General features: G+C 45.6%; 1 protein-coding gene, 1 long non-coding RNA gene and 3 other non-coding genes across 5 annotated transcripts; 1 reads left to right on the top strand and 4 right to left on the bottom strand.

The window, feature by feature from the left end:
* Window positions 1-40,709: 40,709 nt before the first annotated feature.
* Window positions 40,710-43,585, bottom strand: LOC138091443 (uncharacterized). Its single transcript, XR_011145934.1, has 5 exons — window positions 43,194-43,585; window positions 42,772-42,880; window positions 41,913-41,977; window positions 41,544-41,620; window positions 40,710-40,907 (listed from the first exon to the last, which is right to left on the bottom strand). It is a non-coding gene; the product is annotated as an uncharacterized lncRNA (long non-coding RNA).
* On the bottom strand, window positions 41,742-41,833 carry LOC138091925 (small nucleolar SNORD12/SNORD106). Its single transcript, XR_011145957.1, has one exon. It is a non-coding gene; the product is annotated as a small nucleolar SNORD12/SNORD106 (small nucleolar RNA).
* LOC138091926 (small nucleolar SNORD12/SNORD106) lies at window positions 42,055-42,145 on the bottom strand. Its single transcript, XR_011145958.1, has one exon. It is a non-coding gene; the product is annotated as a small nucleolar SNORD12/SNORD106 (small nucleolar RNA).
* On the bottom strand, window positions 42,954-43,045 carry LOC138091924 (small nucleolar SNORD12/SNORD106). The gene has a single exon (XR_011145956.1). It is a non-coding gene; the product is annotated as a small nucleolar SNORD12/SNORD106 (small nucleolar RNA).
* Window positions 43,586-43,895: 310 nt separating the features above from the next.
* ZNFX1 (zinc finger NFX1-type containing 1) lies at window positions 43,896-70,130 on the top strand. The gene is made up of 14 exons (XM_068986946.1): window positions 43,896-43,967; window positions 45,942-46,097; window positions 49,909-51,720; window positions 55,636-55,767; window positions 57,351-57,499; window positions 58,082-58,231; window positions 59,533-59,647; window positions 60,895-61,145; window positions 62,820-62,959; window positions 63,954-64,108; window positions 64,536-64,681; window positions 65,518-65,628; window positions 65,950-66,045; window positions 66,674-70,130. The coding sequence occupies exons 2-14, from the start codon at window positions 46,037-46,039 to the stop codon at window positions 69,110-69,112; spliced, it is 5,757 nt and encodes a 1,918-aa protein (XP_068843047.1). The 5' UTR covers window positions 43,896-43,967; window positions 45,942-46,036; the 3' UTR covers window positions 69,113-70,130.
* The last annotated feature ends 1,078 nt before the right edge of the window (window positions 70,131-71,208 follow it).

Raw genomic sequence — 71,208 nt, 5'->3', positions numbered from 1 at the left:
TGCTGGGCTCCTCACTGTCCCTCCAGCATCCAACCTGGACCCTGCCTCAGGGCCTTTGCACTGCCTGTTCTCTCTGCAATCTGTCCCCTCAGACACCTACACAGCTTCCTCCCTCGCCTCCTCAGATGCCCTTTGTCACGGAGGCCCTCCTTGACCCCTCTATCTGAAATAGGTTCTCACCACCCTATATCCCCACCACTCTTATTCTGCTTTGGGTTTTCGCAGAGCAGGGATCGCTAGTCGAAATTACATCATATCTTGTATTGTTTCTTTCCCTTTTTGGCTGTACCATGTGGTTTGCAGGATTTAAGCTCCCCAACCAGGGATCAGCCTGTGCCCCTGGCAGTGGAAGCGCGGAGTCCTCACCACTGGCCCTTGGGAAGTCTCTGTATTGTTTCTTGTCTGTTTCCCCCACAGAATGTCAGCTTCTCCAGGGCAGGAGCTTTTTCCGCTTTGCTCCTTTGTCAGTGCTTGGCACTTAGGAGGCCCTTAAAAGTTGTTGAATAAATGCAGAGTCCTCTGTCATACTGAGCATTTACTGTCTTCCCAGAGCTTCACATCCGTCGTCGCAGGAATCCTGTGAGACTGCAGTTGGAATCCAAACTTGAGAGACTCCAGCGTCTTGGCTCAACTCAGATATTCAATCTCCTTCAGCCCTACTTGCCTGTTCTGGGAGATGGATTCGACAATAGTGCGAATACGTGCATATACGTAGGAGTTAGGGTTCTGGCGAGCGACAGATGGCATGCCCAGAAGAGCTGAATGGTACAGAATTTGACAAGGGCTCCGTTTGTGATGGTGGGGGCAGGGGAGCAGGAGGAGAGGGGGATACAGGAGCCCAGCGAGGGCGGGACCCGTGGCTGTGTGTCTCCCCCAAGCAGGAGTGAGGGTGAGCCAGGTGTGGGGGCGATAAGCACCGGGGCGGCTCGGTCCTCCCTGCGGGTGCCCCTCATTGACAGAACTCAATCAGCAGCCAGGGGGCCTGGGAGCCTCTGGGATGCACAGGTTTCCCTGGGGGGCAGAGGGCCCAGAGAAGGATCCTAAGGCTGCTGTGAAGATTACATGAAGTCTGGGCTCTGACTTGCCTGGTCCAGCAGCGATGACATAATTGATGCCGTTATTAGGTGGGTGTTGGAAGCAATAGATGACGGTTAGGCTGCAGTACATGATTTCCTTCCTCCGTGCCCCGTTCCCTCCCTCCTTGCCAAGCGTTTCAGCTCTGCTAAGCGCTGAGATCCATGCAATGAGTATGCGACTTCCTGAGGTGCCAGAAGCAACGCTGATTTTATAACACAGTCACCTCCGTCCCTCAGTTCAGGGGTGCACACTTTTGTTTTTTCTTCACGTTTTCAAGCTGCTGAAGTAGGACATGTGTCCTTGTGGTGAGTGTTGTTCACGAGGACAGACCTGGTCTTTCCTGTTCCCTGTGGTGTCTCCAGCACCCAGGACAGTGCCTGACTCCTGGGAGATGCTGGGGAAATATTTGGGGGAGGAGGGATCTAACTCTGACATTTGCAGTGCCCTGCGTGTGCACGTGTGTGTGCACATGTGTGTGCATGCGCATGAGTGTGCACATGTGTGCGTGCATGAGTGTGCAATGTATGTCGTGTGAGTGACTGTTGAGGCGTCTCAAGAAAGGCTTGACAATTTCTGGTCAAAAAATTTTCTCCCTGAGCAATGTCTGAAGATCTTGTGTTTTGGCCAAACGGCCTCCCCCATCAGGTCTGGCCCAGTCCCGCCCTGGGGCTGTGAACTCCAATGAAGAAGCTGAAGGTCTCGAAGGCCAAATCATCAGATGTGAGTGGTTAGGCTTGTGGGAAAAGGGGGTAGGACCTGGGCACTGCCCAGATGCCACAGGAGTTGCCCTTGTAGACGCCACCTTGTCTCCCAGCAGTCCCGCACATCGAGGCAGAGTGGGGCAGCTGGAGTCTCTGTGTCAAGCCCTGCCTGCCAGCTGTCTTACCGCGTCCGCAAGAGGCAGGTCCTGCAGCAACCAAGGAACGGCGGTGCTCCCTGCCCCTGCTTGGAGGAGCCGGCTGGCTGCATGGAGTGCGGGAACCACAGGGAGTGGAGTGGGACAGCCCCTAGGGCAGCTGTCGGAGGGAACGGCCTGGCTGAACTGCAGGGCCCTCCACAAGTTCGCGTATTGGGGCTGAGTTTAGGGTGGGACTTTGTCTTTCGTGCCCTGATCCCCCTCCTCACCCTGTGAATGAAGTAAGAAGTTCTGACTTTCTCTAAGCATCTCGATTTCTTCTTTCTACTCATCCCCCAGTGTGAATCAGTTATGGTCTTGTTTAAATGAAGATGATAGGAAATCCACCCTAAACTGACCTGAGCAAAAGAATGGGTGACTCAGGTCTGCATTCAAGCATGGCTGGGTCCAGGAGCTCAAACAATGTTGTCGGGACCCACTCTCCGTCTCTCAGTTCTGTTTTCCTCTGAGTTGGCCTCATTTTCAGACAAGCATTCCCCTTGTAAGTCTTTGATAGCTCCAGACTTCCCTGCAACCACTCTAGCAGATGGAAGGAAAAGCCTTTCTCCTTAGTTTCAGCAAACGTCCTAGGATGAAGTCTCATTGGCTTGACCTGGGTCCTGTGTCTGCTGCTGAACCAATCAGTAGGGCCAGAGTGATCCAATACTCCAATTGGCTGCGCTGGGGACACGTGTTCCCTTTGAAGCTGAAGGTTTTAATTATTTTTAAAAAATGCCATTGCCAAGTTCAGAGCAGAGGAGTGACAAGATCACATTTGAGGTTTTAACGGGTGGTCTCTAGCTGCCGGGTGGGGGTCAGGCTACTGCCGTTGTCCAGGCGAGAGACTATAATCTACAGTAGAGAAAGCTACCAGGAAAAAAATTTAAAAAAAAAAGAGTTTCACGTCACTGGAAGTGTTCAAAGAGTGACTGGACGACCTGGCAGGGAGACTGCAGGCCACTCTCAGGCACTGGCTGGGCGACTGGACCAAGGGGATCCCTAGCCTTCCGCAAGGAATGTGAGAGATTTTGCAGCAAGTTAGGCAGACACCACTCTACTCATGTTCTTTCCACGTTGCCGACATCTGTGATGTCAGCAAGCAGCTGACACCCCCAGAGAACTGTCACCACGCCTGGTCTAGACCCAGGGTCACAACCTCAGTACCGTCGTGTGATTTTTCGTACCTTGCCAGCCTCCTCAACTAGAACGTCAGCTCCGTGGAGGCAGGAATTCCCCTGCTCAATTCCAGAACCAAACACAGTGTCTGACATACAGGGACCCAGTAAGTAATACGTCACTGAATTCTGAATGAGCTCCTGGAGCCATAGCCACAACAAAGGAAATATGACCACAAGTTGGTGTTGCAAAAAGGTGCCACCAGATGGCGGTGTTTCTCAAACCCCATCCCATGTTTTTCTGAGTAAGGAGAAATTCTAGCTTATCAGTGCAGCTGAAAAAGGAGGTTTTAAGGTTGCTCTTCCAGCCCTAGGGACCCAGATAACATCATGTCAGCCGAGCCTGCTGGAGCCAGACTGAATTTCCCACAGTCCCTTGGATCCCTCTGCCCCATCTCCAACAGACCCAGGCTCATCAGGAAATGTTTTTTCTGGACAATTCTAACCCCAGCTTCTTCTCGGAACCTCACTGCCCTGTCTTCTGGCCATCCATCCTCCTCATTGTCTACCAAAAAGCTTTTTCTGGAACGCAGTTCTGGCCTGTCACCTGAAATCCTTTAGTGGTTCTCATTTCCTATTACCTCAATAGGTTTCACAAAAGGTCTTTTGTGATAGTAAATCACAGAGACCCCCAAGACTAATGGTTGAAAATCTAAGGGTTCTTGCAATACATCTACAGTCAACTCCATGCTTCCTCCTTCTGTTTGATGTCTCAGCACACTTTACTTTGGGGCTTCCCTGCTGGCTCAGATAGTAAAGAATTTACCCGCAATGCGAGAGACCCGGATTCCATCGCTGGGTTGGGAAGATCCTCTGGAGAAGGGAATGGCAACCCACTTGGGTATCCTTGCCTGAAAAATCCCATGGACAGGGGAGCCTGGTGGGCTACAGTCCATGGGGTCCCAAAAGTGAAAGTGAAGTTGCTCAGTCGTGTCCGACTCTTTGCAACCCCGTGGACTGTAGCCTACCAGGCTCCTCAGTCCATGGAATTTTCCAGGCAAGAGGACTGGAGTGGGTTGTCATTTCCTTCTCCAGGGGATCTTCCCAACCCAGGGATCAAACCCGGGTCTCCCTCATTGCAGGCAGATGCTTTACAGTCTGAGCCACCAGGGAAGCCCCACGGGGTCCCAAAGAGTCAGATACAAGTGAATGACTAACACTTTCACTTTCCCTGAAATGCAGGGGCCCCCACAGCTCAGATGTGCGCAGCTGGCATTGCCCTCCCAGCCTCCCCACCCCCGTCTTCTTGTAACACGACCTTGGCTTCCTTTTGAAGAACCACCCTCCCCACATTCAGTCCACATACTTTGGATAAGGCTGACCTCACGTTCCCATTGTTGGGACTGAGTATGTGACCCACACATGACTAATTGACATCTTCCTTCACCCGAGGCTGTGATTTATTGGATCATGAATCAGCTTGCAACCCCAACTGGGCCTATGAGAAACACCCCTGGGGGAGGGACCTCCCTTTCCACTAGGGACACCAGTTTGGAGTTGCAGAGGACTCTCTTTGTCAACACTTGGGGACAGCGTGCCTGAGATTCAAGCTAACACAGCAGAGCTAGAAGGTGGAGAGTCCTACTGACCTTGCAGTCACCTTGGAGTCCCTGGGTCCAGCCTTGCCTGAAGCCAGAACACACGGACGGGTTTTCAGTGACTTGCACCAATACTTTCCCTTCTTAGCTGAAGTATGTGAGTTGTATCACAACCCTCAGAGTCCTCAGACTAGTACAATGAAAACATAAGTGTATAAATGGGGACTTTGAGCCTTTCAGGATTGAAATGAGAATGAAGGAGCCTAAAGTAAGTGAAATATTCAGTAGGGAACTTGAAAACTGCGAGGTCATGGTCTATCCTTTCAGGCTTTATTAGCCGCTCCGCCCCACCCTCTCTCCCTGCTTCCACCCTGTTCTCACCAGCCATTTCCAAGCCTCATTTTGCTCTGACTTAAATTGTTTATTTCTTCCACAGCTACCCTCTCTCCCCAGAAACAGACTATAAGCTTGAGGGGGGCCAGAGTCCCATCTTTCTGACCCCCACTGCTCCCAGCTGAGCTGGGCACACAGCAGGTGGCCAGCAATGTAACTGAAGTGAAGGTGGGCGACGCCAAGGGTTCCCATTTCACCTGTGGGCTCAATTTCCCTCCTGCAGGAGGTTGAAGCCCCTCCCATCCTCATCCTACCAGATGGTATCATGATCTGGAGTCAGACCGAAAAGGGGAAAAGGAGTTAGCTACTCAGTCATGTTAGCTACTCAGTCGTGTCCGACTCTTTGCAACCCCATGAACTGTAGCCTGCCAGGCTTCTCTGCTCATGTTTCCAGGCAAGAATACTGGAGTGGGTAGCCACTCCCCTCTCCAGGGAATCCTTCTGACCCAAGGATCAAACCTGGGTCTCCTGCATTACAGGCAGATTTTTTATCGTCTGAGCCACCGAAGACTGCTGGGGTTCAAATCCTAGGTCTATTGCTCAATAGCTGAGCAAGTCAGAAGTAGGTCACCACCTCTCCATGTCTGTGTGCCTTATCTATAAAATGGGCACGATAACACTATTCCATCGGGCTGTTATGAGGCTTAAAGGAGATAATTTATTTAAAGCATTTTAAATACATTTTTTAAACCATATTTTTCAAGTACCTAAAACAGTACCTTCTGACATGTGATAAGTACTCAGTAAATGTTAGTGGGTTTTTTTTTTTTTAGGCCATCCTCAATACCTCTCTTTACCACAAACAATTCTTGAAGTCAGTCAACTCTACTGCCTAAATCACTCATGAAAAATACAAAGCTTACCTCCTAACTGGTCCCCACGTCTCCTTTCTGCCCTTCTCCCCTCCCTCCACCCAAAGGTGGAAAACTGACTTTTTCCTCGGTCTATTCAAAAGACCTCAGCTCCACCCAGCCTAGACAAAGGGGCAGATCCTAGCCCTATTGTGTTTTTGATGCCTTCCCAGAGGAGCAAAACAAAGAAGCATGCAAAGCTTTGAGACTGCTGGGTCCACCAGCCTGAGCTGTTTATACAACAGCAGCCGCTGGGGACCTGATAACATGATGTGATTCTGTGAGCTCGGGTCAGACTGTGGGAAAGTGTCACAGATCACCCTGCCTGGTGCCCTTCCTGGGCCCCCACTCCTGCCCTGTGACGGGGGCCCTGTGGGTGCAGCTACACCAAGAACCTCAGCCCCACACTCTGAATGACCCTATGACTACCAGCGCCCTCTGTACTGAAATCAGATGAATACAAAAGCATTCCTAAGACAGTCCTTCTCCAAGTTTAATCTGGGGGAGTCTCATTTGCTCCAAAGTCTCATTGCACAGAAGAATTGATGCCTTCGAACTGTGGTGCTGGAGAAGACTTCTTTTTTTAGAAAAATTTATTTATTTATTTTAATTGTAGGCTAATTACAATATTGTAGTGGTTTTGGCCATACATTGACATGAATCAGCCATGGGTGTACTGTGTTCCCCATCCTGAACCCCCCACCCACCTCCCTCCCCATTCCATCCCTCAGGGTCATCCCAGTGCACCAGCCCTGAGCACCCTGTCTCATGCATCGAACCTGGACTGGCGATCTGTTTCACATATGGTAATATACACGTTTCAATACTATTCTCTCAAATCATCCCACCCTCGCCTTCTCCCAGAGTCCAAAAGACTGTTCTATACATCTGTGTCTCTTTTGCTGTCTCGCATATAGGGTCATCGTTACCATCTTTCTAAATTCCATATATGTGATTAGTATACTGTATTGGTGTTTTTCTTTCTGACTTACTTCACTCTGTATAATAGGCTCCAGTTTCATCCATCTCATTAGAACTGATTCAAATGCATTCTTTTTAATGGCTGAGTAATATTCCATTGTGTATATGTACCACAGCTTTCTCATCCATTCATCTGCTGATGGACATCTAGGTTGCTTCCATGTCCTGGCTATTGTAAACAGTGCTGCGATGAACACTGGGGTACATGTGTCTCTTTCAATTCTGGTTTCCTCGTTGTGTATGCCCAGCAGTGGGATTGCTAGGTCGTATGGCAGTTCTATTTCCAGTTTTTTAAGAGAGTCCCTGGGACAGGAAGGAGATCAAACCAACCCATCTGAAGGGAAATTAACCCTGAATACTCCTTGGAAGGACTGATACTGAAGCTAAAACTCCAGTATTTTGGGCATCTGATGAGAACAGCTGACTCATTGGAAAAGTCCCTGTCGCTGAGAAAGATTGAGGGCAGGAGGAAAAGAGGGTGACAGAGATGAGATGGTTGGATGGCATCACCGATGCAATGAACATGAACTTGGGCAAACTTCGGGAGATGCTGAGGGAGAGAGAGGCCTGGTGTACTGCAGTCTTGGGGTCTCAAAGGGTCGGACACAACTGGGAGACTGAACAACAGCTACTCATTCGCTATGACCTGGGAAGACACCACATCCAAAAATACTTTCTCCTCTCTGCTACCTAAATTTCCACCATTCACCACTGCAAGTTGTGGGGAGCAGCAAGGAGCTAGAAGCAAGCGGATAGCCCAGCTCCAAATCCCACTGGGTCGCCATGGCTGGCCAAAGCCCGCACCTGTCTGAGCCTTGCTCTTCCCAGAGGCTGAGCAGGGACCTTATTATAGGCCAGAGCCCCAGAATGCCATGAGACAGGAACCAGGTTGGATGAGACACCCAGCTTACAGAGTACGCTGGTGGTCAGTAAATGTTGTTGTTTGAGCAGTCAGTCGTGTCCGACTGTTGGTGACCCCATGGATTGTAGCCCGCCAGACTCCTCTGTCCATGGATTTCCCAGGCAAGAATGCTGGAGCAGGTTGCCATTTCCTTCTCCAGGGGATCTTCCTGACCCTGGAGGGGATTCAACTCTCGTCTCCTGCCCTGCAGGAGGATTCTTGACTACCAAGCCAGCAGGGAAAACCTAGTAAATGTTAGGTCCCTTCCACTTTGAATTTTTTAGAGCTGTTCTCTTTGAAATATAAGTTTCTCAAGGAAGCTCCCCTGAGGCTCCAGGTAGAGGAGGCCAATCAATCACCCTTCTCAGGACTTCCGAGCTGGTCCGGAGGTAAATAATCTTCTTTACAATGCAGAAGATATGGGTTCAATCCCTGGTTGGGTAACTAACGATCCCATACGTCCAGCAACGACTAACCACCACACCACAACTAGAGAGCCTGGCTCCACCCCCCAAGGATCTGCCCACACTGATATGTCCCACAAGAGACAGGAAGACTCCACCTCCAGCGCCTGAGAGCTGTATGTGTTTTCAGTCTCTCAGCCATGGCTGACTCTGTGCGACCCCATGGACTGTAGCCCCCCAGGCTCCTCTGTCCATGGATTTCCCAGGCAAGAATACTGGAGTGGGGTTGCCGTTGCCTTCTCCAGGGACTCTTCCTGCCCCAGGGATTGAACCCACGTCCCTTGCATTAGCTGGCAGATTCTTGACCACTGTGCCACCTGAGACCTGTGGCAGCCCAATAAATTTTTTTTAAAAATCACTCTTCTCCATGACAAAGGAGATTTAGATCATATCCACTTGACAAGGTGACAAAATTTAGACTTTTTTGTCTCCAGTGGGAGACAACCCTGAATATTAATAATCAACCTTGAATATTCATTGGAAGGACTGATGCTGAAGCTGAAGTTCCAATACTTTGCCTGCCTGATGTGAAGAGCCAACACATTGGAAAAGACCCTGATGCTGGGAAAGACTGAGGGCAGGAGGAGAAGGGGACGACAGAGGATGAGATGGTCAGATAGCATCATTGACTCAATGGACGTGAATTTCAGCGAACTCCAGGAGATCGTGAAGGACAGTGAAGCCTGTCAGGTTACAGTCCATAAGGTAGTAAAGAGTTGGACACGTAGGGACTGAACAACAATAACAACTCCAGTGGGTGTGAAAAGGTTATTCCTAGAATTTAAAAAGGATGGGGAGGGGGGTGTTCCCTGGTGGTCCAGTGGTTAAGAATCCACCTCCCAAGGCAGGGGGCATGGGTTCCATCCCTGCTCAGGGCACCTAAGCCCTTGCACCCCTGCCGCTGAGCCTCCGCTCTCGCATCCTGAATGGGCTACGACGACTGAAGACCCTGCACCCTGGAGCTTGTGCTCTGCAGCAAGGGAAGCCCCGGCAGTGAGAAGCCTGCTGGCTGCAATGAAGGCCCAGCGAAGCCAAAAATAAACAAGTAAATCTTTTTAAAATAAAAATGGAGTCCTCCCCACTAAGCTAAGCTGCTTCCCTTGTGTCCGGCTCTTTGCGACCCCATGGACTGTCGCTAGGTTCCTCTGTCCACGGAATCCTCTGAGCAAGAATACTGGAGTGGGTTGCCATTCCCTTCTCCAGGGGCTCTTCGCGACCCTCGTATCCAACCTATTTCTCTGATGTCTCCTGCACTGGCAGGCGGGTTCTTGACACCACGCTGGCGGGGGAGGGGCGGTGGGGATGGGGGTGGGGGGTGTCTCGCTATGAAGTATGCCCTAGACCCTGGTACCCACGGCCACACCTCCCACTGAGCCCACAGTGGCACTTGCCTACTGTCAGGAACTCCCACCCTCGCAGTCCCCCCTTCGCCCAAGTTTTAGCCTGTTCCCCCCCCACCCCTCACACCCAGTTCCTCCACCCCTCCGGGACCACCCTGCCGGTTCCCTCTCTCTGCTCCGTGTCCATCCACTCCAAGCCCTCTCCAGGCTTCAGCCCTTCCTTCTGCTTCTCAACACCGCCTTCATCTGCCTGCTGAACCCCTCTTGCCAGCGACGGTCGCCCGCCCTCCCGCTCCCACCTCGAACCCCTCCAAGCCCCACGCCCTTCCCCCAGCTAGAGCTGCCAGATAAAATTACAGGATGCCCAGTTAGATTTTAACTTCAGAAGAAGAATCCGTTTTTGGCCTAGTTTTTAATTTCAGACGAATAATCAAAAATTTTTAATATAAGTATTTCAGTTCCAGTTCAGCCTCTCAGTCGTGTCCGACTTTGGGAGTATGGCCCGCGCAATATCCAGGACACACGTATGCTCCATAAGCACGGGTTATTCATCTGAAATGCAAGTTTAGATGCGTCTTGCGTTTTTATCCACGAAATCTGGCGCCCTACCCCACGCCGCCCGCGCCTCCTCGCGTGGCTCCGCACTGCGAGAGCCCGCCGACGGCCGGCCTCCCGCTCTCACCTGGTGTGGCCGCGTGCGCCCTGCTCCGCTCGTGCGCCCCTCCTCTCGCGCTGTTCCTGCTGGGTCCGCTGCCTCGCGCCCCGGAGTGCCTGGCTCGCGCGCCTCTTCCCCGTGCGCTCCATCCTCAGACCGCCCTCCCAGGCCCCGCGCAAGGTGAGGACTCTTGTGCCTTCTCTTCCCAAACGCTCATCGACTCTTCTCGCATCCGTGTCCATTCGGCTCCCCAGCCCACAGACTTGCGCAGCGGGGTCGGGGGCTCGCGGGCCTCTTTCTCCGCGCGCCCCTCCCCAGCCCCACTCTTGCCCTGGCGTCCCGCGCGACTCCGTCCCCCTTGCTCGTGCGCCCCTCCAAGTCCAGAACCGACCCCCCCGACCCAACCAGGCTGGCTGTCTTTCTTCCTTGCGATGGCACGCTGGTACCCTGCTCCCCTAGGCCCTGAGAGCTCCGCCTCCGCCCCGTGCTCCGGGGGAGCGCACCTCTGCGGACTCGCGTGTAGTTGGGGCCGTAGTCTCCCACCTTGCCGCACTCCTCATCGCAGAAGCAGCGCGGGGGCCCGCGGCCGGCGCAGGGCAGGTCACGAACGAGCAACAGCGGCCCAGTACTGCGCAGCCCTGCCGGCCCGGAGCGCGCTCGACCTACCCTGTGCCCAGGACGCCGCGGCCACCGCGGTCAGAGCGAGCGCCAGGGGCAGGATCGGCGCCCCGCCACGTGGGGCCGGAGCCGGAGTACTGCTGGGAACCGGAGGCGGGCAGGCACCGACCCTAAGCAGTCCTCCTCGCGCGGCGGGGGCTCCTGGCCCGACCCCTCCCCTACCTGTCACGGAGCTATTTTTATTATTCACCCCTATTCGTCCTATCCGGGCTTCCCTGGTGGCTCAGTGGTAAAGAATCCGCCTGCAATACAGGAGACACGGGTTCCATCCCTGGGTCGGGAAACTCCCCTGGAGAAGGCAGTGGCAACTCACTCCAGTATTATTGGAGTGGGAAGAATACTTGGGAAATCCCACGGACAGAGGAGCCTGTAGGGCTGCAGTCCATGGGGTCCTAAAGAGCTGGAAACGACTTTGCTATTAAACAACATTCTATCCAAACTTTGCACAGCTTATCGGCAGTGAAATATTAAGATAATAGTGGTAACAACCACAGGGTTCAACAAGTAACAACAACTATTTCAACAAAGCTGCTCAAATAGTACCAGTTTTGCAGGGTTCCCATTGCCCCCAGGGACAGGGGAGCCTGGTGGGCTGCCCTCTATGGGGTCGCATAGAGTCGGCCACGACTGAAGCGACTTAGCAGCAGCAGCAGCATTGCCCCCAGGTTCCAGGGAGGTACAAGTGATACTGAGGTTCATCAAAACAATGCATTGTCATAAATAACAGTAGTGTATTGTTACAGCAGTAATAACAGTAACAGCCACTATGCCATAAGAACAGTAGCAAGAAGATTAAAAATAGCTGCCCATATTATTTAAATAATAATAATAGGCTTAATAATTGCCAGGTAAAGGGGCTTTGGAGCCAGACTGTGTACCAGGCTCTTTGTGTATCATCCGTAATGCCCAAATCTGAGTCCCTTGAATACAGCTTCATTTTTTGCTATACTACCATTTTGACTATCATTTCCTGAACATTTCTCTTTAAATTGACTCATTTTTTAAAATTTTCAGTGATTTCTTTGTTACAAAGCTGTATCACTCAAGAAGATGAGAAGACAAGCCACAGACTGGGAGAAAATATTTGCAAAAGACGTATCCGATAATGAATTATTATCCAAAACATACAAAGAACTCTTAAAACTCAACAAGAAAACAAACAATTGGATTTAAAAATGAGCCAAAGAAGAACTACAGATGGCAAATACCATATGAAGAGATACTCCACATCATGACATTAAGGAAATGCAAATTAAAACAATGAGCTACGACTACACCTCTGAATATTCATCAGAACGACTGATACGGAAGCTGAAGCACCAATAATTTGGCCACCTGATGTGAAGAACTGACTCACTGGAAAAGACCCTGATTCTGAGAAAGACTGAGGACAGGAGAAGGGGGCAACAGAGAATGAAATGGTTGGATGGCATCATCGACTCAATGGACATAAGTCTGAGCAAACTCCAGGAGATGGTAAAGAACAGGAAACCCGGGCGTGCTGCAGTCCATGGGGTCGCAAAGAGTCAGGCACGACGAGCAACGGAACAATAAGACTGTGACCTGCTGGGCTCCTCTGTCCATGGGATCACCCAGGCAAGAACACTGGAGTGGGTTGCACCTGCTCCTCCAGGCAATCTTTGGACCCAGGGATCAAACCACATCTCCTGCATTACAGGTGGATTCTTTACTTCTGAGCCGTTGGGGAAGCCCAGGCAGAAGGGAACGACCCAGGATGAGATGGTTGGAGGGCATCACTGACTCAATGGACACGAGTCTGGGTAAACTCCAGGAGTTGGTGATGGACAGGGAAGCCTGGCCTCCTGCAGTCCATGGGATTGCAAAGAGCCAGACATGACTGAGCGACTGAACTGAACTGATGTGTCATTATACATTTGTCCAAACCCATAGAACTTAAATCCCAGAAGTGAACAGTAATGTAAGCCATGGACTTTGGGTGATAACAGTGTGTTGACGTAGGTTCCATTACTGTAACAGATGGCCCACTACGGTTGGGAATGTGGCCAGGGGAGGGGCTGAGTAGGGGTAGGGGTCGGGGAGTTTATGCAAACTCTCTGTACTTTCTGCTGAATTTTACTGTGAGTCTAAAACTGCTCTAAAAAACAAAGTCTATTTTAAAAGAGAACATATCACTACCATAAGTGGAAAGCCAGGAATATTCTTTTCATAGATGAAACAAGAAGGAAAGAAGGTTGGAAAGAGAGAAGACATATAAGACAGAGGATACTGTGAGTTAAATCCGCACGTATTGGAGCAAAACTCAGTAGATAATGTTTCTAAAGCTGATAAGTCAACAAATGTCCACCTGAATACATGATTTAATAACAATTAGAAGAAATAGCTACAAAGGCTAGATATAGTTGCCATGCGAAGTGAGGATAGTCAAACCTCCTGATAAGACAGTTCAAATGTAAAAAGTACAAAGATACCATTTCTTACCAATTGGTGGAAATCAGAAAGGTTGATTTTTATTTGAATAGAATTGAGGAGGGTATGGAGAAAGGCAGGACTTCCCCAGTGGCTCAGAGGTAAATATATATATATATATATGCCTGCAATGCAGGAGCCTCAGGAGATATGAGTTCAATCCCTGGGTCAGGAAGATCCCCTGGAGGAGAAAATGGCAACCCGCTCCAGTATTCTCGCCTGGAGAATTCCATGGATAGAACATGGGGTAACAAAGAGTCAGACACAACTGAGCAGTTAACACTTTTCACTTTTGTATATATGTAACAATATTATATATATCTATATAATTGTTGTTGTTTAGTCCCTCGGTTATGTCTGACTCTTTTTGACCCCATGGACTGTAGCCTGTGAGGCTCCTCTGTCGTTGGGATTTTTCAGGCAAGAATACTGGAGTGGGTTCCCATTTCCTTCTCCAGGGAATCTTTCCAACCCAAGGATCAAACCCACATCTCCTGCACTGGCAGTCAGATTCTTTAATTCTGAGCCACCAGGTTACATATATACATATATACAATATTCACTTGCAAATGTTTTAACTCCCAGAAGAAAGAAGAAAGGAAACAAGGAGATAGAAACAGAGAGAAGTGGTCCCTATTGATGTAAAGGTCAGGGGGAGCAGGCACCCACTGCTGGCCCTGCCCTGTCCCCAAGGCAAGAATCAGCAGCTTCCAATAGCTTCCAGCCTCCAAAGAGAAGCTTATTCTCTTCTTCGCAGGGAGGGGCCCATCAGAATGCCAGAGAACCTTCCAGCTGAGGTGGAGCACCCCTCTCTCCATGGTTCTGGGCCGCAGGGTACTGGGCTTTGGTTGGGGCAGGGAGGCTGATCCATCTCCTTTCACTGCTCACGTCTGTCTCAGTTATCTGCTGCTGCATAACAAAGTATCCCAGAACTTAGAGGCTTAAAACAACCATTTATTATTATCCGTCAGAGTCCTGCGGGTGGGTTGGGTGGTTCGCTTAGGGTCTGTCATGCAGTTACAGTCAGAAAGCTGTTGCTCCTGGGACTCCCAGGGAACTTCTACCACAGAGGGGCCAGGTTCAGTCCCTGGTCAGGGAACTCAGATCCTGCAAGCTGGGAGGGGGTGGGGGGAACACCCCCCCACTTGCTGCTGAAATCATGTCAAGTCTTGATGGGGCCAGACATCCAAAACAGCTTCTCCACTCGCCCGTCTGCCACCTCAGTTGAGATGGAAGAATCAGGGAATACTGACCATCGTCTCCTCTTCATATTGTCTTGCCACATGGCTAGCTTGGGCTTCCCCCCATCGTGGCAGTCTCAGAGTCAGATTTCTTAAATGGCAACTAATTTATCCCAGAGCATTGTCTCAAAGGGGCTTCCCAGGTGGTGCAATGGTAAAGAATCCTCCTGCCAATGCAGGAGATGCACGAGACGCAAGTTCAATCCCCAGGTTAGGAATGTCCCCTGGAGGAGCAGATGGCAACCCACTCCAGCATTCTTGCTTGGCAAATCCCATGGACAGAGGAGCCTGGCGGGCTGCAGGCCAGGGGGTCTCAAAGGGTCGACATGACTGAGCACACTTGCACACAGTGTCCCAAATCAAGGGTGGAAGCCACAGGGCTTCTTATGGCTCCCGAAGCATGGCCTCAGAGCTCCATTCTGTTGCTCTCACAGGCCCAGCCCCGAATGAAGGTGGGAGACAAGGGCGTGCAGGGCAGAGTGCGCTTCCCGATGGGCCATTTTTGGAGCCCAGTCACTGCCGTCTCTGGGGTCGCGCCGAGTCGGACACGACCGAAGCGACTCAGCTGCTGGAGCAGCACTGCTGTGTTGCTGCCATAAGCACTCTCTTCTCTTCCTCCGCCTCTAAACTCACCAGCGCTCCTTCTTAGAGTCTTCAGTGGTTTTTCCTCATCTTCTGGCTTCAGGTTACTCGAGTGCCCGCAGACCCAGACCTGGCCTCTCCTCTACATGCCCTCCCTTAGTGATCTCATCTGGCCTCAGGCCTCTAAACAGTGACAACTCCTGGATTTACGTTGCCAGCCTGGACCTTCCCTGTGAAGTCTAGCCTCTAGTCTCCAGCTGCCCACTTGACATCTGCACGCGGGTATCACACGGGGGCCTGAATGCTAGCCCCTCTAAAAACACCTGCCGCCCCCTGCTCCCAGACACTTCATAAAAGAGTGTGTGTCAATTAGCCAGTAGTCGCACATAAAAAGATGTTCAATCCCATTAGTCATTAGGGAAATGAAAATTAAAATCACAATGAGACACCACTATACATCCATTAGAATGTTGAAAATTACCAAGACCGATCGTAAGAAGTGTTGGTGAGGACGGGAAGCATATGGAGCTCTCATACGCTGCTGGGGGAATGAAAAATGTGCTAAACCATTTTAGAAAACAGTTGGGTAGTTTCTTGGAAAGTTAGACATGTCCCCACCATAAGATCCCATCCAGCCATTCCACTCCTAGGCGTTTCTCCAAGAGAAGCGAAAACATTCGTCTCCACGAAGACTTCTGCTTTAATGTTCAGAGCAACTTCATGTGTAATCACCAAAAGCTGGAAACAATTGAAGAAGTTTGTTAACAGATGAATGAATAAACAAATCATGGAACACCCAAACAATGGGATACTTCTCAATAGTAAAAAAAAAAAAAAAAAAAAGGAATGATTTATTGGTACCTATGATGTCTCAAAATCATCATACTGAATAAAAGAAGCCAACCGCCACCACGTAACAATGAGTACATACTTTATTATTTCACTTACATAAATTCTGGAAAATGCAAACTAATTTACAGTGACAGAAGTCAGTAAGTGGTGGTGGGGGGAGGAAGGGAAGAGGATTGCAAGAGGGCACAAGAATGGATGACAGATTTGGGAGGCAAAGGATATGTACATTATCTTAACTGAAGTTTTCATGGATTTGACCTATAGCAAGACCAATCACAGTATACACTTTAAATATGGCCATGTAGTGTATTTCAATTATACCTCAATAAAGTCGAATCAAAGAAAAAGAAAGACGTGTGTTTGGATGAGCGTGTGTGCTAAGTTGCTTCAGCTGTGTCTGAATCTTTGCAACCCTACAGACCGCAGCCCGCCAGGCTCCTCTGTCCATGGGATTCTCCAGGCAAGAATACTGGAGTGGGTTGCCATGCTGTCCATCCTACAGGGGATCTTCCCGACCAAGGGATCAAACCCGCGTCTCTTACGTCTCTCGCATTGGCAGGAGAGTTCTTTACTGCAAGCATCACTTGAGAAGCCCGAGTCTGGATGAATACACACCAGAAGTTAATCATCGTTACCTTGCGGAAAGGGCATGGGGCAAGAACTATCACTTGTTACCTTACACACACGCAGCTTCCTGGTTTAAATTTCCTATGACACGCATGTATGACGTGTGTTTAGGAAAAAGGGCAATACATTTTTTTATCCCAAGTCTCAGCCCAGCGTTCAGGAGGCCCTGTGTCACATGCCCCCAGTGGACCAGGTTGTTCCACTAAACTAACTCACCTCCTGGAGTTGAGCCGAGGGTTTCTGGGCCAAATTCCCATCTAGAGACAATGAAAAATGTGCTCCCTCAGAACAGGGACTTTATTTACACCTTATATCTACATTCTGGACGGAGGCCCATGTGGGATGATTGCCCAGGAAGATGATGGAGTCATTAATTTCTGCCCCAGACCGACTCCCCCAGCCAACTTCCCACTGGGGTAATTAAACCACCTGGCAGCCTGGTGTCCGTCTCCATGGGGTCTGCGGGGCAGAGGGACCAGGCCTCTCTGGATGCTGCACTTGGCTTCTCCAGAGGGGCAGGTTGCTGACTGACTTCAGGACAAGCGAGCTGAACCCAGGCTGGGGTCCATGGTCGTGACTTGGCTAAACCCAAGACTCAGGCAGACATGGACTTCTTGGCATGGCAGGGGCTTGGGAACAGCTGCACGACCTTCTGCTTTTGTGAGGTTGCCCATGTGTGGACTTCCACTCTTCCTAACCTCACACCGGTTCCATCGATGGGCCCAGGAGCGGGCTAGTCCACCTCTCCCCTGACTTTCTCCCTTCCTCAATAATAGCATCAAGACCTTTCAAAGAAGGACCGCCTCCCCTTGCCCTCAGACCCAGAAGGTACATCTTGATTTGGCTTGGCCCTCACTATTCAGAACTGGGTCCAGCACCTGCAATCGGCTGGGAGCTTGTTGGAAATGCAGAATCTCAGTCTCCACCCCAGACCTGCTGACCTCGAATCTTCCTTTGTAAAATATTTACTTATTTGGCTGTGCTAGGTCTTAGTTGCAGCCTGTGGTTTCTTGTTAGCTGCAGCCTGCAGGATCTTTGGGCTTCCTAGGGGGCGCTAGTGGTAAAGAACCCACCTGCCAATGCAGAATACAGAGGAGATATGGGTTCAATCCCTGGGTCGGGAAGATCCCTTGGAGAAGGAAATGGCAACCCACTCCAGTATTCCTGCCTGGAGAATCCCATGGACAGAGGGACCTGGTGCGCTACAGTCATGGGGTCGCAAAGAGTTGGACACGACTGAAGCGACTTAGCACAAGCGAGATGTTTAGCTGTGGCATGCAAACTCTTGAACCCTGATGCCCTCATGTCCAACATGGTGATCTAGCCACTTCCTCAAGGGGCCTTCCTCTTGCCCTCTGTGTGTGTTTATATCTTAGATAACATTTTTTTAAGGATAGAGCTAACTCAGTGGACAATATTTAACTATGTGATTTCCTGAATGGCTAGTCACACCCAGAAATAAAAGATGGATGCCTGATAAATCTGGAATTTTCCCAGCTGATTTTGGACACCACCCAAGTAAAAATGCATATGGCACCCCCAGACACCAGGAAAGCATTATCTTCACTATTTCCTGCCAAATGCCTAGCTGGCTCCACTGGTAAATGATGAGGTTCAGGGTGTAGCCAGGTGCATGACCCTTTCTGGAGGGATAACTTTCCAGCTCAATTTCCCTCTCTGACAGAGAGAGTCTGGGAAACTGGAGGCCCGTGAGTTAGAGATGAGGAGAATTTCTCCAAGGCAAATAAAACGCATCAAGTGTTTTTAAAGAAATGTCTGGTGACCTCCCTGGTGGCACAGTGGTTAAGAATCCGCCTTTCAAGGCAGGGGACACAGGTTCAATCCCTGGTCCAGAAAGATACCACATGCTTCAGGGCAACTAAGTCCATGGGTCGCGACAAAGAAAGCCAACGCAATGAGAAGCCCACCCACTACAACTAGAGTAGCCCCCGCTCACTGACTAGAGAGAGCTCACGTGCAGCAAGGAAGACCCAGTGTCGCCAGAGATAAATAATGAATCAATAAAAGAAATATCTGGGGTTTTCCACTTTTACCCCACATTCACATGAGTCCAGTCTGATAAGTGTTTAACCGGTGTTAGTTCTATGTGTCTAAGACCCAAGTCCCTTCTGTGGACAGGTTGTTCAGAAGCTGAAGCAGAGTGTTCAGCACAATTCTGTGCATTCTCATTGGACAGAATTTGCACTCCCTGTTTCTTTTCCCAGGATGCTTTCTCTTTCAGATTTTCTCCTGCCCAGCTCCTGTTCACCCTTTGGGTCTATCACCTCCTCAGAGAGACCCTCCCTGAATATCATAACCAAAGCAACCCTCTATCCATCTTCTGTTCTATCCCCCTATTTTATTTGCTTTATAGCATTTCCCGCTGTCCAACACTATCTTCTCCCTGTGTTTGCTTACCTGCTTATTGACTGTGTCCTCAGCTAGAGTGAAAATTTTATGGGATCAGAAACCACATCTTTCTCCCTTTCTGGGCAGTCCAGTGGTTAAGTCTCTGCACTTTCACTGCAGGGGGCCCGGGTTCGATCCCTGGTCAGGGAACTAAGATCACACATATCGCACCGTGAGGCCAAACAAACAAGATAAATAAATAAATACCTTAAAACACACACATCTTTCCTATCTCCACCTGCTAAGGGGCCAAGCAGGAAGGAGCGTACCTGGTGCCTAAAAAAATCAGAGTTCCCTGGATAAATGACTATTTCCAAAGCTCAGCAGGTAAAGAATCCGCCTGCAACACAGGGAATGCAGGAGACACGGGTTTGACCCCTGGGTTGGGAAGATCCCCGGAGGAGGAAAATGGCAACCCACACCAGTTTTCTTGTCTGAAAAGTCCCACGGAAAGAGGAACCTGGCAGGCTACAGTCGATGGGGTCACAAAGAGTCAGACCTGACCGAGCGACTAATGCCGTACAAAATAAGGAGCCAGAATAAGGAGCATGCAAATTACCTAGTTAACATCAGCATTTACGGGACATACTGACATCACGCGCCTCCTGATAGGACTTCCCTGGCGGCTTAGACGGTAAAGCATCTGCCTACAGTGAGGGAGACCTGGATTCGATCCCTGGGTCAGGAAGATCTCCTGGAGAAGGAAACGGCAACCCACTTCAAAATTCTATATGGAGAAGGGCACAACAATATTTCTATGTATTCTTGCTCAAAGGTGTAGAACCTGAATGCTTTCATAAGGAAACTTCAAACTACATGGAGGAACATTTTACAGAATAACTGGTCAGTACACTTTACAAGTGTCAGGGTCAGGAAAGACAGAGTGAGGAACTGTTCCAGATGAAAAAGAGTCGAAGAAGAAGAAGAAGAAAAAAAGAGTCTAAGGAGACGGGACAACTAAAGGCACCATGGGATCCTCGATTGACTCTTGGACCAGAAAAAAAGCTACTAGGAGGGAAGCTGGAATAATCTGAATAATAATGAGAATAGACTGGTAGCTCTTAAAGTGTTGCCGCTTAGGACACGTTCAGAAGGTCTGCAAGGTCTCCTAATGGCAGTAAGATGTTACTTACCTTTTTCACAGTGTTGACGGTCACGCTAACACTATGAACACAATGACGGGAAAACCTGCAGTCTCCTCCGCATGAATCAACACAGTGGCACCAAACTCTGCTGGAAATCACTCCTACACACTCACCATTAAAAACAGAAGGAAAAAGAGAAAGCCAATTTCACCTAGGAATATCCTTAACAAGGCAGTAAAAATTACTGATTTCATTAGATTTCAACCTTGGAGTAAATCTTTTTGATTATGTAGAAAAAGCTTAGAAATAAAAATGATAGATTATTTTGCAATCACTTGCTATGTACTAACCATCTTTTTAGTGATTCACATCCATCAACTGACTTTACACTCACAGTAACTCTGGTCTGTCTAGATCGTCAGGCACTGCTACTTAGAGATTCAGGGTGAAAAGCCATGTAAATAACCCAGTGCACCTGTAGGGATGTTTTCCTTTTCTTTTCCTTCTTTTTTATTATTGATTCTTCTATTCATTTATTTACTTTTGGTTGCTCTAGGTCTTTGTTGCTGCACCCGGGCTTCTTCATGGTAGCTTTTCTCATGGTGGAGCACAGGCTCTAAGCACACCAACTTCAGCAGCTGCCACACGCAGGCTCAGGAGTTGTGGTATGAAGGCTCTAGAGCTTGGGCTCAGCGGCTGTGGTGCACAAGCTTAGTTGCTCCACAGCATGTGGAATATTCCCAGACCAGGGATTGAACTCCCATCCCCTGCAGGCGGATTCTTATCTGCTGTACCACCAGGGAAGGCCCAGGCATGGATATCACGAGAATCTTATTTGGGGTAAGCGCATCTCACCCAGAATCTGATTGTTCTGCTTCAGGAACGCTTTTAAGAGCTTAACATCATGCAGGACTTTGGCATCAGAAAAATTTATTGCTCGGGAAAATAATCTCAAGCTGAGTACTTTTCTCTAACCACCAACTGACCAGCTTCTCCAGTGATCATCAGCAATTTAGGAGAGTTTTCACTAGAGAGAACACGTCAACCTAGGACTGTATTTGCTTATTTAGGGAGTCAGCATATTGAAAGAGACAATTAAGGGGGAAGGGAGAAAAGAAAACCCATGATTGATTTAAGTGGATCTGGAAAAGAGAGAGAGGGAGTGAACTCAATTTTTTTTACTTTTTCCAGAATAATGCCCTCCTGGGCAACACCCCAAGGTTAAATTCAATAGCACGCCATTAAGTTGCCTGTGCCATTCACTCTCTCATTTTGCTAATATCTCTGGGGTGGGCATTAAGAGTTTTTCCAGGACTTCCCTGGCAGTGCAATGGATAAGAATCCGCCTGGCAATGCAGAGGACACATGTTGGATCCCTAGTCCACGATTTCACATTTCCTGAAGCAACAAAGCCCCAGAGACATAACTACTGAGCCCGCATGCTGCAGCTACTGAAGCCCTCATGCCCTAGAACCTGGGCTCTCAGCAAGAGAAGCCACCGCGAGGAGAAGTCCGAGCACCACGACTGGAGAAAGCCCGCACGGCAACAAAGACCCAGTGCAAGCAAAATACATTTAATTCATTAATTTTTAAAAAAGAGTTTGTCCCTTTCACAGACCTTTACTGAGCTCCTTTACTGATTTCACACCAGACATTTTCTATACTTCATTATTGCCCCAACCCAGGGAAGCATCATTATGAGGCCCATTTTACAGGTAAGAAAACTGAGGCAGAGAAAGAGTACATGATTTTTGAAAGTCTCACACCTGGGAAGTGATGTGTCCCAGAGCGCCAATCTTGTGGGATTTGCATACAGAGTGGGGGTAGGAGAGGCAAGGATTCAAACACACACAAATATACTTTCCCTTCATAACAAAAGTCTGTCTCCCGTGGGAGCCATGCATATCCTGTGACTTTTTCTAACTGGAAAATCTGAATAGAGATGTGCTTTGTATTTTAATATTGTTTTCTTTTCTAAATTTTTAGTATTTTTCATAAGAGCTGTATATTTTTATATTCAGAAACATTTAATAGTTTTATGTCCTACGGAGGAGCCTGGTAGGCTGCAGTCCATGGGGTTAAGAGTTTTACACGACTGAGTGACTTCACTTTCACTTTTCACTTTCATGCATTGGAGAAGGAAATAGCAACCCACTCCAGTGTTCTTGCCTGGAGAATCCCAGGGACGCGGGAGCCTGGTGGGCTGCCGTCTACGGGGTCACACAGAGTCGGACACGACTGACGTGACTTAGCAGCAGCAGACTGGGTGCAAAAGCATCTTTCTTTTTTTTCTTAAGATGATACAGAAATTTTTATTTCTCTCTGAAATTTTTCTTTAAATTCATTTTATCTTAAAATAGAAGTTTCCTTTTTTTTAAATTCATGATGCTCTTTTATTTTTATATTTTAATGAAATTTTTATTGAAGTACAGTTGATTTACAACGTTGGGTTAGTTTTTGCTGCACAGCAAAGTGACTCAGCCATACATATGCATACATTTTTAATATTCTTTTCCATTATGGTTTATCACAGAATATTGAATATAGTTCCCCGTGCTATACAGTAGAATGTTGTTTATCCATTCTATACATAATTTTTTGCATCTTATAACCCCAAACTCCTAATCCATCCCTCCACCACCCCAGCTCCCTTAGCAACCACAAGTCTGTTCTCCATGTTAGTCAATTTCTGCTTAGCTGGATAGGTTCGTTTGTGTTGCATTTTAGACTCCACATATAAGTGATATCATAGGGTACTTGTTGTTCTCTTTCTGAGTCACTTGACTTAGTATGATCATCTCTAAGTCTATCCATGTTACTGCAAGTAGCATCCATTCTCTTTATGGCTGCCTAGCATTCCACTGTGTATGTGCACCCCATCTTCTTTACGCATTCATCTGCTGAAGGACGTTTAGGTGGTGTCCATGTCTTGGCTATTGTGAATAGTGCTGCTATGAACATAGCTGTGTATGTATCTTTTTGTGTCATAATTTTGTCCAGATACATGGCCAAGAGTGGGAGTGCTGGGTCATATAGCAACTCTATTTTTAGTTTTTTGAGGACCCTCCACACTGTGGCTGGACCAACTTACATTCCCACCAACAGTATGGGAGGGTTCCCCTTTCTTCACACTCTCTCCAGTATTTGTTATCTGTAAACTTTTTAACGATAGCCATTCTGACTGGTGTGAGGTGGTACCTCACTGTAGTTTTGATTTGCAATTTTCCAGAGGATGAGATGGCTGGATGGCATCACCGACTTGATGGACCTGAGTTTGAGTGAACCTCGGGAGCTGGTGATGGACAGGGAGGCCTGGTGTGCTGTGATTCATGGGGTCGCAGAGTCCGACACGCCTGAGCAACTGAACTGAACTGAACTGAATGATTAGTAATGTTGGGCATCTCTTTGTGTACTTTTGGCCACTCGTGTATCTGCTTTGAAGAAATGTCTATTCAAGTCCTTTACCTATTTTTAATCAGGTTATTTTGTTGTTGTTGAGTTATAGGAGTTCTTTATATACTCTGGCTGTTAACCTCTTATCAGATATATGATTTGCAAATATTTTCTCCTATTCTATAGCTTACCTTTTCTCTCTGTAGGTTGTGTCCTTTGAACAGGGTTCTTAACTTTGATGTAGTCCAATGTATCTATTTTTACTTCTGTTGCCTAAGAATCATCTTTTATGCCATTTTTAAATTATGTAACACAACATTGAAGAAAGAAAATACAGATTCATACAGTTGACTAACAGGTTTATTAAGAGATCTTCTACATCATAGGTCATCAGGATATGTGAAAATTAAAATAACAATGAGATACCACTTCACACCTATTAGAATGGTCAAAATCTGAAATACTGACAACACCAAATTCCAGCAAGGTACCGTCATACATTGTTGGTGGACGTGAAAAATGGTAAGGCACTTTGCAAGTTTCTTACAAAACTAAATACACTCTGACCATATGATTATTCTCCCAAAGAGCTGAAAGCTTCTGTTCACACAAAAAAATCTGCACAAAGATAGCAATAGAAGTTTTATTCATAATTGCCAAAACTAGGAAGCAACCAAGATGTCTTTCATTAGAAAAATGGATAAATAAAATATGGTACATTCCAACAAGGGAGTACTCTACAGAGCTATAAAGAAATGAACTACCAGGTCATGAAAAGACATGGAGGAACTTTAAATGCATATTACTATCGCCAAGTAGTGAAAGAAGCCAGTCTTCTACTGCTAGAAAGAGCTACTGTACGATACTAACTGTATGTATGCAACATACTGTGTGATTCTGGCTATATGCTATTCTGGAACAGGCAAAAACATGGAGATAATAAAAAGATCAGTGGTTGCCAGGGGTAAGGAGGGACATAAACAGGCAAAGCACAGAAGATTTTTAGTGAAAATAATCTTTATTATGTTATATATAATGATTGATATATGTCATTAGGGGCTTTCCTGGTAGCTCAGCTGGTAAAGAATCTGCCTGCAATGCAGGAGACCCCGGTTCGATTCCTGGGTTGGGAAGATTCCCTGGCGAAGGGATAGGCTATCCACTCCAGTAATCTTGGGCTTCCCTGGTGACTCAGATGGTAAAGAATCTGCCTGCAATGTGGGAGACCCTGGTTCGATCCCTCGGTTGGGAAAATCCCCTGGAGAAGGAAATGGCAACCCACTCCAGTATTCTTGCCTGGAGAATCCCATGGACAGAGCAGCCCGGTAGGCCAGAGTCCATGGGGTCGAAAAGAGCTGGACACGACTGAGCATGTATGCACGCATGTTGACAATGAGGGAGAATTTACACGTGCAGGGGCAGGGAGATATGTGGGAAAATGTCTGTCCTCTGCTTTCAATTTTGTTGTAAAGCTAAAACTACTCTTAAATAATTGCATTTTAAAAAACAGATTCCTCCAAAATACATATACTATTTATAAACACATAGAAAAAGATCTAGAAAGATATACAATAAGGCTTAACAGTGTAGTCGGATTTATGTGAATATCATGTTTATTTTTGTTCTATATTTGACTTTCTACAATGCGCTTATTCTGTGCTGGTAACAATGAAATGTTTTAATTTTTTATATTGAAATTTAGACTCATAGGAAGCAGAAACATAATGCCCAAACTATCATGTATCCTTCACCCACCTTCCCTTAAGAATGATATCCTATATAATGTAATGCAACATAAAATCCAGGGAATTGACTTTAATGCAATATTATTAATTAGACTGAGGCTTCCCAGATGGCTCAGTGGTAAGGAATCCGCCTGCCAGTGCAGAAGATGCCAGCTCCATCCCTGGGTCAGAAAGATCCCCTGGAGAAGGAAATGGCAACCCAACCCATTCCAGTATTCTTGCCTGGGAAATTCCATGGACAGAGGAGCCTGGTGGGCTACAGTCCATGGGTTTGAAAAGAGTTGGACACAACTTAACGACTAAACAGCAACAGTTAACTATATTACCTCTTTCTGTCGTCACCATTTTTTTACACATTTATTTGTGCCTGTATACACAGGCATATATAATTATATGTAATTTTATCCCATGTATAGATTCGTTTTGTGTAAACACCATCACAATCAAGATACAGAACATAGACATTTTTCTGGCGGTCCAGTGGTTAAGACTCCATCTTACAATGCAGGGGTTGTGGGTTCGATCCCTAGTTGGGGAACCGAGATCCCACATGCCACATGGCTAAATTTAAAAAAGAGACAGAGATATAAAACACAAAGGAATTACCTGACACTATCCATTTATGTTTGCACGCTTCTCCCCAATCCCTCTACATAGGCAACCACTAATCTATTCTCCTATTCTATAATTTGGTCATTTCAAGAATATTATATCCACAATCGCACATGTGTAACCTTTTGAAATTGACTTTTGTCAGTAAATATAATGCCCTAAAGATGAATCTAGGTTGTTTTATGTTATCAATAGCTCATTCTGCATAGTAAAAATTTTTTAAATCAGAATATATTTGAGTGTATATCCCATCTGAATTTAAAATTTAAATTTAAAAAACATCTGTGTGTCCCTGTTTCCAAATGTGAGGCTAGAGTCTGGAAACCACAGGTAGAGGAGCTTGTTCTCAACCCCTATAAAATTCTAGCCTGAAAAATTAATCAGGTATTTGGTGGCATGGCTGTGAATTGTTTTAGGGCAGAGACTAAGGGACAGTTATCCTTCTTGCCACTCCTTTAGCCCCACTCAATGCTTCTCCACTTAGGGAATGTTCAGGAAGCACTGCTTTAAATGATTCTCATTAAGCACTTGGGGGTAGGCTGAGGGTGAAGGTGCAAGTCTTCGCTAAGAACAAGTCATGTCAAGCCAACGTTGTTTTTGATTTATTTTTAATAGGGCCCATACACTAGCATGTGGCTTCCCAGGTGGCGCTAGTGGTTAAGAACCTGCCTGCCAGTGCAGAAGACATAAGAGACATGGGTTTTATCCCTGGGTTGGGAAGATCCCCTGGAGGAGGGCATGGCAACCCTCTCCAGTATTTTTGCCTGGAGAATCCCCATGGACCAAGGAGCCTCATGGGCTACAGTCCATAGGGTCGCAAAGAGTCAGACACAACTGAAGTGACTTAGCATGCACACCCATACACTAACAGGCTTCCCAGGTAGCTCAGTGGTAAAGAACCCACCTGCCAATCCAGGAGATGCAACAAAAATCCCTGGGTCAGGAAGGTCCCTTGGAGTAGGAAATGGAAACCCACTCCTAGACTCTAGCCTGGAAAACCCCAAAGACCGAAGAGCCTGGTGGGCTACAGTCCACAGCGTTGCAAAAAGCTGAATGTGACCGAGCACTCAGGCGTACAGTAGCAGGCACAGAAAAGGCATTTTACAACATCTCCTATAATTGTTGGAGAAAAGGAATAGGCATGAGACTAGGTCGTGATCCAAGCCTGAATGAAAACCCCATGCCTGCTAGGAGCAAGGAGCAAGTAGTTCTAGGAGGCCATGAGCAAAGAGGTTATTTTGGAGTCCTTGGGTTCGGATCCCAGCTCTGCTCCTCTACTGGTTCTGGCCCTTTGGAAAGAGAATAACTTCCAGCAGAGTGTAATTCAAGAACACAGTGATGTTCATAGGATATAAGGCAACCACAGAAGCTAGTGCAAAACCTTGGGGCTGGAATAGAGGGCTTCCCGCTACATCTGAGAGGGCCAGGGAAGATGCATCAGAGCCCAGAGGGAGAGTCAGGTAGAAGAACATCTGGAGAGGTGCCCAGACAGCGGGGAGCCAGGGGAACGCACAACTCAGGTTGACTCTGCAGCCCCATCCCGTCTCCTGAGGAGGACCATGGGGCTCCGAGCTGATGCTGATGAGTCCCTGCTCCAGGTACACTAAGGAAGGCAGACTAGGGTGAGGGGGGACCTGGATGAGCAAGGAAAGGCACCGGCAGAACCATTTACTAACTGTGTGACTTAGGGAAGTCACTAGCCCTCTCTGAACCTCGGTTTCCTAATCTGTGGAGTCAGGATAGTAATATTATTGCCCCTGAAGAATAAAAAAAAATTTTTTTTAAGGAATAAGTTATTTCAAATATGGAAAGGACCTGGCAAGGAGGCTGGTAAGAAATTTCAACAAATGGCATTGCAATTATTGTGCTATTACTGTTATGATTCAAGTAGGGAAACATGGGAGACTTCCCTGGTGGCTCAGATAGTAAAGAATCCGCCCGCTATGCAGAGAGAAATGGAGCTTAGAGAGGAAGGTTTGGATTTGACCGAACAGTGGGGCAGTGAAATATTTGAGGCAGCCTAGCATGTTTGATGATAAATACCACCACACTCAGTAGGTAGCTCCTCTAGCTGTAAAAATGGGCAGCGGCCAAAGTGATGACGAAATCCCAGGCTGCACATGCCACCATTTTAACACGAGAAAGAGAAAAATGCTCTTACCCACCAGGACCACCCTCATCCCAAATCCTCCCACCTGCAAACTGGCTCCACGGTGCCAGTCTGTTTTAGCAAAAGGACCATTTGTTTAAATGAGCCTGCCAAGTGAGAGGATCCAGATGTCTCCTTTTCTCTCTTTTTGAAAAAGCCACAGACAAAAATAAGCCCAAGATGGCCTGTTTCTGCCATGACTTACAGATAAAAGAAAAGACAGTTGCCTTCTAAACGGACCTGCAATTAATCAACATTGGGACCTCAGGAGAAATGGATCAGGAATCAGCTTAGGGGACTGTAGGACCTGCCAATTCTACCCATCCAGGCACTGAAGGTAAACTATAAACTATCGGGAGATTCCATAAGCCACCATTTCCCCGCAAATAACCCAGGAGGAAAGTTCAAGTCGGCACAGATACAAAAGTTACTCAGAAGGTACGAAGTCCATCTAGGGTTCCTTAAAGAACAGATATATCATCCCAGGCCAGATGCTCTCTACAACAAGGTTGCCAGATTTAGCAAATAAAAATACAAAACACCCAAGTACACACTGGAAGTTCAGATAAGTAACAATTTTTTAGTGTGTGTCCCAGGCAATATTTAGGACATTGTTAAAATTATCTGTTACCAGAAATTCAAATGCAACTGGGCATTGTGTGTTTTTCTGGCCCAGGAATGACAGGGATGGTGCTGAAAGGGTCACAGCTCAAATTCCAGAAGTCTCACACTGGTGGCCTCCAGGCTCTATGAGGCTCACGAATGTGAATTGTTCAGTCTTCACCGTTGATAAAATTGGAATCAGTAGCCAACATTTTAAGGATTTCTGGCTTTCTTTAAAAACTGGAAGCTCCGGCCATGCTGGTAGCAGCTTCCCCACTATAGTAACATAAAGAGAACAGAAGGGAATGTAGAAGAGTGAAAATTAATTACCGATAATGTTAAATTGAAAGGATCATGGGCAAATTCGGTTTTGGTTGGTTTGTTACACAATGAGTGGTGGTCACAAGATCAGTAGCCCGAGCTTTAGGCCTGGGGAGCTCGATTTTTCTCAGGTTCCCCACAGTGCTGGCTGCAGAATCTGAAAAGCTGGCCCAACCACCTGGCTCTCCTGAGCCATCTTCCCTCCTCCTAACCGAGGCTTCGCGCTCATGTTGGAGAAATGTGTGTGCACAGCGCCCCCTGCAGACACAGGCTGGACCTGCAAGTTCTGGAAGGGATAAAATCAGTTCAGTTCAGTCACTCAGTCGTGTCCAACTCTTTGCTACCCCATGGACTGCAGGACGCCAGGCCTCCCTGTCCATCACCAACTCCTGGAACTTGCTCAAACTCATGTCCATCGAATCGATGATGCCATCCAACCATCTCATTCTCTGTCGTCCCCTTCTCCTGCCTTCAATCGTCCCCAGCATCGGGATCTTTTCCAGTGAGTCGGTTCTTCACATCAGGTGGCCAAAATATTGGAGTTTCAGCTTCAGCATCAGTCCTTCCAATGAATATTCAGGACTGATTTCCTTTAGGATGGACTGGCTGGATCTCCTTGCTGTCCCAGGGACTCTCAAGAGTCTTCAACACCACAGTTCAAAAGCATCAATTCTTCGGCGCTCAGCTTTCTTTATAGTCCAACTCTCACATCCATACATGACCACTGGAAAAATAATAGCTTTGACTAGATGGACCTTTGTTGGCAAAGTGATGTCTCTTTAGGTTGGTCATAGCTTTTCTTCCAAGGAGCAAGCGTCTTTTAATTTCATGGCTGCAGTCACCATCTGCAATGATCTTGGAGCCCCCAAAACAAAGTCTGTCACTGTTTCCACTGTTTCCCCATCTATTTGCTATGAAGTGATGGGACCGGATGCCATGATCTTCGTTTTCGGAATGTTGAGTTTTAAGCCAACTTTTTCACTCTCCTCTTTCACTTTCATTAAGAGGTTCTTTAGTTCTTTGCTTTCTGCCATAACGGTGGTGTCATCTGTGTATCTGAGGTTATTGATATTTCTCCTGGCAATCTTGATTCCAGCTTGTGCTTCATCCAGCCTGGCATTTCACATGATGTACTCTGCATATAAGTTAAATAAGCAGGGTTGACAATATACAGCCTTAGTGAACTCCTTTCCTGATATGGAACCAGTCTGTTGTTCCATGTCCAGTTCTAACTGTTGCTTCTTGACCTGCATACAGATTTCTCAGGAGGCAGGTAAGGTGGTCTGGTATTCCCATCATAAAATTCTTAAAGAACTTTCCACAGTTTATTGTGATCCAGATAGTCAAAGGCTTTGGCATAGTCAATAAAGCAGAAGTAGATGTTTTTCTGGAACTCTCTTGCTTTTTCCATGATCCAACAGATGTTGGCAATTTGATCTCTGTTCCCTATGCCTTTTCTAAATCCAGCTTGAACATCCGGAAGCTCACAGTTCATGTACTATTGAAGCCTGGCTTGGAAAATTTTGAGCATTACTTTGCTAGTGTGTGAGATGAGTGAAATTGTGCAGTAGCTTGGATGTTCTTTGGCATTGCCTTTCTTTGGGATTGGAATGGAAACGGACCTTTTCCAGTCCTGTGGCCACTGCTGAGTTTTCCAAATTTGCTGGCATATTGAGTGCAGCACTTTCACAGTATCATCTTTCAGGATTTGAAATAGCTCTACTGGAATTCCATCACCTCCACTAGCTTTGTTCGTAGTGATGCTTTCTAAGGCCCACTTGACTTCACATTCCAGTGTGAAGTCTGGCTCTAAATGAGTGATCACACCATCGTGATTATCTTGGTCATGAAGATCTTTTTTGTACAGTTCTGTGTATTCTTGCCACCTCTACTTAATATGTTCTGCTTCTGTTAGGTCCATACCATTTCTGTCTTTTATTGTACCCATCTTTGCAAGCAATGTTTCCTTGGTATCTCTGATTATCTTGAAGAGATCTCTAGTCTTTCCCAGTCTATTGTTCTCCTCTATTTCTTTGCATTGATCACTGAGGAAGGCTTTCTTATCTCTCCTTGCTATTCTTTGGAACTCTGCATTCAAATGGGTATATCTCTCCTTTTCTCCTTTGCCTTTAGCTTTTCTTTTCTGGCTATTTGTAAGGCCTCCTCAGACAACCATTTTGCCTTTTTGCATTTCTTTTCCATGGGGATGGTCTTGATGCCTGCCTCCTGTACAATGTCATGAACTTCCATCCATAGTTCTTCAGGCACTCTGTCTATGAAATCTAATCCCTTGAATCTATTTCTCACTTCCACTGTATAATCATAAGGGATTTGATTTAGGTCATACCTGAATGGTCTAGTGGTTTTCCCTACTTTCTTCAATTTAAGTCTGAATTTGGCAATAAGGAGTTCATGATCTGAGCCACAGTCAGCTCCTGGTCTTGTTTTTGTTAACTGTATAGAGCTTCTCCATCTTTGACAGCAAAAATATAATCAATCTGATTTCAGTGTTGACCATCTGGTGATGTCCATGTGTAGAGTCTTCTCTTGTGTTGTTGGAAGAGAGTGTTTGCTATGACTAGTGAGTTCTCTTGGCAAAACTCTATTAGCCTTTGCCCTGCTTCACTCTGCATTCCAAGGCCAAATTTGCCTGTTACTCCAGGTATCTCTTGACTTCCTACTTTTGCATTCCAGTCCCCTATAATGAAAAGGACATTTTTTTTGAGTGTTAGTTCTAAAAGGTCTTGTAGGTCTTCATAGAACCATTCAGTTTCAGCTTTTTCAGCATTACTGGTTGGGCCATAGACTTAAATTACTGTGATATTGAATGATTTGCCTTGAAATGAACAGAGATCATTCTATTGTTTTTGAGACTGCATCCAAGTACTGCATTTCGGACTCTTTTGTTGACCATGAGGGCTACACCATTTCTTTTAAGGGATTCCTGCCCACAGTAGTAAATATAATGGTCATCTGAGTTAAATTCACCCATTCCAGTCCATTTTAGTTCACTGATTCCTAAAATATCAACGTTCACTCTTGCCATCTCTTGTTTGACCACTTCCAATTTGCCTTGATTCATGGACCTAACATCCCAGGTTCCTATGCAATGTTGTTCTTTACAGCATTGGACCTTACTTCCATCACCCGTCACATCCACAATTGGGCATCGTTTTTGCTTTGGCTTCATCCCTTCATTCTTTCTGGAGTTATTTCTCCGCTGCTCTCCAGTAGTGTATTGGGCACCTACCGACCTGGGGAGCTCCTCTTTCATTGTCCTATCTTTCTGCCTTTTCATACTGTTCCTGGGGCTCTCAAGGCAAGAATACTGAAGTGGTTTGCCATTCCCTTCTCCAGTGGACCACGTTTTGCCAGAACTCTCCACCATGACCCGTCCATCTTGGGTGGCCCTACACGGTATGGCTCATAATTTCTTTGTTAGACAAGGCTGTGGTCCATGTGATGTGTTTGATTAGTTTTCTGTGATTGTGGTTTGCCTTCTGTCTGCCCTCTGATGGGTAAGGAGAAGAGGCTTATGGAAGCTTCCTGATGGGAGAGACTGACTCCAGTGGGGGAAACTGGGTCTTGTTCTGATGAGTGGGGCCATGCTCAGTATATCTTTAATTTTTTGTTGATGGGCAGGGCTATGTTCCCTCCCTGTCGTCTGACCTGAGGCCAAACTATGGTGGAGGTAATGAAGATAATGGTGACCTCCTTCAAAAGGTCCCATGATGCACTGTTGCACTCAGTGTCCCCGACCCTGCAGCAGGCCACCACCAACCCACACTTCCACTGGAGACTCCTGGACACTCCCAGGCAAGTCTGAGTCAGTCCCTTGTGGGGTCACTGCTCCTTTCTCTTGGGTCCTGGTGCACACAAGGTTTTGTTTGTGCCCTGCAACAGTCTGTTTCCCCAGACCTGTGTAAGTTCTGGCAGCTCTATGGTGGGTTAATGGTGACCTCCTCCAAGAAGGCTTATGCCATACCCAGGTCTGCTGCACCCAGAGCCCCTGCCCCTGCGGCAGGCCACTGTTGGCCCACACCTCCGCAGGAGACGCTCTACACTCAAAGGCAGGTCTGGCTCAGTGTGGGGTTTCCTGGTGTACACAAGGTTTTGTTTGAGCCCTCTGAGCATCTCTGCTGGATATGAGGTTTGATTCTAAATGCAATTTCGTCCCCTTACCATCTTGCTGGGGCTTCTCCTTTGTCCTTGGACGTGGGATATCTTTTTTTGGTGGGATCCAACATTCTCCTGTGGATGGTTTTCAGCAGCAAGTTGTAATTTCGGAGTTCTTGCAGAAGATGAGTGCACATCCTTCTACTCTGCCATCTTGTAGGTGTTTTAGGGATAAAACAGGATGGTAGTAAACCAGGGTGGGGTATGGATTAAAGAGAAAATAATTAACACAGTGTCACACATGGTAAGCACTCAATGAGCTCACTTCTTCCATCTCTCGAACATAGATCTTCTTCCATCTCAGTGTGGCAGGAAGATTTTATTCACTAGATATGAATTATGTTTCAGGACTTCCCTGACAGCTCAGTGGCTAAGGCTTTGTCTGTCTGAGGCCAGGGGCAGTGGCCGGGAGGAGCAACCCCATATCCAAGGAGCAGTGGCTGCGCGGGCACAGGAGGGCCTAGAGGAGCCATCCCACGTTGAAGGTCAGGAAGGGCAGTGGTGAGGAGATACCCCTCATCCAAGGTAAGGAGCAGCGGCTGTGCTTTGCTGGAGCAGCCATGAAGAGATACCCCACGCCCAAGGTAAGAGAAACCCAAGTAAGATGGTAGGTGTGGCAACAGGGCATCAGCGGGCAGACACACTGAAACCATACTCACAGAAAACTAGTCAATATAATCACACTAGGACCACAGCCTTGTCTAACTCACTGAAACTAAGCCATTCCTGCAGGGCAACCCAAGATGGGCGGGTCATGGTGGAGAGGTCTGACAGAATGTGGTCCACTGGAGAAGGGAATGGCAAACCACTTCAGTATTCTTGCCTTGAGAACCCCATGAACAGTATGAAAAGGCAAAATGATAGGATACTGAAAAAGGAACTCCCCAGGTCAGTAGGTGCCCAGTATGCTACTGGAGATCAGTGGAGAAATAAATTCCAGAAAGAATGAAGGGATGGAGCCAAAGCAAAAACAATACCCAGCTGTGGATGTGACTGGTGATAGAAGCAAGGTCCGATGCTGTAAAGAGCAGTATTGCATAGGAACCTGGAATGTCAGGTCCATGAGTCAAGGCAAATTGGAAGTGGTCAAACAGGAGATGGCAAGAGTGAACATCGACATTCTAGGAATCAGCAAACTAAAATGGACTGGAATGGGTGAATTTAACTCAGATGACCATTATATCTACTACTGTGGGCAGGAATCCCTCAGAGGAAATGGAGTTGCCATCATAGTCAACAAAAGAGTCCGAAATGTAGTACTTGGATGCAATCTCAAAAACGACAGAATGATCTCTGTTCATCTCCAAGGCAAACCATTCAATATCATGGTAATCCAAGTCTATGCCCCAACCAGTAACGCTGAAGAAGCTGAACTGTTTTATGAAGACCTACAAGACCTTTTAGAACTAATACCCAAAAAAGATGTCCTTTTCATTATAGGGGACTGGAATGCAAAAGTAGGAAGTCAAGAGATACCTGGAGTAACAGGCAAATTTGGCCTTGGAATGTGGAATGAAACAGGGCAAAGACTAACAGAGTTTTGCCAAGAAAATTCACTGGTCATAGCAAACACCCTCTTCCAACAACACAAGAGAAGACTCTACACATGGACATCACCAGATGGTCAACACCAAAATCAGATTGATTATATACTTTGCAGTCAAAGATGGAGAAGCTCTATACAGTCAGCAAAAACAAGACCAGGAGCTGACTGTGGCTCAGATCATGAACTCCTTATTACCAAATTCAGACTTAAATTGAAGAAAGTAGGGAAAACTGCTAGACCATTCAGGTATGACTTAAATCAAATCCCTTATGATTATACAGTGGAAGTGAGAAATAGATTTAAGGGCCTAGATCTGATAGATAGAGTGCCTGATGAACTATGGAATGAGGTTTGTGGCACTGTACAGGAGACAGGGATCAAGACCATCCCCATGGAAAAGAAATGCAAAAAGCAAAATGGCTGTCTGAGGAGGCCTTACAAATAGCTGTGAAAAGAAGAGAGGTGAAAAGCAAACGAGAAAAGGAAAGATATAAGCATCTGAATTCAGAGTTCCAAAGAATATCAAGAAGAGATAAGAAAGCCTTCTTTAGCGATCAATGCAAAGATATAGAGAAAAAGAACAGAATGGGAAAGACTAGAGATCTCTTCAAGAAAATTAGAGATCCCACGGGAACATTTCATGCAAAGATGGGCTCGATAAAGGACAGAAATGGTATGGACCTAACAGAAGCAGAAGATATTAAGAAGAGGTGGCAAGAATACACAGAAGAACTGTACAAAAAAGACCTTCATGACCCGGATAATCACGATGGTGTAATCACTCATCTAGAGCCAGACATCTTGGAATGTGAAGTCAAGTTGGCCTTAGAAAGCATCACTATGAACAAAGCTAGTGGAGGTGATGGAATTCCAGTGGAGCTCTTTCAAATCCTGAAAGATGATGCTGTCAAAGTGCTGCACTTAATATGCCAGCAAATTTGGAAAACTCAGCAGTGGCCACAGGATGGAAAAGGTCAGTTTTCATTCCAATCCCAAAGAAAGGCAATGCCAAAGAATGCTCAAACTACCACACAATTGCACTCATCTCACATGCTAGTAAAGTAATGCTCAAAATTCTCCAAGGCAGGCTTCAGCAATACGTGAACCGTGAACTTCCTGATGTTCAAGTTGGTTTTAGAAAAGGCAGAGGAACCAGAGATCAAATTGCCAACATCCGCTGGATCATGGAAAAAGCAAGAGAGTTCCAGATCTATTTCTGCTTTATTGACTATGCCAAAGCCTTTGACTGTGTGGATCACAATAAACTGTGGAAAATTCTGAGAGAGATGGGAATCCCAGACCACCTGACCTGCCTCTTGAGAAATCTGTATGCAGGTCAGGAAGCAACAGTTAGACCTGGACATGGAACAACAGACTGGTTCCAAATAGGAAAAGGAGTATGTCAAGGCTGTATATTGTCACCCTGCTTATTTAACTTCTATGCAGAGTACATCATGAGAAACGCTGGACTGGAAGAAGCACAAGCTGGAATCAAAATTGCCAGGAGAAATATCAATAATCTCAGATATGCAGATGACACCACCCTTATGGCAGAAAGCAAAGAGGAACTGAAAACCTCTTGATGAAAGTGAAAGAGGAGAGTGAAAAAGTTGGCTTGAAGCTCAACATTCAGAAAACGAAGATCATGGCATCCGGTTCCGTCACTTCATGGGAAATGGATGGGAAAACATTGGAAACAGTGTCAGATTTTATTTTGGGGGGCTCCCAAATCACTGCAGACGGTGATTGCAGCCATGAAATTAAAGGACGCTTACTCCTTGGAAGAAAAGTTATGACCAACCTAGATAGCATATTGAAAAGCAAAGACATTACTTTGCTGACTAAGGTCTGTCTAGTCAAGGCTATGGTTTTTCCAGTAGTCATGTATGGATGTGAGAGTTAGACTGTGAAGAAGGCTGAGCGCTGAAGAATTGATGCTTTTGAACTGTGGTGTTGGAGAAGACTCTTGAGAGTCCCTTGGACTGCAAGGAGATCCAACCAGTCCATCCTGAAGGAGATCAGCCCTGGGATTTCTTTGGAAGGAATGATGCTAAAGCTGAAACTCCAGTACTTTGGCCACCTCATGCGAAGAGTTGACTCATTGGAAAAGACTTTGATGCTGGGAGGGATTGGGGACAGGAGGAGAAGGGGTCGACAGAGGATGAGATGGCTGGATGGCATCACTGACTCGATGGACACGAATCTGAGTGAACTCCGGAAGTTGGTGATGGACAGGGAGGCCTGGCGTGCTGCCATTCATGGGGTCGTGAAGAGTCGGACACGACTGAGCGACTGAACTGAACTGAACTGAAGAGAGTATGGGTTTGATCCCTGGTCAGGGAACTACGATCCCACATATTTCCAGCCAAAAGGCCAAAACATAAAACAGAAACAATACTGCAACAAATTGAACAAGGATTTTTAAAGTGGTCCACATCAAAAAAAAAAAAAAGAACAGAGGGGATGTATGCAACAGCATTAAAAAAAAAAAAAAAAAAAAAGAATTGTGTCTGTACTATGTGCCAGGCTTGGGGTAAGTGCTTTACAGGCCTGATTTTCTTGATGCTTACAACTCTCTGAAGCAGGTATTGTTATGAATCCCATTTCACAGATGAGGAAACTGAGGCTTATGGAAGTAAAGAAGGTGCCCAAGGTCCCTCAGCTAAGAGGACAAAGAGGTAGGATGAGTCTGGAGCATCAATGTTTAGTGAGACTGAAGCTGGGGAGACAAGATGCAGAAAGTTTGAGCAGCTAAACCCTGACATTGCCTGCAGAGTTCAAAGAAGCAGTAATAGCAAAGGAGAGAGATTCAAGCTGCGTGGAAGCTCTCAAGCGAATGTCTCCAACCCTGGCTGGTAGGCATTCGGGGCCACTTCTGACCTCAGAGGTGTTTCACCAAGGAAGTCAGAAGAATTTGAACTTGTAAGAACTGGAAATTGGCTCCTACCTATAAGACTGCATTTCAGTAAGAGGCTGCCATTAAGTCAAGGGTTATAGACTCAAGAGCCAGACCGACTGGGTTTGAATCCTGGCTCTATTACTTACAGGCTGTGTAACTTTAGACAAGATGTTTTCTCTCTCTGAGACTGATTCTTCAACTGACATATTTAATAATACAATCTGCCTCATACGGTTGTTGGAAGAATAATGTTTTATTACACGTGAAGAACTTAATTAACACACAGTAAGAGCTCAATAAATGTTAGCCATTTGCTGTTTAGTTGCTAAATGGTGTTCACCTCTTTTCAATCCCATGGACTGTAGCCTGCCTGACCCCCCTGTCTGTGGGATTCCCACATCCCCTATTACTACAAGGGCAAGTATATTAAAGAGGGAACTACACCAATGTGGGGAAACAGAAAGTGCATGACCTTAAAAACACACATACAGGGACTTCCCTAGTGGTCCACTTGCTATGGCTCCACGCTTCCAATGCAGGGGCACAGGCTCAATCCCTACTCCGCGGGACCCCACACGCCCACATGCCATGGGACAACTAAGCCCGGGCACCACAATTACCTTGTGCCTGGAACCCATGTTCCCCGACAAAGAAATCACTGCGGTGAGAATCGTGTGCACCCCTAGAGAGCAGCCCTGTTCGCCTCAACTAGAGAAAGCCTGCTTGCAGCAACACCCAGAGCAACCAAAAATAAATGAGCTAATAAAAACATACCTACACGTGTTACTCAGCCACAGCCAATTATCAGGTAAGAAAATGGGCCCACTCTGAGCAGATCTTCCAAATTTTCCATGAGAAGCCACACTGGCCTCCTTTCTAACAAGCAGGTTTTCACCTCAAAGCCTTTGCACTGGTCTGTTCTATCCCACTGATAAACCACTCACTCCCTGATCTTGTTCAGCTCTGTACTCAGATGCGCAACTTTACATTTCTATTCCTTTTCCTCACTTTAGTTTTCTCCATTGCACTTATTAAATATCATAACACAGAGCATTATTTTTTACTGTTCCTCCCCCTACTAGCAATGTCATGTCCCATGCAGGCAAGGATTTTTTTTTCACTACTGTATCTGTAGCACCTAGAACAGAGCCCGACATGTGGTAGATACCTGATGAATAGTTACAGAATGGATCACGTGAGTGCATTTTAAGAAACATTCTGTGGACTCAATATGTCTTCAGGTTTCCGGGTTAAGTGATGCTTCAAGGAATCATTTAATCAGTTTTGCCTCACTGAGCACCTACTATGTGCAAGAAGCAGCTTTAGAAACTGTAGGGGATGCGAAAAACAGGAAATACTTGTTATGGTAAAAGGCAGTAAGTTATAGACAGAAAAGGAGTCAAATTTTAAGTCAGGGTGTGTGACCTGATTCTGTCTCACACAGATTTGGGGAGCTCTCTGAGCCTCAATTTCCTCATCCATGCAATTAGACTGGGGATCATGGTAGTTCTCTCCTCACAAGGCTGTTGTAATGAGTAACAAGTGTGCAGGTCAAGGGCCTTAGCAGTCCCACAAGGCATTCGTTTAACATTTAGAGTGACCTACCTTGGGCCAGGCACTGCCACGTGCCATGGAGGGGCCACAAAGGAGTGGAAGTTGCTTTCGACGTGGTCATGGTCTAACGCAGGGAGACAGATGATGTATGTGCTACATATAATGTATGCATACTGTATATGCATTGGCACTATTTGTTACACAGTAAAAAAACATAAGGGAACAGAAAGTGGCGGGGATTGTTTACTACAGGTCCCCATAGGTGGTGTTTGAATAAACGGAGGGAAACATGCAGGGGCTAGGGCTGGTCATTCCAGATTGGAATGAACCTGAAGGACAGTTAAGAGATCTCATATGGCTGAAAAAGAAGGAAAAGAGATGAGGTCAGAGGTTACAGTGAGGAAGATAGCCCAGGCCATTGACTCCACCAGTTACCATGTAAGGTGGGGAGAGGACAGATGGGAAGAGTACTCACAGCATAGAGAGAATAGATGGTTGCTCCAACAGTAAAGAATCTGCCTGCGATGTGGGAGACCTAGATTATCCTTGGGGCAGGAAGTCACCCGGGAGAAGGGTATGACCACCCTTTAGACTATCCGTCTAATCAATGGTATGGTTTTTTCAGCAGTCATGCATGGATGTGAGTTGACTATAAAGCTGAGCACCAAATTGATACGTTTGAAATGTGGTGTTGGAGAAGACTCTGAGATTCCCTTGGACCGCAAGATCAAACCAGTCAACCCTGAAGGAAATCAACCCTGAATATTCATTGGAAGAACTGATGCTGAAGCGAAACTCCAATACTTTAGCTACTTGATGCTCATTGGAAAAGACGCTGATGCTGGGAGATTGAAGGCAGAAGGGAGCAACAGAGCATGAGAGGATCTGATGGCATCACCGACTCAATGGACATGAGTTTGAGCAAGCTCCAGGAGTTGGTGATAGACAGGGAAGCTAGGCGTGCTGGGGTCACAGAGTCCAGACATGACTGAGCAACTGAACTGACAGTATTTCTGTCTAAAGCATTTCATGGACAGAGCCTGGTGGGGGCTGTGTCCAACACTTTCTGTGCTTCAAAAAAAGAAAACTGTTTCTGCTGCAGCTGTTCTAAGTGGGAACTATGATCCCACAGGCAGTGCAGTACAGATTAAAAAACCAAGACTAAAATCTTTGTTCAGCAGCACACAAGGATGCTGTCCATGGAATTCTCCAGTCAAGGATACCAGAGTAGGTTGTCATTCTTCTCCAGATCTCCCCAACCTAGGGATTGAAATCAGGTCTCCTGAACTGCAGTCTTCACTGCCTGAGCCACCAGGCAGCCCTTATTCCCTTATTGGTTGGAGGTCTCTCTTAATTTTTGCTAGCTTGTTTCATCAAGGTTAGGAGGTTAAGAGAGGAAGGGAACTATCAGTGGATGTCAACAAGTCATGTAGAGTGTGGGATCCACCTTTTAACTCAGTATCATTTGGTTCAAGGTCTAATGACTCAAGAGAACAGCATTTTCATTTAAAGGATTTTATTTCTCCAGACAGGAAGGCTACAAAGTTAAAACCTTAATAACCAAAATTTAATATAACACTACATTTTTCAAAACACCCACAAGCTTTTTACCTCTGGACACTCAGGTTACACAACAACACAAATCTTCATGCTTTCTCAGAAGTAAATGTACATCTTTCTCAAGAGGCCTTGCATTCTGACTCCACAGCTGAAATTCCTTAAAAAGAAAGATACATCACAATCAGTACTTCATTAGGATCCAAATGGCTGTTTGGGATGTCGGAATATCTAGACTTCAGGAACTAGGATGATGTACAGTTAGTTACCAGACCAAGGAGGGAGGCTTCCAGCCTGGGGTCTGCCCATCAAAGTCAATATTGTTCCTGATATGCCAAATATTGATTCTACTCAACATTCTGCATGAAATAAATGCAAAGGATACTTTAGGGACAAATGGAGGCATCTGAAGGTAAAGGGGATAAGCAGGCATACAAAGTGTTATGTTTAAGAAGAGAGGTAGAAGGTAAAAAACTGTCTCGATCTGCTCACTGTGATGATGCAAGGCAGTAGTTGACTCCTTTGCCACTGGACAGAGGAGTCTGTCCGCCATGTTTAAGAGGCACATGGAGTAATGTATTAAGGTTGGCATCCAACTAACTGTTAAGAATTCAATCTTTCATAATGAATTATAAGCCATTTGGAACTTAAAAAGGTAACTTGGAACCCAACTTGCAACTGGTCCCCAAGTCACTCCCAAGTGGGCAAACCCAACACTTCTCTACCTGCAACACATTCAGTTATCATTTTACCAAGGGGTTAACACCTAGGGGACAAAAATTTACAAAAATCTTACCTATTACAGAACTGAACCAAACTGAAATCAGGCAGCAATCAACCTATGTAGGCCCTGATGTACACAGGGCTCTGGTCCTGTAGGAAAGTAAGAGAAAGCAAAGATAAATGATTTGAATGATGTCCAATTCCCACTAAAAAAAAAAAAAAAAAACACAGAAAGTCAGTGGTAAACAGAAAACAAATAGTTATCTTTGAGGCCAACGCATCAGACAAAACTGGCTAATAGTTCAGTTGGATCAACAGGGTCGATCTGATGGGGAAAAAAGTCAAGTCATCAGCTGCAATGGCCATACTTGAGTCACAGAAAAGTAGAACGTAGGGGGATAACCCCTTCAAAAAAAAAAGCAGTTAAATAGATATGACTTACAAATTCTCTCCCAGTCCTGGATCCATCACGGTCCATTCAATGCCTGTTTGCTGCCAACAGTGAGCCTGAGATGAAAACATTTGAAACATGACCTGTAAGTCAGCTAGATGCAAAAGCAGTGAGGGACAGAAGAGCTGCTCAAGTTGGCATATCAGACAGAAACTGGCTTAGAGAAGTTAGATCAACATGGTCGATCTGTCGGGGAAAAAAGTTCAGTCATCATTATTGCCAGCAGGAAGCTCTTGGACTCTACAAGGCAAACACCCGGCTTTCTGTAGTTAATATCTGATAGAGACCAGCATGGCTGGCAAGAGCTGTGGGAAAATGGTTGGCTTTTACTTAAGTGACTGCAGCGTTTTGACTGTGTCAGGATATCATCATACTTGAACGCAACATGTCATCACTTCTAACACAGCAAGGTCTAAGGAAAACTTCATTTCAGAGCATTCATCCCAGCATTAGGGTGGCATTTTGAAATTAGACTAACATGGTCAAAAGAAACATTTGGCCTTCCTTAGAAAAGCAATGTATCACAGTATGCACCCATTTGGAAATTTAAGTACAAAAAGCTGTTTATTACTAAAAAAGGGAAGCAACGGGCATCTGAGTATGTGGCATAAGGAGCATTTAAAAATTAACACCGATTCACTTATCCTAGTTTGAAATGTCTCTAATACATATGTTTTTGTGAATTATAATAAAACGAATTCAGAATACCTCAAGAAAACCGAGTAACTAAAATATGCTTATTAGTTACCCTTACTCTCTTTTGTTCCCCTGCAAGGCGGCCTAGCAAACCAAGAGGTTCCTCAGAGCACAAATTCCTGCAACAGGCCAAAAAAAAGAAAAACGTGCTTACTCCAGACGTCAGGAAGCTGAAGGTTATGCCTGTCGACACGTGGTTCCCTTGGAGCCCCAGCAGGGACCCCTCCGCCAAGATTCATTCTGTAGCGTCTGATCACGCAAATCTGCAAACCAACAAAGAAAGGTCGTCAGTCGCCATCTTTCCAGTCAGAAGAGAACAGGGCACCGCCTTTTGAGGCCGGTGTTATCAGAATTAACTGGCAAGTATTCAAAGACATCAACATGGTCGATCTGATGGGGAAAAAAGTGAGTTCATCATTTACACCGGCCGAGGAACCCTAGGTTTCTTCAGCTCTCATTCATCTCCCCAACGACGCTTAGACCTATTCAGTCAAAGGAGAGGGGACCACCAGGAGAGGCGACGGCACAAAGAGGGAAAAGGAGGCGCAAAGATGTAGAAGCGAGGTTTCTACTCACCACGTACAGTAGCAAATTCTGATTCCAGGGTTGAGACGACATCGGATGAGGAAGAGACAGCACACCACAAAGAAAAGAGAGCGCCGCAGACGCGAAAGGAAGAACAGCGAGCGAGCCTCCCTTAAGTAGCCAGCGGGACTCTCACGCCTGCGCACTGGCTCCGAGGCGCTTCCTTTTCCCCGCCCCCGCCAAGCCCGCGCCGCGCGAGGCCCTCTGGGAAATGTAGTCTCCGCGCCGCCCAGACGTAAGAGGTCTTAATGGTCGTCCAAGCCGCTTTAGCCTCGCCCGTTCTCAGTACCTACTAGGCCTCCGGGTGCCGTCGGCCTTGTCGCCATGTTGCGCTTCACAGGCACCGAGCCTTGCGCCGGGTCCCCGCTCCTTTGGGGACGGCTGAAGCCTACAACGGTCTTGGGTGCTGTTAACCCGCCCCCCGCAGTCCCCTCCCTTCAGCGGCGCCCGCCCGAGCCTTCCTGCCCAGGCGCCTGGGGTAGCTGAGGCGACGCCCGCGCATCCGCCCGCCCCTGACGGGCCTCAGGGCGGGGGGTGCCGGCTGTGCCAGGGCCTGGCCCCTCGCTCGGCGCCCTGGCCACCTCCTCCTCCTCCTCCTCCTCCCCCCGTCTTCCTGCCGGCCGGCCCCTCGCCCCGCCCCGTGTCTGAGGAGCCGGGAAACCGAAAGTGCGCGGCGCCGGGCGGGGCCGCTAACCTGCCTGGGCCCGAGTCCGAGTGCCAGGCGGCGGCGGCGGCGGCGGCGGAGAGAGGCCGCACCGGAGCCCGGTGAGCGACCCCCTGCCCCGCGCCCCTGTCCCACACTTGGTCCCGCCCGCTGCCCCTCGGCGCCCGGGCCGCCCTTACCCTGCCCCGCCACCCCCTCAGCCCCCGCGTCCCCATCACCCGCCTCAGCGCCCCTATCACTCTCTGAGGACCTCCATCACCCATCTCCGCGCTCGTCACCCCCTCAGCGCCCCCATCATCCACCTGAGCCCCTGTCCCCTCTTGCCAGTGTCCCTCTCACCCTCCTCAGCGTCTCCATCACCTCCTCCGCCTACATCCTCATCATCTAGTTCCCCTCTGTCCCCCACATCTCCGTCCTCACTTTCTGCCACAGCCCCTCGTTCATCCTCACCTTCCATCTCCTCACTCATCCCCCTTCTTCTAGAAGCACCCTCCGCACCTAGACTCCCCATCCCTATTTCCAGGCGCCCCCCTCCCTGCCCCCGGCGCTTCAGCAGGCAACCCCCAGCTGAGCTCAGTTCCGCCCTCCTCTTGAGAACCCCAAACCTCTTGCAGTCTCCCCAACCTCTCCAGCCGCTCCAGGCTTCAGCCTTGCCAGGGCACCTTCTTTGTGGCCCCACCCAGCCCTTGCTGTCCCTTGACCCTATAATAGCTCCATCAGGACCTGCTGAGGCCCTGGGTGTCAGGGACTTCTCCATCCTTTCTTCTACTCTCTCAGGAGCCTGGAGACTTCCTCTAACATTTTTCATTCCACTCTGGTAAACTACATTCTTCTCTGATTTAACTCTTCCATTGGCTTGAACATCACTGATTTTCTTCTTCCTGTCCTTTGAGGCTTTGATTTCCAAAGAAACCCACTCTAGTTTGCTTTTTTGGTAGCATTTCCTGTTCCTCCCTGCTTCTCCCTTTCCTTGCCTTTCTGCTTTCTTTTCTTCTGTATCTTTTATCCCAGAAATTTGTGAGTTTCTATTTTAGTATTTTTTTTTCAACAAGAGAAGGAATTGTTCCCTGAGAAGTTTTTATAATTAAACAGAAAAACTAAATGTTGAACTTGTGCCTTGAGAACTGGGTTTGATAAAATGAGAGATGAGATTCAAAAAATATTCCCAGCAGGAAGGAAGGGGACTCCTTTTTCCCATGAAGATAGAAACTACTCCTCATATAATGCCAGATCTGTTCACAGTTTCCAAGTATGAATGTGTTAAAACTCAATGAGAGGGACAGTTGGAAAAGGTCCCTTTGCTGTGAACTCTCAATTACCCACTCTTTCCCCAGCCCCAGCCCACATGATGTGTATGAGTAGGATGGAGAAGTTTCCTTTAAAGGGATTTCCTCTTACTCCTGTAGGACTACCTTTGCAAATCAAGATAGAAGAAAGAAGGAAGGAACTGCAGATTCCTATTTATAGTTGGTCCTGAGAAAACAGTATGCAGTAGATGTTAAGCCTCCTGGTTTTTGAAACATGTTATTTCTTTATTCTTGCTCCTGCGGAGGGGAGGGCTTAATCAGTTTGGCTCTGTTCCAGAGAGTAGTATAGGGCTATCTGCTCACTAATTATTTACAAACTATAGAGTACTGCAAGCTATAGAGCATTATATGATAGAAGTGTTGGGTGGAGTGGTGAATACATGATTTTGGGGTTAATAAAAATGTACTTTTTTCTGTCCTGGCAACAATATTTGTTTGCTTTATAGGAGAGGAAAATGAAACCTAGCAACTGATTAAGTAACTTGGCTAAAGGTATAAACCAAACAGGAGTTTTGAATGGGAAATGATGACACTCACTTAACCTCAAGAAAATACAAGGATGCAGGGAAGGGGGAATTTGATCCTTTGGAATTTGATCCTAAATTGTGAATTTCCCATTTTGTATCATAATTGGGCATTCACAGAGTTGAACACTTGTACACATGATTAAAATCTGTGTTTCAGTCTTAGTTAACAAAGCATTAAGATATAGAGGTAGAAGGATTAGCCTGATATTATTTGGGTGTTTGTTTTTTTCTTTTTTGCTAGATGCTGTGTTTCAAAGCTACTGAAAACTGTCAAACCGTGCAGACTTCCAGACAACTGAAATAACGTGACCGTGGAGGAAATCAGGTGACTCAGACATGGAGGACCGAAGACCTTGTCCAGAGGTGGGACCCAGGAATCCTCGTATTAACCACAGAGGTGAGCAAGATTTTCTACTCTCAGATGATCCCAGATTGATGTTGGTTCCACTTATGATTTTTGACTTTACAAGATAGTCCAAAAGCCATATGCATTGAGTAGAAGCTGTGCTTCAGACTTGAATTTTGAACTTTTCCTGGGCTAGCAATGTGTGTGTGGTAAGATGCTCTCTTGTGATGTTGGGCAGCAGCAGTGAGCTTCTGCTCCCAGTCAGCCTTGCTGTCTGAAGAGCAAGCAATTAATACACTCAAAACCGCTTGTATCCAGACAACCATTTTATTCTTTCAGTACATTATTCAGTAAATTACATGAAATATTCAACACTTTGTTATAAAATAGGCATTGTGTTAGATGAGTTTGCCCAACTGTAGGCTATTGTTCTGAGCACATTAAAGGTAGGCTTGGCTAAGCTATGATGTTTGATAGATTAGGTGTATTTAGTGCCTTTTTAACAATGTTTTGAACTTATAGTGGGCTTATCAGAAAATAACCTAACATAAGTTGAAGAAAATCTATAATGGGAAGGAAATCAAGTTCCTTATGGATGAGCAGGCCCACCAAAATTGACTGCATCTCTCAAGTAAAGAATGGTTTATTCTTGAGAATTCCCTGGAGGTCCAGTGGTTAGGACTTGGTGAAGTGAAGTGAAGTCGCTCAGTCGTGTCCGACTCTTTGCAAACCCATGGACTGTAGCCCACCAGGCTCCTCTGTCCATGGGATTCTCCAGGCAAGAATACTGGAGTGGGTTGCCATTTCCTTCTCCAGGACTTGGTACTTTCCTGCAATGGCCAGGGTTAGTCCCTGGTTGTAGAACTAAGATCTTGCAGGCCGAGCAGCAAAGTCAAAAAAAACTGAGAATGATTTATTCCTTAGTTACAGCATGAGTGACTTTGAGACGAGACAGCCCTCCCCTTTCCTTAAGAGAGCTTCTAAAATGGTACAGTTCACTTTAGCAAAGGTAGAGATGAGGTATTAGAAATGGCAATAACTGGTTTAGAGCAGCATTATCCAGTAGAAACATAATGCAAGCCAAAAACATAATTTTTGATGTTCTAGTAGCATCATTAAAAACAAAAAACAGGTGACATGAAATTTAAAAACTTAATACTAAATAATCATTTAATAAAATGTGATATTTGTCTTATTTAAGCCAGTGTATCCAAATAATATCATTTGATTATAATTGAATATATTTTATTATTATAGTTCTTTTCTTGGAGTTTTTTCCTTCTAGTTTTATGGAAATATAATTGACATATAGCACTGTGTAAGTTTAAGGTATATAGCATAATAATTTGACTTAAATATATATCATGAAATGATTACCAGAATAAGTTTAGTGAACATCCATCATCTCATATAGAGACAAAACCAAAGAAACAGAAAAAAGTTTTTTCCTTGCGATAAAGGAAAAAATTAGGATTTTTAGGGTAAATCTTAGGGTTTACTCTTAAAAACTTTAATATATAATATATAGCAGTGTTAACTACATTTATTGTGTTGGACATTATTTCTCTACTATTTATTAATCTTATAACTGGGAGTTTGTACCTCTTAATCTGCCTCACCTACTTCTCTTCTTCCCTTACTTCCCTCCCCGCTCGTAATCACCTGTTTATTCTCTGTATCTATAATTTTGTTTCTTTTTTTGTGTGTTTGTTCATTTCTTTTGTTTTTTTAAAGTTCCACATATAAGTAAAGTCATAGAGTATTTGTCTTTCTCTGCCTTATTTCATTTACCGTAATACCCTCTAGGTCCACCCTTGTTAATAACTGTGAGATTTAGTTCTTTTTATAGCTGAGTTATAGTCCATTGTGTGTGTGTATGTGTGTGTGTACACCCCACATCTTCTTTATTAATTTACTCAGGCTGCTTCCATATCTTGGCTATTGTAAATAATGCTGTGAAGAACATAAGAGTGCACCTGCCTTTTCTAATTAGTGTTCATAGTACTTCAGCAATTTCAATTTTGTGTTTATTCCCTGGAAGTATTCAGTATTATCAGATGTTACCAATATAAAAAATTTTAATGAGGTTTTTAACTTTTTTTCTGTTAAGGCTTCAAAATTCCATGTGTCAGTTTACAGATCTTAATTCAGATTAGTCACATTTAAGATGCTTAATAGCTACACATAGCCAGCTAGTAGCTATGTGTTTGATGGTATGTGTATAGAGTCCTAGTCACCAAAGCAAAGTTAGTTCCAAAAACATCACTCTATTGCAATGATTATTCTGTTTGCTCAGAACTGTCTAAAACAAAACTGAATGGAGCCTTGCCTTTTCCTAAGTTTGCAATATATCCTCCAAATTTCAGTTGTGGAACAGATGAGGAAGAACTGTAGAATATTATTTTATGAACTATGTGAATGTTGAAAGGTTGAGAAATAATACAATTTTCCATTCTTCCAAAACATTGTCTTCTAATCAGACCAGCATTAAAAGTAGGACTTTTTACCAGTATTAAAAGTAGGACTAAATTTAATGATATCTTGGGAGTTTGAAAAGTAAATGTAAAAGCAACAGTTACAAGGAAATATGTACATTAGTAGATTTTTTTGGATCTGACGACATGAAATGGCACGGTCGTCTTGAATATGATATTCATTTGAAACTTTCATAACATTTGTTATCATCAAATCATTGCATACAGTCTTATTTTGTTTATTTGTTTTTAAACTCTCCAAGTCATTCTGCTAAATTGGGTCAGCTCCAGACTCAGTTTTAGAGGAAAGGAAAGTGAAAGAAAATGGGCTTGGGTAAATTGGCCAAGGTCTATGAAATGTGTGGCAGATCAAGAAAGACACGTTCAGCCTCATCCACAGGATGGCGTTAGCTTTCCTGTGTCTGCTGGGCACCTCTGCTCTTCTGCAGACCTCCTTGTCTGAGGATTGGGAATAGAGAAGTACTATGTAGATGAACTCGTGCTGCAGAAAGGAGGAAGAGTTAAGTTTCATTTTTCAGTTTCCTGAATCAAAGTTTGAGTTTCATTTTTCAGACCTGAAACAGAACTTGAGTTTCGTTTTTCGGTTTCCTTCACAATCTGTTATTTGGCTCAAAAACATCTTGGGAAAGGAAGTCCTACCTTCCCCTTTGCCATCTGATACTAAGCAAAGTTCAAATATATATTTCCCTGTATACTTTTACCCCGCTTGATGCCTCTGTTGCCTGTGACCTAATTGTTTAGAGACAGAAACTATGGCCCTAGAAATCAATAGAGTTTTCCCAATAAAAAATGATTAGTATTTCTGCTAGTAATAACTAACATTTAATGAGAGCTCTTTATATGTCAGATAGTATACTAAGCATCTTATAAACATTTAATGTTTACAGCAACCCAGATAGTGAGGCTTAGAGAAATTATACAACTTAGCCAAGGTTGTACAGTAGGGAAGTCCCTAGACCAAGATTTGAATCAGGTCTGTTTGGCTATGAAACTCATGCTTTCACTATTATTTGGTATTGGCAAGAGGCTGAGAAAATAAGATGATCTCTTTGAGCCCCTGAAATAATCCCAGCTTATGAAGATTAAATGAGTAATTATTTCTGTCATGTATGAGGTTCTCAACAAATGTTTATTCCCTTTTTCCTTTTTGTACCCTCTGAAAAAACAGTATTTTCATAATGTATACAGCAACCATAGTAATCTATTTTATATTTATTACATGACTTGGTAGGAAACCTTTTTTCTCTCCAAATAAAACCTAAGCTCCTCAGTTGTTTTGGAAAATAAAAGTATGTTCATATTGTTGTACTATTGGATTTTCTTGCATCTTGATTTTTATGTTTGCCCCAAATTCCCATTGTGTTTAGGACCTATGGATGGAGAATTACCACCAAGAGCTAGAAATCAGGCCAATAACCCACCAGCCAATAATCTCAGAGGAGGAGCCAGCCAGCCCGGAAGGCATCCCAGGGCCAACAACCATCCTTTTCCTCATCGGCAAAGAGAAGAGAGGTTTGGGGCCATGGGCAGGAACCCACATCAGGGAAGGAGGAATCAGGAAGGGCATACCAATGACGAGCCTAGAGGCCAAAGACATGGTCAGGAAAATGATAACAGGAGGAGAAATGGCAACCAGGAGGGAAGGAACCGCAGACCCCCACCACGATCTGATGAAAACTTCCAGCAGTGGCGGACCCCCCAGCAAAAACCTGCAGAACAGCCACAGCAGGTGAAGAAACTGGGCTACAAGTTCCTGGAAAGTCTTCTGCAGAAAGACTCCTCTGAGGTGGTCATCACCCTTGCCACATGTTCGGGACTGAAGGAACTCTTGTCTCATTCTTTTATGAAGTCCGACTTGCTTGAGCTCATCTGCCAGGTTGTTCGGAAGGCTTGCAGTTCCAGAATGGACCGCCACAGTGTTCTTCATGTCCTGGGCATGTTGAAGAATTCAAAATTCCTCAAAGTCTGCTTGCCAGCTTATGTGGTAGGGATGATCACTGAACCCCTCCCTGAAGTTCGAAACCAGTATCCAGAACACATTAGCAATATCATCTCCTTCCTCCAGGACCTTGTAAGTGTCTTCCCTGCCAGCTCTGTGCAGGAAACTTCCATGCTCATTTCTCTCTTGCCAGCTTCTCTTAATGCTTTGAGGGCCTCTGGTGTTAACATAAAAGAGGAGACAGAGAAGAACCTGGAAAAGGTCCAGACCATCATTGAACATCTGCAGGAAAAGAGGCGAGAGGGCACTTTAAGAGTGGACACCTACACTCTTGTGCAGCCCAAGGCAGAAGACCATGTTGAGAGCTACCGGACCATGCCCATTTACCCCACTTACAATGAAGTGCACTTGGATGAGAGGCCGTTCCTTCGCCCCAACATTATTTCTGGAAAATATGACAGCACTGCTGTCTATCTAGATACCCACTTCAGACTCCTACGAGAGGATTTTGTCAGACCCCTACGAGAGGGCATTTTGGAACTTCTCCAAAGCTTTGAAGACCAAGGCCTGAGGAAGAGAAAGTTTGATGACATCCGAATCTACTTTGATACCAGGATTATCACCCCCATGTGTTCATCGACAGGTATTGTCTACAAGGTGCAATTTGACACAAAACCACTGAAGTTTGTCCGCTGGCAGAACTCCAAGCGATTGCTCTATGGGTCCTTAGTGTGCATGTCCAAGGACAACTTTGAGACGTTTCTTTTTGCTACTGTGTCTAACCGGGAGCAGGAAGATCTCTGCCGAGGAATTGTCCAGCTCTCTTTCAATGAGCAGAGCCAACAGCTGCTCGCAGATGTCCAGCCCTCTGACTCTTTCCTCATGGTGGAGACAACCGCCTACTTTGAGGCCTATAGGCACGTCCTGGAAGGACTCCAGGAAGTCCAAGAGGAAGATGTCCCCTTCCAGAGGAACATCGTGGAGTGTAACTCTGATGTGAGGGAGCCAAGGTACTTGCTCATGGGGGGCAGATATGATTTCACTCCGTTAATAAAGAATCCCTCAGCCACTTGGGAATCTCTGAGGAACGCCGAGGGCTTGAGATGTCCCAGCGTTAATGTCTTAGACCCCTGCCAGTGGCCCTCAAAAGAAGCCCTGAGGCTGGATGACTCCCAGATGGAAGCCTTGCGGTTTGCTCTCACAAGAGAACTGGCTATTATTCAAGGACCTCCTGGAACAGGTAAGATAAAATTTTTCACAGCACACATCTGCCCTGTGAGATAGGCAAGAGTGGCTTTGACTCTAGGTTTCTAGAATGTCTCAATTTAAGACATTCCCCTGAAATGGGCATCAAACTTGTTTTAAAAGTAGCTGCTCAAAAAATAAATAGGTGAAAATTTTTAAAAATTAAAAAAAAGCAACTACTCATAGTGATTTTCCAGTGAGGACTCATTGGTATACATGGTAATAGATCAAAATCACAAGGTTAGAAAAGACTTCTAAGGGGTCAGACTTAGGGAGATGCCTGACTTCTGTCTGCTTCATCAAAGGTTGTATTGATTTGCTTGATTTTATGTAAATTTAAATAGTATCAACTATAAATACCCTGTGTACCAAATACTATCTTATATTTTTCGCATATGTTAACTCATTGCAAGTCTGTGAGGTAGAAGCCATTCCATGCAATAGATGAAAAAACTAAGGCAAAAAGGAGTTGAATGATATGTTGATGCTCACACAGATGGCAGTCGACAGACCTGAGACTCAGGCAGTTTAGAAGCCAGCTCCTGGCTCTGTCATCTACCTCATTGTACTCGTTTCTCTTGGAAATACACCTATCTACCTCCTCCCTGACCCTGTGTGCCATTCTAATCCTTCTCTGGAATGATAGCTACTATTAGCAGTTTGACGTACATCATTCCAGATGTTTTCCAAAATTAAAACTGATACATCTTTGTGTCTCTGAATGTGTTTATATGTTTCATACATACATGCATACTTTTCCCATTTTTTATATAACAAAAATGAGATTATGCTATATTTATATATATATATATACATATGCTGCTAAGTCACTTCAGTCGTCTCTGTGACCCCATAGATGGCAGCCCACCAGGCTCCCCCGTCCCTGGGATTCTCCAGGCAAGAACACTGGAGTGGGTTGCCATTTCCTTCTCCAATGCATGAAAGTGAAAAGTGAAAGTGAAGTCGCTCAGTTGTGTCCAACCCTGAGCGACCCCATGGACTGCAGCCTTGCAGGCTCCTCCATCAATGGGATTTTCCAGGCAAGAGTACTGGAGTGGGTGCCATTGCCTTCTCCAATCTATATATATATGGGTCTACAATTTACATATGTATGTATACAACTACATGTTAGGGATATTTTTACATTCTTTACAGTACAATCACATTTAGAAAAGTACCTCACTCTTTTTACAACATGCCTGTATTCATGGCGTAAATGTACCATGTTGTGTTTTTTGTTTGTTTTTTAGTTTCACAGACAGTGCTTATTAAGTATTCATATATCTAGTTCTGTGTGTGTTTATCTTTGAGTACTCTGCTAATTACTTCTGTAGTGTTTTTCCTTAAGGTGGGAATTCACATTAATAGTTAGTAGGTACTGCTATATTACCCTCTCAAAAGAATATTAAAAAAACAACGGGAAGAGGTCCTTAAAAAATAACAATAAAATAATGGCAGCTCATGATAAGAAATTAATGTAACAAAATGCAAAGCTCTTACTGATGAGACACCCATATGATGGGAAAACATGCATAATTAAAGTGATGCTTTCAGGGCTTTAGATGAAGAAAAGGATATACCAGTTTGTACTGCCACCAAGAATGAATTAGTGTTCCTATTTCCTTATATACTTTCCATCATTGTTGTATGTTATCAATCTTAGTTTCTCATTAGCAGTTTTCCCTGATCTATGAGATTATAATTTTGGCTCATTTTAATTTTAGTTTTATGTTCAAATTTTTTTTTTTAATCCATGTCTTTCTCCCCTCACCATCCCACTTGGTTCTTTTATCTAAAGCAAACGATGTTATTGTCTTCCTATTTATCCTTCCTGAGATAGTCTATGTATATTCAAGCAAATGCATACTTATATTTATTTCCCCTACTTTTTTTTTAACTCACTGTGCTAGAAAACAGTTTGCATATTCCTTTGCTAACTTATAAACTATCTTGGTGATCCTTTCATATTGGTGCACAAGTGGCATCCTGTTTATGAGTATGTAACACATCATTGTATAATTAGTTTATAATCTCTTTAACCAGTTCTCTATGGAAAGACTTACTAAAACAAACGATGTCAGTAAATAACCTTGTTTGTGAGTCATTTCACACAGAAGCAGAATATGTCCAGGGGAGAAATCCCTAACTGAATCAAATAATATTTGTATTTGTAATTTTAATAGGTAGTGCCAAATTGCCCTCTAGAAATGTATATCACAGTGGTTAATTTGTATTTCTCTAATCAAGAGTGAGATTAAATATCCTTTCTTGTCTTTATTAGCTACTTATATTACTGCTTCTATGGATTGCCTTTTTATATTTGACATATTTCTATTGGATGGTTTCCCTTTCTTACTGATTTGTAGGAGCTGTTAGTATATTTAAAAAATGTTGTGTTCCAAATAACTTCCCCTAATATTATCATTTGAATTGGGATTCTTTAGCTCCAAGTATAGTAATAATTTAGTAATTTCACACTAGCTTTACACACATACACACACGCACGCAGCTACTAAAAAAGAGGCTACCTGTGAATTTGAGGGGAGGTGATAGAGGGGTCATCTTGGAGGTAGAAATCCCAAAAAGTATCCATTCTAAGGGGAAGGAAGCAGTGGGAGAGAAGGGGCAAATATTGAATTATAAAGATTTTCTTTCCTCTGGAGGTCTCCTTATCCATCCAAGACTCCAAATTAAAAACATGGGAGTTACTCTTTTCTGTTCCCCAGCCCAGCCAAACCATTATCCTGTTGCAATGAAGTTTACCTCTGAAACTGCTCCCCAGTCTGTCTCCTTATCTCAGCTGTTGGAGCCAGGCCTTATCCTCTGTCACTCCCTGGAAGATGGCAGGAACCTCCCAGCCAGTCCATTTCTATTCTCTCTTGCCCAGCCTTACTCAGTTACCACTTTCCCAGAAGTGATAGATAAAAAGCCTATTCTAGTCTCATTGAGTAAGACCAAAATCCCAGTTGTTTTCTTGTTACCTTGTATTTCTCATTTCCCACATTTGTGATTTTTACATTTGTTTGTTTGATTATCTTTCTCTTCTGCAAGTCTGTAAGTTCCAGGAAGATAAGAACCATAGCTGTTTTGCTCACCATTGTATTTCTTGTACTTAACCCCATATCTAACACCTATTTGGCACTTGAAACATACTTTTGAAGAAAAAGAAGCAAGAAATTGTCATTTATTTATCTATACTGAAAAGTATTCCGCTATACTGAAATTTTTTATTTTCTTGTATTACTGAGTATTGAGTACTTTTGAGGACAGTGGCTACCTTCTTAGCCTGACACAATGTAAGAATTTAGCATTTACTAATGAGCCCATAACTCTAACTCCAGTGTTGATTTCTGTGACTTTTTCCCTCCTATCACAAAGGCAAGTCTACTATGGTATATTAAAAGCATTTCTAAATAATTCACCATGTGAGACTGGAAACAATGTATTAATATATATCTGTCAGTATAAAACTAGCTGAAAACAATGCCTTCCAGCTGTGAAAAACAAAGGATTCTTTTTCTGTATTGACAGAACCACCTCCAATTTTAGTAAGTGAGAAAAACAAGATATAGAGCAGTGAAAATAGTCTGCTACTATTTGTATTTTAGAAAGGAAGGGGGAAGCTAGAAAAAGACTGTATATTCATTTTTCTTTGTGTATGCATAGAATGACTGTCTCTGAAAAGTTACGCAATAAACTAGTAATGTTGGTTGTTGCCAAGAGAGGAACTAGGTAGCTGGAGACATAAGAACAAGGAGAACATAATAGAAAACCATTTGTGCTTCTAGGATTTTAAACCATTTCAATGTATTGCCTTAAAATTTTAAATAATAATTTGCTATAAGTAATTAATTACTCCTTTTAGAAAGTCTCTTTAAGTTTTTTTAACTCCTTTTTCCTTGTTTTTTAGGCAAAACCTATGTGGGTCTAAAAATTGTTCAGGCCCTTCTAACCAACGAGCCTGTTTGGCAAATTAGCGTCCAGAAGTTCCCCATCTTGGTTGTGTGTTACACTAATCATGCTTTGGACCAGTTTCTGGAAGGTAATATCTATAGGCAAAATTGTTCTCTGTTGAGAGTTCTCTGGTGGTCTATGGTTAGAATTATGGGCCTCACTGCTGTGGCACAGGTTCATTCCCTGGTCAGGGAACTGAAATTCCACAAACCATGCAGCACAGCTGAAAAAATAAACTTCTCTATTAAGGCATGTGTAGTTGAACCATGAGCAACTTCAGTTGCTCTCTGTTGCACTTTGAAGAAAGTCCACAGTCCGTCCTTACCATGACAGGAAAGGCTGTGTGTTATCTGTGTGCTTGCGCTTAATCGCTCAGTTGTGCCTCACTCTTTGTGACCCCATGGGCTGTAGCTCACCAGGCTCCCCTGTCCCTGGAGATTCTTCAGGCAAGAACACTGGAGTGGGTTGCATGCCCTCCTCTGTGTGTTGTCTGTTCCACCCTAAGTCTGACGCTCTTGTCCTGCCTCTTCCCTTGTTCTAATTCCAGCCACACTGATTGTCTACAATTTCTTGTCTTCCTTCAGCTTCTTCTTGGCCCATGCTGTCTCCTCTGCCTAGCATGTACTTTTTCTTTTCTTCTCTCTCTCAGTCTTGATGCATCCAGCCCAGATGGTTCCAGCTCATTCCTTAGGTCTCACTCATATGGACTTTCCTTCTTGCCCCAAGTCCTGTTGTATTTTTTCTTCTAAGACTTAATTGGCACATATGTAACTATTTATTTGTATATGTCTCTACCCTGAACTATAAATGGTAAGAACTTTGGTCCTATTTCTGTCTGTAGTCACAGATCCTGACACATTCTCGACACTCAAAAAATATTAATTGCATTAATGAATGAATAAGTATTTATTTTTTCTTTGGAAAATAATGCTTAGACTATTATTTTCCACTCTTTTATATCCTTCTTTCATCTGCATTAAATCTTCAGTATCCCTGGAGTCTCAGTTTAAATTAGATCCTCAAAAATTAGATCCATACCCCACCCAACTAGTTAAGGTCCCCTGTTATACACTTTTAGCGTGTATTTGTAGTATTAAATTTTATAAAGTTAAAATGTTTACATGTCTTCTCTGGTAGACTGTGAGTCATGAGAACAAATGAACTGAGCCTGCATTTTGACTACTTTAGCTTCCTAACCTAGCCTGGCACATAATAAGCAATCAGCAAATATCTATAGAGTGAGTAATAGAGAGCATTTACTAATGCTTACTTTGGGCCAGGCCCCCCCAGAAGCTAGAAAGATAATCTCTCGTTTATCCAGACCATAGCCCTATAGGGAAAGTATTGCTGTCTTCAAGTCACAGACAAAGAAACTGAGGCTCAAGTTAAGTGACCTGCCCCAGGTTACATAGCAGTAAGTGGTAAAGACAAGACTTGGGTCCCCAGGTGTCTGAGTCTAAAGCCTTTGCACTGAAACATCACACTTTACTGCTCTGCAGATCACGTCATCTCTTGGGCCTTCTTGTTCACTGGTGGGGTAGATTTCCTGTAAATACCAGTTTGTACCCTAAGGGACCAGCTGCATCAACACCCCAGACACATGCAGCTCTTACCCAAGAGAATCCAGCATAGCTCCTCTTAACTCTGCCCCTGCTCCACTTTGCTCCTTAGGCATCCACAAGTGTCAAAAGACCAGCATTGTGCGTGTAGGTGGAAGGAGCAACAGTGAAATCCTGAAGCAGTTCACCCTGAGGGAGCTGCGGAACAAGCGGGAATTCCGCCACAACCTCCCTATGCACCTCCGAAGAGCCTACATGAGTGTAAGTCCCAGCTTTGGAGATCTGAGGTTGCTCAAGGGAGAACCAACCAAGACAGCAGTGGCTTTGTGGGTGGGCAGGCCAGGGGAGATAGAGAAGCACCACAAACCTGGGAACGACCCAGGTGCCTTCCAGCATTCCATTCTGCTAATCCTATGGTGGGATCTTTGCCCTCATAGTCCAAGATGGATAAAGGACAGAAAAGGGCACACCGCCCCTCCCAGCCCCTCCCAGGACCTTAAAGTTATTTCTCCCAAACCACCCATAACACTTCTTCCAGCCTGTTGGCCAGGTAAATATCATCTTCTAGCTGGGCAATGTTGTGCCCAACCAAAACTCTGAATTCTTCCTACTAAGGGAAAGAGAAGTCTCCACCATGGTATACTTGGTCTATTTTCCTGTTGTATTATTTGTTTCCTTTTCTTACTAGTGGTAGGAGGCTTTTAGACATTTTAGATACTAATCCGCTGGTTTTAAGACTAGCTGTTCCTATGTTACCTTTGTTTTCCCTCAAGGCAGAGACTGAGTTCTGCTGAGCATGATGACATACTTCCTCAGCCGCTTATTTCCCTCTGCTCTTGGTAGATCATGACAGAAATGAAGGAGTCAGAGCAAGAACTGCATGAAGGGGCCCAGACTCTGGAGTGTACCATGCGTGGGGTACTACAGGAACAGCATCTGGAGAAGTTTATCTCTCCCCAGCACTGGAAAAGCCTGATGAATGGACCAAACCAGGTAGAGGGGTCGTCCTGTGGGGCACAGGCCTCTCTCGCCCAGGACCGGGAGGGAGCCTCTGGCAGAAGCAGCAGTCGAAGTATTAGCTGCAGTCTGCTGTGATGCTGCTGTGACGTGAAAGTTCCTGCTCGGGAGAAAAGTCACCTGAATGTACTAGTCAAAAATAAGACTCTAGAGCCAGTCTGCTGGATATGAATCTTGATTTTGCTCTAGGCGAGTTACTTTTTTTTGTTCTGTTACCTCTTTTATAAAGGGGGATAGGGACTTCCCCTGGTGGTCCAGTGGTTCAGACTCTGAGCTTCCACTTCAAGGGGCATGGGTTTGATCCCTGGTCAGGGAACTAAGATCCCACATGCCATGAGGCACAGCAAAAAACAAAAAATACACACACATGGGGATCATATTTAGTTGAACTATGTGAAATTGCCAATATTTGTAAATCTAACTTGCAAAAAGGCAGTCTTTTACAGATCAACTTAATTCTTATAGGATTGTTACTGGATAAGCAAGTTAATATCTGTAAACTTCTTAACTATAATAAATGTGCTCGAAGTATTTATTAAATGAAACCAAATCATAGCAAGGCAACTTAGCATGTATAGAGGGCCTGGGACTTGACAGACCTGTAACACAGACTGACTGTGTGACTTGAGCCAGTGTGATCCTCAGGTCCCTCAGCAGTCAACAAGAATAATAATAATGCCTGCATTCAGAGGATATTACAAGAAGTATCTGATGTACTCTGGATTTTTTTTTTTCTCATTTGGCTGTGCCACGCAGCATACAGGGATTTATCTAGTCCCTCCTCAAGTTGAAGTGTGGAGTATTAACCACCAGACTACCAGGACAGTCCATGACGCAATCTCTATAAAGTGAGTGGCTAGGAATCCAGTGAAATGGTAGCTCTACTATCAGTGGGTTGGCATTTCCAGGGTTTGTAACCCAAAAACTTAAAAAGGGTCAGTCAGGTCGTGTGACTGACTGAAGCAGGCTAGTTAACTGTGTTGTTAAGTAGTGAGGACTGAGACAAACCAGAAAAGGCATGGCAACAGCGCTCTTCAGCCATTTGTTGCCTTTCAGGACACAGGCTCATTGCCCCCATAGCTCCTGATTTTGTCAAAAGAAGCAGGAAAATTCTGTTTTTAAAATTCTATACAAGTTCTATTAACAGACCCAGTTGCCCAAACATTGCATTTTTAAGAGAGTTCTAGGGGAATTACCTTTTGATCCCTTGAGAAGACCTTTCCTTCATACTGAGTTGTCATAGAATTTTCATTGACTAATAATTCTTCTTTCCTCAGGATAGTGAATGGGTTTGCTTCCAGGGTCGGAAGCATTCCATGATGTTGGAGTTTCTCGGTCTGGGTGTTGGTTCTTTCACCCAAAGTGTTGCTCCAGCAGCACCTGAAAATACAGGTAAGAAGTGTAATGGTGGAATGTGGTTAAGACTAGAAGAGCAAGACTTTAATGCCCAGAATTTATAAAGAGCTATAATCAATCAAAAAAGACAAATAAAACCTTAATAGGAAAACAAATCAAAGACTTTCAGAGAAGCACATCACAAAATCTTCATGGTCAATAAACATGAAAAGTGCTCACTAGAAACGAGAGGAATTTAAACTACAATAATATACTATTACACACGTACTAGACTGGCAAAAATTAAAATGTTTGATGTAATCCCACACTGATAAGAATGTGAACAGTGGGAACTCTGATATGATACTAGTGGAGATATTGATTGGCAGAACCACATAAGGAACTCAAATGTCCATCATGATGGATCAATTACCGTCTATTCAGATAATGGATACAACGGTAAAAAGGAATGAATTACAGCATATACAGCAATATGATATGACTCAGAAACATAATGAAAAAAGCAAGTTACAGGAAAATATATTCAATGTGATTTCATTTATTTAGAGCTCAGAAAAGTCAAAGCTAGATGCATTATTTGAAGATGTATATACATTATATCCTAGAGAAGGGAATGGCAACCCACTCCAGTATTCTTGCCTGGAGAATTCCATGGACAGAAGAGCAGTGGAGTTGAAGACTCGGACACAACTGAGCAACTAACACAAGTACACACATACATTATACATGTGGTATCATTGACTCAATGGACATGAGTTTGAGAAAACTCTGGGACATAGTGAAGGACAGGGGTATCTGGTGTGCTGCAGTCCGTGGGGTCACAGAGAGTCGGACACATTTGAGTGACTGAACAACAACACGTATATGGTAAAGTTAAAAGGGAGGAATAAGTAATGAAAAATTCAAGTTAGTACAGCCCACAAATGTCTTCAAAGAAATTGGTAACTTTCTGCTTCTTAAGTTGGGTGGAAGATACCTGGGTGTTATATATTTTTATTATCATTTAAATTGCATGTTTATGTTGTACACTTTCCTTTGTATATATATTGACATAATAAAATCTCCCTTAAAAAGGCATACATTCATGTGATTTTCTAAATGTAACTAAAATGTGGGTAAGGAAGCATGTCTTTCTCCCCTTCATTCCTCCTGTGTTTCTCTCAGCGGAGGTGACCATTTAAACCTTGGGAATGTCTCCATGCATCTAAGGTCTCGTAGGTACCCTTGTTTACCCTTTGACGTTAAGACTCTCCATCCCTGTCCTGCCTGCTCTCCTCTCTTAGCCCAAGCAGAAAGGGAAGAGGAGGAGGAGGAAGGGGAAGAAGACGGTTCGCTGATTGAGATCGCAGAGGAGGCCGACCTGATCCAAGCAGACCGGATGATTGAGGAGGAAGAGGTGGTACGGCCCCGGCGGCGGAAGAAGGAAGAGAATGGGGCAGTCCAGGAGCTGGCGAAAGTACTTCTGGCCATGAGGCTAGACAACTATGGCCCCGGGACGGCAGCCGGGCAGGAGCAAGCTGCAGGAGAGTGGGAGGTAACTCACTTCCTCACAGCTCTCGAAAGCCCTAACAGAGTGGGAAAGGGGAATTCAGTTATTACCGCCAGGGGATTGTGGGTTAAACTCTCCCGAAACAGACCTGAGACCATCTGTCCTGACCTGATTTCCACCTTCTTCTGTTGCACTACATTCACTTCATCCTCATAATGAGCTTAATTTACCCTTTTACAGGGCTTCCCTTATGACTCAGCTGATAAAAGAATCCACCTGCAATGCAGGAGACCTGGGTTTGATCCCTGGGTTGAGAAGATCCCCTGGAGAAGGGAAAGGCTACCCACTCTAGTATTCTGGCCTGGAGAATTCCAGGGACTATATAGTCCAGTGGGTCACAAAGAGTCAGATACAAATGAGTGATTTTCACTTTTCATTTACCTCTCTTACAACCTAATCCTTGTATAAGATAGGTCCAGTTTTCAAGGGTATAGAAATTATGGCCTTTTAGAGGGGTCCTGCCAATAAATGCTAACTTAGAAAAACAGGAAGCAGGTAGCCGAGGACTTCTCTTGAATTTTTAGAGAAATGCAGCACATATGAGTCAGATCAGACACTGATGGCCTTAGTGCTTGGTGCTTTTATAGATATTCTCAACAGCAAACCAGCCCGGGCATTAGGATTTTAGAGGATTCAAGTAAAACAGAATGAAGTAAGCTGTATAGACTGAATGGAGTGTTTCTCCTTCATTCACTTTGAAATTGGTTATTTCTTTTAGAGCCAGAATAGTATAAATGCCCAGACTTTCTGTCTTCTCCTTCCTTTGATAGAACCCTGGGGTCCTCAGAATTTACTGTGTGTTACTATGACAGTAGAACACTGAACCCTATTGATGATCTAAGGGACTTTGAGGGCAGGTTTTTACTGAATGCAGCTTTCTCCAGTCTGCTGGCTTTGAGCCTGATCTCCTAGTTCAGTTCAACGTCTCTTTATGTGAGGGACAGAATCACGATCACAATACTTAGAAGCATGGATTGGGCATCTCTCTGCTGTGGCCTTAGGAGGAGTTGAATTGTTTGGTTTTGAAGCAAAGGGGTATCCATAGTATTGTGACATCCATCTGGCATGCTAGTCCTTCTAAAGGCTCATGGCCTCAGATTCTGACAGAGCCAAGGAAGAGTACTTTCTCCTAAATGGTGCTTTTCACCCACATGTTTAAGATACTAACTTGATATAATGGCATTAAGACCATCTTAGCAGGATTTATATACCATTTAATGAGAGAGACGTACCTCCGCTATTGTCATGACATATGTTTTAGGAATAAGAAGCAGACTGTGGTCAAAAGACAGTCAGTAATAACTAGTTTGCCAGCACTCTTCTAAAGTGCTTTCCATGTATTTTACTGCTTCAGTCAATCCAGCAACTCTGTGAAGAGGTACTGTTATTATTCCCATTTTATAGAAGGGAAGGCTGAGGCACATAGCGGTTCAGTTAGTTACTGTAGGTCCCACAACTAATAAGTAGTAGATGGGACTTAGAACCAAGACATACTGGCTCCAGAGCACTCATTTAGCAATGAAATATCTCTGGGGAGAGTGTGGAACATTTAAGAGATGTCCATCAGAGATGACAGTTCCATTTTTCAGTGTGCTCTGGCCCCCATCTTAGAACCAGGCCCATCTCTCCTCAGTGACTGACTGGTATTGATATCTGCAGACCCAGCGCAGCCAGAAAAAGAGAATGAAGAAGAAAGTGAAGGTTGAGCTTCGCAAGCTGAACACCATGACTGAGGCCGAGGCCAATAAAATCCAGGATGTTTGGCAACTGGACCTGAATTCTCGCTGGCAGCTTTATAGGTACAGTGCCTGTCCCCATTCTCACCCCCACCCCCAGCCAGTCCATGTAATTTCCCTAGGGTGTCCCTTTCCTGTTTCTAGAATATAAGCCCTTCAAATCCTCAACATTAGTGCTAACTGATGATGGATCGAGCACTCCCGATGAGCTGAGTGCTAGATGCAGCCATGGGATGGAAGAGACACACTTGGCTGTACCCTGTGGGGTTTAGAGACTAACCAGGGAGACAAATTTTGTTCCACAAATAAAAAGTTACAAGTAGGCATCACCACTAAGAAAGAAAGAACCAAGGAGCTAAGAATATTAGAACCAAGGAGCTGAGCTGGTCTGAGCTATCCAGGAAAGTGACACTGGAGGCAAGATCTGAAAGATGAGTAGGCCTTATTAAGGCCAGTTGGGAAGGGGAGCAGATGAGCTTGTGAGGACCACATGCATAAAGGCCTCCAGATGGGAGGGAGCATGTTTGTTTGAGAACCTGAAAGAAGGCAACCACCATGGCTGTGGCTCAGACAAATGGAAAGTGAGGCCAGAGAGGGAGTCAGTGGGCAGGTTGTGCAGGGCCTGTTAGGGCTGAAGAGGACTGTTGGAAGGTTTTATAGCAAGAGTGCTGACATAATCTGTTATACTTACAGAGAATTGGGGGAGGAGGGGGAGGGGGCTTGGCAGGAATGGATTAGAGACAATTTGTGAGAAATGCTTCTTGAAGCTTTTAAAAGTTCCTTATTCTTGTCCAGTAATTAGCATCTGTTTTTTATCCCCCTCCTTCCTTAGTTCCTGACCACTTACATACATCTCTCTGCACATCTTTTTTGTTGGGCATTTTTTGTTGTACAGGACTCTCAGGTCCCTGCACATCTGGGTCTTGTCTTCTTTTTCTGTGGCATGTAACCTCCTCTAGGGTATAGGTTCCACTTATGCATAGGGCACACTGAAGGGGGTTAAACCACTTCTCAAAGAGCACGTGGCTTCCTCTCCCTCATTCTTCACATTCTTCAGGCTGTGGCTCCAGATGTACCAGGCTGACACCCGCCGAAAGATCCTCAACTATGAACGCCAGTACCGCACGTCAGCAGAGAGAATGGCTGAGCTGAGACTCCAGGAAGACCTGCACATCCTGAAAGATGCCCAGATTGTAGGAATGACAACCACAGGTAAGAAAGCATGGAGTTCACGGTTCGTGCCAGATGCCTATCAGATTATCTGGGACAGGTAAAGAGAAGCTTCTTTAGTAGGTTAGAGGAAAATACCATGAAGAGCTCTGGAGAGCAAGCTCTGTTTTGGATTCTCTTGGTGAAATTCACCCTCCTGCTTCCATTGCATTTGGAACTTCAGCAGCTAATGATCCCAGTGCCGAGGTTCCAAACGCAGTGAGAGCAAGTGCTCAGCAGTGACGGCATGGGGACGCTGCTGCTCTGGAGACTGTCCAGCAGCACTCATTCTTGTCCAGTGGTCCCCAGAGCCCTGGGTGGACGGGAGGACTCAGCTGGAACAGACCCAGGCTCAGGGTGCACCAGTCCTGAAGCCGGTGACACAGGGAGTCCAGTACATCCACTCAGAGGAGTCTTCTCTTCACTCAAGGTGCTGCCAAATACCGCCAGATCCTGCAGAAGGTGGAGCCCCGGATCGTCATTGTGGAAGAGGCTGCAGAGGTCCTTGAGGCCCACACCATTGCCACACTGAGCAAAGCTTGCCAGCACCTCATTCTGATTGGGGACCACCAGCAGGTAGGCCTGGGCCCTCTAGAAGATGGACTGACTCTCTGCAGGGGGCGGATCAGACAGGAAGACCCTGGCCTCTGCTTCCTTCCTCCATCCTCAGGCTTGTTGGTGGCTTTCTGTGATTCCTCTTTTCCTTACCTCCCATGTCCAGTGTCAGAGCAGGTCCTCTTAGATTTGGGGCGTATTTTAGAAGTAGCGTCATCTGTTCCATCTGGCCTCTTTGCTGTTTTTAATTTACCTTGGCATTTTAAGTGGACTGTTAAAACAGCATGCTCCTCATCCTACTGCTTCCTTTTTTTGCCATGCTGTAATCCATTCCTCATAAAGGAACCAAAGTGAATTTTTTAAAAAAACTCAAATCAGGTCATGTTACTCCCCAGCTTAAAACCCTTCAGTGGTTACCCATTGAACTTAATATAAAAATCAAGCATCTTAAAGTGGCCTACAAAGACCTATATTCTCAGGGTACAGCCTGTTTCTTTGACCTTACCTCACACCACCATCTATCTCATTTGCTCACTGTGTTCCCAACTCCTATCCTTTCTGTTTTCTCTAATGGCTTCCTTTTTGAATGACTAGCAACTTCCTCCATGCTGGTGTCAACTCAGATGTCACTCTTCAGGGAGACCTATGTAAAGAACCTCCACCCCCAGGCATTCTGTCACTTCACCCTTATTTCTTGGCTTCATGGTCTTTGTCACTCTTTACCCTTAGCCTGTTAACATCTAAAGCTGAGCCTGGAGCCCAGAAGTCACTTGAAAAACATTTGATAGGTGGGTGGATGGGTGGATGGTTAACATACATTTTCAGTGGACAATCCTCAGCCATGTTTTTCTTTTCAGCTGCGCCCCAGCGCCAATGTGTATGACCTGGCCAAGAATTTCAACCTGGAGGTGTCCCTCTTTGAACGGCTAGTGAAAGTAAACATTCCTTTTGTCCGTCTGAATTACCAGGTGAGAAGCTAGATCTTCATTATTACCAAATGTCCAGGTGAAGGCTCCTGGCAGCCTGCCAACTGCCAACAAGAAAGGGTTCATAAAATAAAGCTAGTTTAGTAATGAAATGACTCTGGCTGATCTTGTTTTCTGTTTTAAAATAACACAAGACCAGCCGTGGTGAGTTTGTGTCAGATGAAGAAGCTGTTTCTCTTCTGCTCTTTTCTCCCTGTTCTTCTCAAATGTCATCTCTCCAGATTTTCCACTAGCAACTTAGTCTTTAAAACTGTCCATTTATTCTCTGCCCATGTGTTTAATGACATACATGTCTTATTTCAGCACCGCATGCGTCCTGAAATTGCCCGGCTTTTGACCCCTCACATTTACCAGGATCTGGAAAACCATCCTTCTGTTCTCAAATATGAGAAGATTAAGGTGAATCTGCTTTACCTGATCTTTCTCTGATGCTGTCAGCAACCTAGGAAGTTATCTTTTTCCTCAGGACGAAAAGGGGCTTTCAGAAGGGTATACAGCCAGCTTTCTAAAAAGCTAGCTATTGGGAATTCCCTGGCAGTCCAGTGGTTAGGACTTAGTGCTTTCCCTGCCAGGGCCCAGATTCTATCCCTGATCAGGGTACCAAGATCCTACAAGCCGAGCAGTGGCAAAAACAAAGCAGAGCAAACAAACCAAAAACCCCAAACAGTAAAAGCTAGTTATTAAGAAAAGGAGTGGTATAGAGGTTGAGAACACAAACCTGGAGTTTTGAATCCAAGCTCTGCCATTTAGTAGCTGTGTAGCCTTTACCAAATTATATACCAGTTCTAAGGGTAAGGGTCTTCGGTACAATGAGAATAATGGTTGCTGCCTGATTGCATTACTGTATTGCAGGAAATAATGTATATAAAGCACTCAGCACAGCAGATGCTCATAAATTAAAGATTGTGGTACTGAGTATACAGAAGCCTTCTAAGGTTCCTCCCCAGAACAGGGGCAGTGGCCAGCACATATGAAGCTAGAAAAAGCTGCCATGAATAAACCTAACGTGTCTTCTTTTTCTTTCCAGGGGGTCTCTTCCAACCTTTTCTTTGTAGAACACACCTTTCCTGAACAGGAAATCCAAGAAGGCAAAAGCCACCAGAACCAGCACGAGGCTCGCTTTGTGGTAGAGCTGTGCAAGTACTTCCTGTGCCAGGAGTACCTGCCCTCCCAGATCACCATCCTCACCACCTACACTGGGCAGCTCTTCTGCCTGCGCAAACTCATGCCTGCCAAGACCTTCGCTGGTGTCAAGGTCCACGTGGTGGACAAATACCAAGGGGAGGAGAATGACATCATCCTCCTCTCGCTAGTACGCAGCAATCAGGAAGGCAAGGTGGGTTTTCTCCAGATATCCAACCGCATCTGCGTGGCCTTGTCCCGTGCCAAGAAGGGCATGTACTGCATTGGGAACATGCAGATGCTGGCCAAGGTGCCCCTGTGGAGCAAGATCATCCACACCCTTCGAGAGAATGATCAAATCGGCTGCGCCCTCCGGCTCTGCTGCCAGAACCACCCCGACACCCACACTTTAGTATCCAAAGCTTCTGACTTCCAAAAAGTGCCCGAAGGAGGCTGCAGCCTACCCTGTGAATTCCGGCTGGGCTGCGGGCATGTCTGCACTCGTGCCTGCCACCCCTATGACTCCTCACACAAGGAGTTCCAGTGCATGAAGCCATGCCAGAAGGTGATCTGCCAAGATGGGCATCGGTGCCCTCTTGTCTGCTTCCAGGAGTGTCAGCCTTGTCAGGTGAAGGTGCCCAAAACCATTCTCCGGTGTGGCCATATACAAATGGTCCCATGTTCTGTGCCTGAGTCAGATTTCTGCTGCCAAGAGCCTTGCCCCAAGGTCCTAAAGTGTGGGCACAGGTGCAGCCACCCATGTGGTGAAGACTGTGTATGGCTGTGCTCAGAAATGGTCACTGTGGAGCTCAGGTGTGGGCACAGACAACAGATGGAGTGTGGTCACACAGGGGGCCTCAGGCACGGCCTGACTGGGCAGTGCGCCTCCAAGTGTGGCAGCACCCTGGACTGTGGGCATCCGTGTCCCGGCTCCTGCCACAGCTGCTTCGAAGGGCGCTTCCATGAGCGCTGTCAGCAGCCCTGCAAGCGCCTGCTCATCTGTTCACACCAGTGCCAGGAGCCCTGCACTGGCGAATGTCCACCCTGCCAGCGGCCCTGTCAGAACCGCTGCGTCCACAGCCAGTGCAAGAAGAAGTGTGGGGAACTGTGCACTCCCTGCATGGAACCCTGCATCTGGCGCTGCCGGCACTACCAGTGCACCAGACTCTGCTCTGAGCCCTGTAACCGACCGCCATGCTACGTGCCTTGTACTAAGCTGCTGGCTTGTGGCCACCCATGCATTGGTTTGTGTGGGGAACCATGCCCCAAGAAGTGCCGTGTCTGCCACCAGGAAGAAGTCACCCAGATCTTCTTTGGCTCTGAGGATGAGCCAGATGCTCGCTTTGTACAGCTGGAAGACTGCAGCCACATCTTTGAAGTGCAAGCCCTAGACCGCTACATGAACGAGCAAGGTGACGAAGTTGCCATCAAGTTGAAGGTCTGCCCTATCTGCCAGGTACCCATCCGCAAAAATCTGAGATACGGAACCAGCCTCAAACAGTGCCTGGAAGAGATTGAAGTCGTTAAGGAAAAGATCTTGGGCTCAGCAGGGGAGATCGCAGTCAGCCAAGAGCGACTTATGGCCCTACTGGAGGGGAAGAACCTCCTCTGCCAGCTGCTCCCGGAAGATTTCCTGAAGTTGAAAGAGAAGCTGGCCCAGAAAAATCTGTCAGTGAAGGACCTGGGCCTTGTTGAGAATTATATCAGCTTCTATGACCACCTGGCTGGCCTATATGATTCCCTGAAAAAAGTGGATGTCTTAGAGCAAAAGAAAGTGAGGACTCGATTAGACCAGGTTCACAAATGGCTCGCCAAGAAACGTTTGAGCTTCAGCAGCCAGGAGTTGGATGACCTCCAAAGTGAAATCCAGAGGCTCAGATACCTGGTGAACCTCCTGACCCGCTGCAAGATGGCCGAGGGGAAGGTGAGAGGCAGCGTCGCTGAGGAGATCCGCACTGTCCGGAACATCCTTGAGAGAACGTGTAAGTTCACCCAGAAGGATGCACAGCTTGTGCAGAGAAAGATGGAAGCTCTGAAAGCCATTCTCCCCTGCTCCGGCCTGGGCATCTCAGAGGAAGAGCGAGTGCAGATCGTCAAAGCCATGGGTTACCCTCGTGGCCACTGGTTCAAGTGCCCCAATGGCCACATCTATGTGATTGGCGACTGTGGGGGAGCCATGCAGAGGGCCACGTGCCCTGAGTGTCAGGAGGTGATCGGGGGGGCAAACCACACGCTGGAAAGAAGCAATCGGCTTGCTTCCGAGATGGATGGAGCCCGGCACCCTGCCTGGTCTGACACGGCCAACAACCTGATGAACTATGAGGAGCTCCAGAGGATGATGTAGGGAGGTGGCAGCCCACCCACTGCCTTTTGCCCTGGCCACCGCAGGGCTGGGCCAGCTCCCTGCCGAAGGAACTGAAGGTTGTTTTTTATTATTGTCTTTTAGTCTTAGCACCTCTTTAAGGAGCCACTTTTAGGGCTTGCCCACATTTGTTTCTAGATTTACCCCTGCGCTAGAGTAAGCACTTTACCTCCAGAACTGAGAGCAAAGTTAACAGATTTCTCTTCTTTTTCTCTCCTACAAGTTAGTGGACAGACTGCCTGGAGCATGTTTGGGCTTCCACCCAGGGCTGCCTGTAGTGTCTCTGGGTCCTGACTCAGTCAGATGTTCTTTCTCTGCAGTGCTCCAGAGGCAGATTTGAGCTCAGTGAAGCAGACTCATTCTAAATTGCCAGGCCCTAACTTGCAGGCTGACTTCTGCTCTAATAAACAGAGGCCCAGAATTGTTGTTTGTGAATTATCATTTCAAGGAGCACAAGAACCCCTCCTCTTCTCCTTGGGCACCTTCGTTCCAGGAGAGGGAGGCATGTGATGAGACAGAGACTTTGCGGACCAATCATGACCCAATTACATATTCGCTGAGAGTGGGGGAAGGTGTGACCCCACAGGTGGGGGCTTGTGCAGCAGGCCTAGGCTAAGGAGTGACTCCCGTACCCTTCCTGTGACTTGCACTTTGGGATGGTGGAGGTTACTTTTCCTGTAGTAGGGGAGGTGCAGTAGTTGTGCTGGTTCCCCAGGGCCTTGAGTGGAACTAGACTCTCATTTGGTACCAGAAGCACCTATCCAAAGTGTGACCCTTTGTCCCGACACCCTCTATTGCAGCTTTTACCTGGGCAGGGTTAGCATGCTAGCGGCTTCTGCAGGTCCCAGGTCCACACCAGAAGCCAGCCCCCAGGTCTTCCTGCGTACATACTCCCTCAGTCCAGTGTTCCCTATAATTGACACTTAGGCATCTCAGGTCTTTCTAATGTTGGCAAGAAAACATCCCTTTGCTATGTATACATTTCCTTTTTTTGTCTTTACTATGCACTTTAGCCTATAAAGCCAATAAAAACAATGATTGAGAAAACCAGTGGTCTGTGTTTGTCCTCAGCAGCTCAGGCAGCTTGAGACGGTAAGGATGGGGATGGATGCACTGCCTACAAGGAAGCCCTTCATCTTCTGCGGAAGGGAGAGGTTTTGTGTTTTTTGTTGTTGCTGTTTTTGGCTGATAAGTCATTTTTACTCTTGGTAAAAAGAAAAATTTTCAACTTGTACAAAAAGGCATACTTGAAGTTTCCTTCCCCAGCGGCAATTCTAACAGCTTCATGAGCCTTCCCAGAGATAATCATACCATACATTTGTAATATCTAAGCCTTTAAATAGATATTCTCCTGGAATGTGAAGTCAAGTGGGCCTTAGAAAGCATCACTACGAACAAACCTAGTGGAGGTGATGGAATTCCAGTTGAGCTCTTTCAAAATCCTGAAAGATGATGCTGTGAAAGTGCCGCACCCAATATGCCAGCAAATTTGGAAAACGTGGCAGTGGCCACAGGACTGGAAAGGGTCAGTTTTCATTCCAATCCCAAAGAAAGGCAATGCCAAAGAATGCTCAAACTACCGCACAATTGCACTCTTCTCACACGCTAGTAAAGTAATGCTCAAAATTCTCCAAGCCACGCTTCAGCACTACATAAACCGTGAACTTCCAGATGTTCAAGCTGGTTTTAGAGAAGACAGAAGAACCAGAGATCAAATTGCCAACATCCGCTGGATCATGGAAAAAGCAAGAGTTCCAGAAAAACATCTATGCCGGGAGCCAGCGTGAGGAATTCCACCTGTGACAAGGTCATGCGCCAAGAGCTCTGATGGCAAGGCTAATCAGACCTCAGGTTTTCCCCCTGGAATTTCCTGAGCATCCACCCCCCACCCCCCAAAATAAGAATCTGCCTGCTTTTCCACTCTTCTGATATTCTCTGGAAAAAGTCAAATCAGGGCTTTAGTCTTCTGCATTTGAAAGGGATGTTTCAGTTAAAACCCCTCTGATAGCTCTCTAGCTTGCCTAACAGGTTCCCCAGACCTCTTACAGCTTGTGAATTGCTTACAGACCCCCAACCGC

The sequence above is a fragment of the Capricornis sumatraensis genome, chromosome 15 (assembly GCF_032405125.1).
Source record: "Capricornis sumatraensis isolate serow.1 chromosome 15, serow.2, whole genome shotgun sequence".
In the NCBI taxonomy this organism is placed as follows: domain Eukaryota; kingdom Metazoa; phylum Chordata; class Mammalia; order Artiodactyla; family Bovidae; genus Capricornis; species Capricornis sumatraensis.
This window is presented reverse-complemented; position numbering and strand designations above follow the sequence as displayed.

Excerpts from the sequence above, each read along its gene's own strand:
- ZNFX1 (XM_068986946.1), top strand. The coding sequence starts at position 46,037 with ATGGAGGACCGAAGACCTTGTCCAGAGGTGGGACCCAGGAATCCTCGT. Across the intron at positions 59,648-60,894 it reads AGCAGCACCTGAAAATACAG|CCCAAGCAGAAAGGGAAGAG; the intron begins GTAAGAAGTGTA and ends CTCCTCTCTTAG. Across the intron at positions 61,146-62,819 it reads AAGCTGCAGGAGAGTGGGAG|ACCCAGCGCAGCCAGAAAAA; the intron begins GTAACTCACTTC and ends TGATATCTGCAG.